Here is a 62,125-nt window from a genome sequence, read left to right on the forward strand (position 1 = left end):
GGAATACAAGTGGTAGGTAGAGTTAATTACAAAGAAAGTGGAGAAAAGACAGGAGACAGGTCTTCAGAAACAGGATGGGTAGAAGTAGAGAAATTTACAATGACATCCTCTGAAATGAAATGTAAATTGTTTTGTAGTCAAGGTCCCAAAGGGTCTCGTTTTAGAAATGGAGAAGGTTTCCGGCCTTTCTTCTTGTCCCATTTTAGTATAATTCCTTAGTTCTGCTTGCCTGATTTAAGAAACTGAGGGCTTCAAAACAACCAACCAACCTCTCCCCCTCCCTCAATTGCAAACGATTCCCACACCTAACTTTTATGACTTAAAGGGAGTATCTTGCAATAGTCATTAATAATGCTGGCCCAGAGAAAATTCTCCCTTATTTCTCATCCGAATCATAAAACCACTTTATGCAGTATTCATTGTATCATGGCTTCATACTAGCTAACATGGTTTTACTTCCTCTGTACAGAGCTAAAGTGAGATGAGGAAAATGTCTCTACCTTGTGAAGGGGTCTTAGGATCCCAGTGATGGGGTTTCAGCTGAGCAGGCTATTCTAGGCTTAAAAGCAGGCCCAGAATTCCAGGCTCTCGAATTTAAGGGCACTCGGGATTCTAGTAGTTGCCCAGAGGGATCTAGACTCAACTAGATCTTGATGAGTCTTTTCTTAGTCCCTCAAAAATGTGATGAATATCCTAGAACTTGGCTGACTCTATAAAGACATCTGGCTTACAGCCAGAGTGTTTTCCAGGTAGCTTCCTACCTGCAGATACATCCAAAAATCCAAATCAAAGACTCTGTGTACCCCAGGTCCCTCAAAGCCCTGGGAAATGAGACCAGAAAGAACCACAGGCTGTGGTATTGGTTACAGAAAATGAAGGCGTCCAAGTTATCAAAAGCAGGTAACAAAATAACATCAAGCAAGTATGCTCCAAAGACTTGAATGCAGAATTAGAGAGTATACGAGAAGTTTTAATCCACATAGTTCTCAAGGTGAAATCTAGCCTCAGGGCTGATAATAAATCAGGGTGTGAGTCACCCCTCTTCAGTAGGGATGACGAGAGACCCAGACCCTGGCACTAGAGACTCAAGGGCTACCCACACCCACATTCTTTTTCATGCCTCACCTGTCCCAGGTATGCACTAAAAATAACTGCAGAAACTTGAACTCTGGGAAATCACACTGAACAGTCTCACCTAGAAGAAAGAGTTGATTTGTGCCCAGTGGAAGAGAGATGGGGAAAAATGGGCTCATGTAGAGACTGTGTAATCTCTAGTTGCTGGGCCCTGATGTCTTCATATTCTTGAAGTTTTTATCTGTTTGTAGTCCACCCAATACCTTCCAAAACTATAATTCTTCATTAACCTGTGGATGCCATCTAGGGACTGGAAGAAACTGGAGGGATGCGGAACACAGCGAAGTGTGGGGAAAGTGTTAAGAGACTTGCTCACGCTGTAGCTCTGTGACCTCGTGAGAGTTACTGAACCTCGATTTCTCTCACTTGTTAATACGGAAATAAGAGCATCTCGCCAATCTGCTTCAGAGTCTTGAAGCTGGTTTTATTGATTTTTAAATTCTGTTCCCTCCCTCTCTCCCTTCCAGTGTCTGCTCTGTCCCAGCCACTGTGCCAGGTACCAGGAAGACCACACTGAAGAGAAAGGTCAGACGCTGTCTTGGATGAACTCAGTCTTAGCCTGGTATTGTGGTCGTGCTTGCCCAGGGAGCAGGGCCTCTTCGTGGGTGTGACTCTAACATCCTGCAGGGCCCAGCACACAGTGAAGGTTCAATATCTGTCCTTTTCTGCAACTGTGTATTGGCATCTTCACACGTGTCTTTAGTTCCCTTCAATCCTGAAAGGTGGATGTTACTGTTCCCATTATAAGCTAAGGAGCCGGACTATCCAGTCTGCTTCTTACCAGCTGTGAGACCTTGGGCAAAGTAGTCAACCTTTTCTTGTTTCAATCTCCTTATCTGAAGAAACACAGATAGTAATAAACCTACCTTGTGAGGTTTAAATGAACTGTACTGCGGCTGTCCTCATGATCAATAAGTGTTAGCCATTGTGATTGTCATTATTATTACTATTATTACAGATGAAGAGTGGCTAAGTAGCTCGCCCATACAGCTTGTCATACAGCGTGTAATGGACCAAATTTGATTTCAAGCCTCTACTCTTTATGCTAAATACACTATGTGTGTGGTAAGTGTGTGCGTATAATTTCATATTATTCATTCAGCAAGTGCTTATTGCATGAAGACTGAGCCATCATTTGTAATTTCTTCCTTTGGAAAAATGTATTCCACATAACAAACAAGTATGACACAAATGAGCTTTCGGACTCCAGCCTATTCAATATTTGCAGATTGGAACGGCCAGGTGGGAGAATATGACATTTTCATTTCCACCAGTAGATGGCAGAAGGGAGAAAAGATACCCCTAAATGGGAGGAGTTTTCACAGTGGCTGATTAAAAGAGCTCTTTGTCTAATGTTTGGCCCACAGTGACTAAGGGCCCGGGGGTCAGGGTGGGTATGAGAACTACCTTCAGGTATTTGAAGGTGTCAGCCTTCAAGAAGGTCTACTAGGTCGACCCAGCAGATGGGGACTGGGGATAGAAGTAAACTGAGGCTCAGATGTAGTGAGAAGAAGAAGTTGCATTCCACTATTATCTCTTCCTCACATTCCCAGCCTGCATTCCCTACTGTTCAGCCTGTAAGCAGCTTTGTTCTTTTGAAAAGTCTGCCCTTCCCTCCTGGGATTTTAAGTCCCTTGTCCTCCGTTTATGCCCCCTCCAGCTCCCACCCCAGTCTGTAACCTCAGAGTACTGTTATTCTCCCCCAACATCACTGCCTACTCCCACTACATGTTCGTGTTTCTGAGTGTAAATTTGCCGAGCCATGAACCCCCCTTCTGTTGTACCTTCTCTTTTACTGCACATCCATCTAGTAAGCTTTGTCCATAGCCCTCACTCCTCTGTCAGATAAGCCTGGTGCCGGTGAACTGGAGAGCCACTTGTTCCTTCATTCTGTCCTAAAGACATATCTTTCAGCTCCAAGTGATGGGCCATTGTCCCTCTGGTTCCAGAAGAGTGGTAGCAGCCTTCAGGTGTGGTGGTCAGAAATAACGGAGCTAACTCCACCGTCACTGATTTCTGTGCTGGCTCGCTCTTCACACATTCCTTTTGGGGGAGGAGTCCACTGGTGACTCCTGCCCAATACCTGACCTCTTAGAAACTCTCCAACCCGAGCTGTTCTATCCTGTGCCGACTTCAAACCAACATCCTTATTGTGTTTTCTGGGTCGGTCAAAACAGCAGGGACCAGGAGAAGGCTTCTTATCTGACATATTTCCACTTGTATATTTGTAATGGATTGTTTGCTGCTCTTTACATAAGGATGTGGAGAGCCTGCTGTGTGCTAGGCATTTGCTAGGTGCTTGGCATATACTGTTCCATTCACTGGAGATAATGAGTCATTTCTTGAGGAAACAGAAAAGCTTGTTTGTGATATTTTAAAATCACAACCTGGTCACTCCTTATTCTTTGTCTTCCGTGATTTCTTAAATTCATCCAAAGCTGTTCAGGAAATTAGCATGGTGAGCTGATGCTGACAAAATGAAGTAGAGATTTGATCGCATCAGAGATAATCTGTGACTTCTCTGTCCATTTCGTTGATCTGGGTAGAATCCAAAGGCCTGAGGGTGAGGGGGGAGTGGAAGAGATGCCTCTCTTCACCATGGTTTTATATTTTCACCAAGTCTCTATAAAATGAGTAAATTTGATGTTTGGACTCTGTCATAATATTCATGTGAAACCTCACCCCAAACCAGAATTTCAGGGTTGAGAGGACCTTGGTGGTCAACCAGATCGTTCATTTTTCCTTTGAGGATACTTAAAGGCAGTATGTGTATCTTTGTAAGTTTGTATATGTTTTACAATGTGTAAGTTTGTGTTTGTTTTCTAACATGCTCACAAGGTTATAACAATTTAAAGGGAGGCACTATTCTTCAAAAAAGTTCTACTCACTGCTGAGGTCCTGGGTTTGACCCACCGTTTCGGGAACTAAGATCCCACCAGCCGTGCAGCACAGCCAAAAAAAAAGCTCTGATGGAATTTTGTTCATAATACCTGCCTAAAGGGAAAAAACGCTTGCTTTTCACGGTAATAGCTTAAGACTGAAGTCTCCTTTTTGAGAAACGTGGTGGAAGATGTTGAGGCACAAATACGTGTTTTAGATGGCCCTGGTTAGCCTAATTTTCCTAACGAACGCCAGTGTTGTCCCCAGCCAGGTTCCAGGTGCTATCTTGGGAGGAGTACGGGTAAGTCATATTTCATAGCTCACCTCTTTAACATCTTTGCCCAGGTGAACTCCAGTTGATGTGATCACCAAGAGCGGCCTGGAAGGAGGCCAAAAGCCCCAAAAGGACAAGGTTCAGGCCAGCAGTTTACGTGGGAAGGAGAGAAGAGCCACCTCTGGGCTGATCACCTGGGTAGGGTGTGGGGAGGGAGAGGAAAGAAGGAGTGAGTGTATCTCCTGAGATTGACAGCCTGACGTAGGCTGCGGAGTTTATGGTACTGGCAGGAGTACCGTCATTTCCTGCCTCTTCTCCTCCACTCTGCAGACTCCCTGAGTCACTCACTGGTCAGTGGCCCGTGGCCAGGGCTCGTTTCTTTTTCCTCTGACCTCGAGGAGCAGTGGCCACAGTGGGGCACAGACATCCAGGGGAGTGCATGACAGTTTATCGGAGTATGAGAAGAAGACACTAGAATTTTTACTTATATTTAACTCATCCTTTTTGAATTTCTATTCTTGTATATTTTTTATAATGCACATAAAATATTATTTTAATGACAACATATACAAGTATGGAAGTATCTTAAAAATGTTAAATAGGGGTGCACTATTGGGAAAGTTGGAGACTAAAGCCCTAGGAAATTATTCTGACAACAGTCCTTTAGAAGAATTACGTTTCATTCTGAAATTAATTTTCAAACAAAACTCTGATATATCCTTACAGTTAAAAAAATTGTTTTTTAAAGAGCAGTTTTAGGTTCACAGCAAAATTGAGAGGAAGGTACGGAGATTTCCCATATACCCTGCTGTCTCCATGCTTGTATAGCTTCCCCCATTATCAACATCCCCTACCAGAGTGGTACATTTAACCACAGTACAGTTAACAATCACTGAACCCACATTGACCCATCATAATCACCTGAAGTCCATAATTTACCTTAGGGTTCACTCTCGGTGTTGTACCTTCTATGGGTTTGGACAAATGTATAATGATGTGTATCTACCATTGTAGTATCATAGAGTATTTTCACTGCCCTGTAAATCCTCTGTGCTCCACCTGTTTGTCCCTCCCTGTGCCCTGAAACCCTGGCAACCACTGATATTTTTACGGTCTCCATAGTTTTGCCTTTTCCAGGATGTCACATCGTTGGAATCATACAGTATATATATATAGCCTTTCCGGTTAGCTTCCATCGCATTATAGCTCATTTCTTTTAAGCGCTGAATAATATTCCATTTCCTGGATGTATCATAGTTTATCCGTTCACCTACTGAAGGACATCTTGGTTGCTTTCAAGTTTTGGCAATTATGAATAAAGTTGCTATAAACATTCCTGTGCAGGTTTTTCCTCCCCCTCCTTCTCTTTTAATGTGGTAAAATACACATAACATAAAATTTACCATCTTAACCATTTTAAAGTATACAGTTCAGTGGTATTAAATACATTCACATTGTTGTGCAGCCACTACCGCCATCCATCCCCATGGCTCTTTTCATCTTGCAGAATTGAAACTCTACCCATTAAACAATAACCCCCCTTTCTCCCCTCCCCTCAACTCCTGGCAACCACCATTATACTATCCATCCTTATGATTTTGACTAAGTACCTCATGTAAGTAGAATCATACCGTGTTTGTCTTTTTGTGACTGGTTTATTTCACTCAGCATAATATGCTCAAGGTTCATCCATGTTATAGCATATTGCAGAATTGCCTTCCTTTAAAGAAGGCAATAAAGAGTTGTATGTATAGACCACTTGTATGTATAGCCACATTTTGCTTATGCATTCGTCTGTTAAGTGTGCACTTGGATTGCTTTCATGTTTTAGCTATTGTGAATAAGGCTGCTATGAATGTGGGTGTACAAATATCTCTTTGAGACCCTGCTTGCAATTCTTTTGGGTATATATACCCAGAAGGGAAATTGTTGGGTCATAGGTAATTCTATTTTTAATTTTTTGAGGAAGCACCAAACTATTTTCCGCAGAAGCTGTACCATTTTACATTTCCACAAACAGTGCACAAGGGTTCCAATTTCTACATCCTCACCAAAAGCTGTTTTTTTCTGCTTTTTGTTTGTTTCTTGTTAGCTGCCATCCTAATTTGTGTGAGGTGGAATCTCATTGTAGTTTTGATTTGAATTTCCCTAGGTGATGTTGAATATCTTTTCATGTGCTTACTGGCCATTTGTATATCTTCTTTGGAGAAAAGTATTCAAGTCCTTTGCTCAGTTTTGAATCAGCTGCAAACAGAGATAATGTATTCCTTTCCAATTTGGGTGTCTTTTACTTCTTTTTTCTTGCCTAATTGTTCAGGCTAGCACTTCTAGTACTATGTTAAATAGACAGGGTGAAAGCAGACATCTTTACCTTGTTCCCAGTCTTAGAGGAAAAGCTTTCAGTCTTTTATCATTGCATATGAGGTTTGCTATGGCTTTTTAATATATGGCTTTTATTATGTTGAAGTAGTTTCCTCTACTCCTAGTTTGCTGAATGTTTTTATCATGAAAGGGTATCAGATTCTTTTTCTGCATTAATTATATGATCACGTGTCTTTTCCCCTTCGTTCTGTTGATGTCACGCATTATATCCATCAATTTTCCAACGTTGTACCATTCCTGCATTCCAGGAGTAAATCCCAGTTGCTCACTTGTAATCCTTTTAATATGCTGCTGAATTCTGTTTCCTACTATTTTGTTGAGGATTTTTGCATAAATGTTCATGGGGAATATTGTTTTGTGGTTTTCTTGTAGTGTTTTTGTCTGGCTTTGGTATCAGGGTAATCCAGGCCTCAGATAATCACTTAGAAAGTATTCCTTCCTGGGAATTCCCTGGCAGTCCAGTGGTTAGGACTTGGCGCTTTCACTGCTGTGGCCCGGGTTCAATACCTGGTTGGGGAACTAAGATCCCGCAAGCTGCACAGCATGACAAAAAAAAAAAAAGTATTCCTTCCTTTTCAGTTTTTTGAAAAAGTTTGAGAAGGATTGGTATCAGTTCTTTAAAGAGGTTTAAAGTCATTTAAAGAATATTTGGTAGAATTCATAAGTGAAACCATCAGGTCCAGGGCTTTTCTTTTTTGAGAGATTTTTATTACTGGTTTACTTTCCTTGCTAGTTATAGATCTGTTTAGATTTTCTATTTCTTCATGATTTAGTCTTCGTAAGGTCTTGTGTTTCTAGGAATTTGTCCATTTCATTGAGGTTATCCAATTTGTTGACATACAGTTGTTCATAGTACCTCTTACAACCCTTCTTATCTCTGAAGAATCAGGAGTAATGTTTCCACTTTCATTTCTTCTTATTTTTAATTTTTGGCTGCATTGGGTGTTCATTGCTGCATGCAGGCTTTCTCTAGTTGCAGTAAGCAGGGGCTACTCTTTGTCACTGTGTGTGGGCTTCTCATTGCTGTGACTTCTCTTGTTGCAGAGCACAGGCTCTAGGTGCACGGGCTTCAGTAGTGGCAGCACACAGGCTCAGTAGTTGCAGCATGAAGGCCCTAGAGCTTGTGGGCTTCAGTAGTTGTGGTGTGTAGGCTCAGAAATTGTGGCTCATGGGCTCTAGAGCACAGGCTCAGTAGTTGTGGTGCAACGGCTTAGTTGCTCCACAGCATGTGGGATCTTCCCGGACCAGGGATCGAACTTGTGTCCCCTGCATTGGCAGGCAGATTCTTAACCACTGTGCCATCAGGGAAGTCCCTCTACTTTCATTTCTGATTTTAGTAATTTGAGCCTTCTTTTTTCTTAGTCCATCTAGCTAAAAGTTTGTCCATTTTGTTGATCTTTTTAAAGCAACAATTTTTGGTTTCATTGATTTTTTCTATTGTTTTCTATTCTATATTTGCTTCTCTCTGCTCTAATCTTTATTATTTCCTTCCTCCTGCTAGCTTTGAGTTTAGTTTCTTCTTTTTCTAGTTTCTTAAGTTGTAAAATTAGGTTGTTGATTTGAGGTCTTTGTTGGTTTTATTTTTCCTTTCTTTATCACTTTTCTTTTAATCTACCTGTGTCTTTATATTTAAAGTGGATTTCTTGTAGACAACATATTACTAGGTCTTGTTTTTTGGTCCACTCTGGCATTCTCTGTCTTTTAATTGGTATGTTTAGACCATTCACATTTAAAGTGATTATTAATATAGCTAGATGAACATTTACCATGTGTAACTATTTTCTTATCATTGCACTTGTTTTTTGATCCTATTTTTATCTTCCTCTTTCCTTCCTTTTTGTTTTTGTTTTTTGATGTGTTTATAGCTGTACAGTTTCCCCATAGCACCACTTTTGCCACATTCCATAAGTTTTGGTAAGTTGTATTTTCATTTTCACTACCCTCTAAGTATTTTCTACTTTTCCTTGTGACTTCTTCCTTGATCCATTGGTTGTTTAAAAATGTGTTGTTTAGTTTCTCCACAATTTTGTCAATTTCCAGCTTTCCTTTTGTTATTGATTTGTAACTTCATCTGGTTATGGTCAGAGATCATACTTTGTATGATATCTGTTTTTAAAAGTCTACTGAGACTTAATTTGTGGACTATCCTGGACAATGTCCCACATGCACTTGAGAAGAATGTGTATGTTGCTGTTGTTGGGTAGGGTGTTCTGTGTTTGTCTGCTAGAGCTAGTTGGGTTATTTTGTTGTTTAGTCCTCTATTTCCTTACTTCTGTCTCATTGTTCTATCCATTATTGTGAGTGGGGTATTGAAGTCTCCAACTATTATTGTAGAAGTTTTTCTCCCTTCAATTCTGCCAGTTTTTGCTTCATATATTTTGATGGTCTATCATTAGGTACGTGAATGTTTATCGTTTTTACATCATCTTGCTGTATTAAACATTTTATAATATATAATGCTTTTCTTTGTCTCTTGTAAACTATTTGATTTAAAGTTGGAACTTCCCAGGTGATCCAGTGGGTAAGACTCCACACTCCCAATGCAGTGGGCCTGGGTTCAATCCCTGGTCGGGGAACCAGATCCCACATGCATGCTGCAACTAAAAGTTCACATGGGGCTTCCCTGGTGGCACAGTGGTTGAGAGTCCGCCTGCCAATGCGGGGGGTGTGGGTTCATGCGCCAGTCTGGGAGGATCCCACGTGCCGTGGAGCGGCTGGGCCCGTGAGCCATGGCTGCTGAGGCTGTGCGTCCGGAGCCTGTGCTCCACAACGGGAGAGGCCACAACAGTGAGAGGCCCGCGTAACGCAAAAAAAAAAAAAAAAAAAAAAAAGTTCACATGTCACAACTAAGAAGCCCACATGCCACAATTAAAAGTCCACATGCTGTAACTAAAGATCCCACATGCCACAACTAAGACCCGGTTCAGCCTAAATAAATAAATAAAGTCTGTTTTGTCTGATATTAGTATAGCATCTCTGCTCTCTTTTGGTTACTATTTTCATGGAATATCTTTTCCATCCTTTTACTTTCGATCTGTTTGTGTCTCTGGAGCTGAAGTGTGTCTCTTGTAGACAGTATATGATTGGATCATGTGTTTTTATCCATTCTGCCAATCTCTGTCATGTGATTGGAGGGTTTAACTCATTTACATTTAAAGTAATTACTGATAAGGAGGGACTTCTGTCATTTTGCTGTTTGTTTTCTATATGCCTTATGGCTTTTTTTGGTCCCTCATTTCTGCATTGCTGTCTTCTTTTGTGTTTAGTTGATTTTTTGTAATGAAGTGTTTACCTTTCCTTTTTCATTTCCTTTTAGCTGGTGTCTTTGTGGTTACCATGAGGATTACATTTAAAATCCTAAAGTTATAACACTCTAATTTGAATTTTTGCCAGCTTAATTTCAATAACATACAAAAACTCTGCTTCTTTACAGTTCTGTCCCCAGTCATTTCTGCTGTTGATGCCACAAAACTGGACTTTTATACATTGTGTGCCCCAAAACATGAGCTAATAATTCTTTTAAATGCATTTGTTTCTTAAGTTATGTAGAAAGCAAGATTTGGAGTTGCAAACCAAAGTTATAGTAATAATAGCTTTTACACAAATAATTTTTTTCCTTTAAATGTATTAGTCTCTTAAATCATGTAGAAAACAAAAAGTACAGTTACAAAACATTGTTATAATAATACTAGCTTTTATAATTGCCCATGTATTTACCTTTATTGAGGTCCTTATTTCTTCATATGGCTTCTAGCTACTATCTAGTGTCCTTTCATTTCACCTTGCAGGAATCTGTTGAGCATTTCTTGCAGGGCAGGTCTAGTGGCCACAATGTCCCTTAGCTTTTGTTTATCTGGGAATGTCTTAATTTATCCCTCACTTTTGAAGGACAGTTGCCACTTAGGATTCATAGTTGACAGGTTTTCTGTTGTTGTCATTTTAGCATTTTGAGTATATCTATCAGCCCACTGGCTTCTGGCCTCCAAGTTTCTGATGAGAACTATGCTGATAATCTTATTTTATTGAGGATCAGTAATATTAATACTCTTATTGTATGTGATGATTCACTTCTCTCGCTGCTTTCAATATTCTCTCTTTGTCTATGCCTTTTGAAAGTTTGGTTATAATGTGTCTCAGTGAGGATCTCTTTGAGTTTATCTTACTTGGAGTTCATTAAGCTTCTTAGATGTTTATACTCATGTCTTTCATCAAATTTGGGAAGTTTTTCAGCTGTTATTTCTTCAACTATTCTCTCTGCCCTCTTTTCTCTCTCTTCTCCTTCTGGGACTCTTCCTATGTGTATGCAGGTCTTCTTGATGGTATCTCACAGGTCCCTTAGGCTCTGTTTACTTTTCATCGATCTTTTTTCTTTCTTTTCCTCAGATTTGGTAATTTCCATTGTCCTTTCTTCAAATTCACTAACTCTTTCTTCTGCCTGCTCAAATCTGCCTTTGAATTCCTCTAGTGAATTTTTTCATTTCAGTTATTGAACTTTTCAGTTCTAGAATTTGTTTTTGGTTTCTTTTTAGGTTTTCTCTCTTTATTAATATTTTCCCCAAATTAATGTCAGACACCAAACCATAGATGCAAGGAGTTCAGAAAACACCAAGCAGATAAATGCCAAAAATCACACACCTAGGCGTATCATATTCAAATTACAGGAGTTCAAAGATAAAGAAAAAATCCTGAAAGAAGCTAGAGGAAAAAAATACCTCACCTATAGAAGAACAAAGATAAGAATTTCATCCAGCTTTTCTTCAGAAACCATACAAGCAAGAAGAAAGTGGAGAGAAATATTTAAAGCATTAAGAGAAAAAAAATCCCACCAACCTAGAATTCTGTACCCTATGAGATTATCCTTCAAAAATGAAGGAGAAACAAAGACTTTCTCAGACAACGTGGAGGAAATTTGTTGCCAGTAGATCTGGGGTTGCTGAGGAAGGGAAAATCATCATATATGCCCCTAAGTAACTTGAGTTTTGAACAATGTGAATACGTATCAAAAACAAATAAAAATAAGTAACATGTAAATATAACTTATTGAATGAATATCCTCAATTAGCTAGGCACTGTGGAGTTCATGAACAGTTAATCCCAGTGCCTACACTTAAGGGGATTATAACCTAGTGGGAGTGAAAAGATAAGTATGCAAATTACTATAATGTAATTGATGCAGTGATAATTGCTATATCAAAGGGAGATGAAAAACTATAGAAGCAAATGTCTCACAAATGGTTTATTGTTAGTTATATGACCCATTTCCTAATGGTTTGGGACATTTAACTTTTGTTGATTAGCAGATTCAGGATCCTAGGCTGAGCTTGGCTCTGCTCCAGACACCCCTTCCCTTCCCATACACGTACCATCCTACCTCACCCTTACCCTTTCTGGTCTGGTAATTTGGGCAACCATCACCATAATTCAGTTTTAGAACACTTATAACCCCCGAAGTTTTCCTAATGCTCATTTGTTTTCTGTTCCTACTGTTTTGCCGTTCCTTGTATATTCTTTTCAAGAGGAAAAAATCATGAATTTGTACTGTTATTTTCAACTCAGGTTGCCCTGTAGGCAGCATCTTCTTTTGCCACACCTTGTGAATCAGAGACAGGTTTGGTTGGTGTTGAACCTAAACCTAGGATTGCCGCCATGTTATATGGTGCATGACTCTCCCACTTTCCTTTGGAAGAGCTACCTAAGTGGGTGATAAAAATACTCATTCATCTCTGCTTTCAGCTCTCTGTCAATGCAACTTGGAGTGGCTTGGCTCATTTTCCCCTTCATCACCTGATTTTGGAAAAATAACATGAGGATCTCTTCTGCAAGTTAGAAGCCAAAATAGGGTTTCTCTGGTGGCACAGTGGTTAAGAATCCACCTGCCAATGCAGGGAACACACGTTCGAGCCCTGGTCCAGGAAGATCCCACATGCCGCGGAGCAACTAAGCCATTGCACCACAACTACTGAGCCTGTGCTCTAGAGCCCACAAGCCACAACTTCTGAGCCTACACACCACAACTACTGAAGCCCACAAGCTCCAGGGCCTGCGTGCTGCAACTACTGAGCCTGTGTGCTGCAACTACTGAAGCCTGCGCACCTAGAGCCCGTGCTCCGCAACAAGAGAAGCCACTGCAATGAGAAGCCCATGCACCACAATGAAGACTAGCCCCCGCTCGCCACAACTAGAGAAAGCCCGCGTGCAGCAATGAAGACCAAATCCAGCCAAAAATAAATAAATAAACTTTTAAAAATAAATAATTAATTTTTAAAAAAGCCAAAATAAATGCAGTGATGCCACATAAGGTTTTCTAATTTAACTTTTATCAGATGCCAAAATGCACAAAGTACTGTACAAAGCACAGCATTAAACCAAGTTACTAGCTACAGGGGCTGCAGTGGGATTACAGAGGCCAGGAAAACTCAGGAAAATGTATGGCACAGAAGCGTGTCTGACCTTATCCCAACGGTTGAGAGGTAAATGTGGAGAACAGCTACAGCTCACTTCTACGCTGTTGAAGTGTGGATTTCCGATGAGAGTCCCTTCTTTTCACCTCTTGCTTTTCAAATTAGGAAACGGCAAATGGAGAATTCAGGTGATTTGCCTTAAACCTCTAACTAGGTGGAGCAGAACACAACCAGGATTGACCTGGGCAGCACCCTGCTGCCTGCGGTGCAAGCCCGATGCAGCAGAGACTGTGAAGGAATAGGGAAGGCAAAGGGAGTCCTGCAGAGACCCAAGGTGGTGGCAGAAACCTCGAGTCCTCTATACTTCCGTGACATGGCTGTGCTACGTGTGGGCTGTAACACACCGGGTGTTTAAGCTCTCTGCACTGCTGTACCTTCCTTCTTGTATAATGGGGGTAGCAGTAATGATACCACCCTCGCAGGGTTATTGTGAGGATTAAAAGAATTAATTCATGTACTAATAGTAGACACTCAGTAAATATTAATGATGATGGTAATCATGATGATGATGATGATTTCTGTTTCTGGGTCCTGAGCAGTTTCTAAGTGCACCCTGGCATGTGCACTTTGGACCACTCAACTCTGAAGATCAATGCTCATAATCAGAACCAAATTCCCTTCTCCGACCTCTTTTCACCTGCCCACATCATTCTTCCACTTTCCTATGCTGCCTCCGTCATTCAAAATAAATGGGAGTGGCTATTCGGGGTCTTTTGTGTTTCCATACAAATTGTGAAATTTTTTGTTCTAGTTCTGTGAAAAATGGCATTGGTAGTTTGATAGGGATTGCATTGAATCTGTAGCTGGCTTTGGGTAGTAGAGTCATCTTCACAATGTTGATTCTTCCAAACCAAGAACATTGCAGTGAGGTGGATGGACCTGGAGACTGTCATACAGAGTGAAGTAAGCAGAAAGAGAAAAGCAAATACCGTATGCTAACACATATATATGGAATCTAAACAAAACCAAAAATGGTTCTGAAGAACCTAGGGGCAGGACAGGAATAAAGACGCAAACATAGAGAATGGACTTGAGGACACGGGGAGGGGGAAGGGTAAGCTGGGACGATGTGAGAGAGTAGCATTGACATATACACACTACCAAAATGTCAAATAGCTAGTGGGAAGCAGCTGCATAGCTCAGGGAGATCAGATCAGCTTGGTGCTTTGTGACCGCCTAGAGGGGTGGGATAGCGAGGGTGGGAGGGAGGGAGACGCAAGAGGGAAGAGATATGGGGATAAATGTATATGTATAGCTGATTCACTTTATTATACAGCAGAAACTAACACACCATTGTAAAGCAATTATACTCCAATTAAGATGTTAAAAAAAATTTAAAAATAAGTAAATGGGAGTAGATGCAAATCAAACTCTGAAAAACTAATCAATCAACAAATATTTAGGTCAGCAGCATGTCAGATGATGAGAGAGCTAATAGTTTTTACCTCTAAGGAGCTTTCAGTCTTAAATTGTATACTTAAAATTAAGTATGCAATTAAAGGATGATTCAAGAAAATTCAAATGGAGTGCTGGTTATATGGCATATAATTAAAGAATGGATCAATAAATAATATAATGCTTACAATGTAATAGTAAAATAACAACAGCTAATATTTCTGAGCCCATGCTATTATCAGATGCTTTTCTAAGTGCTTTAATCTAATTTACACAACAATTCTCAAAGGTAGCTACTATCAGTATCTTTCTTTTCGGAAGAGGAAGTTAAAGCTCAAACAAATAACTTGCTCAAGGTTGCACAGGGAAGGGGGCACAAAAACAACACAGAGTAGATGAGTCCAGAGGAGGCAGACAATGTCAGCCCAAGTAGAGGTTTGTCACTAATTCTGGTTTTTTCCCAGAGTTCTTTGCTAGGTGAAGCAATACTTGTCAACCCTCAAAAAGACAAACCAACAACTAACCCACCCACCCATCTACCCTTCATTGTCTTTCCATTGCTCTTTGGAGAAAGAATAAATACAAAGCCACTTAGCATGGCCTACGAGGCTCTACATGGCCCCACTGACCTCTCCAGCAACTCTTTCACTTGTCCTTCCTCCCCAAGGGCCTTGTTTCAGTCCCAAAGCTCTTGCCTGCCACAGGGCCTTTGCACATGCTGTTTTCTCTACCTGCTCTCCTCTTCTGCTCTCTTCACCTATGCAACTTCTACTCATCCTTCAGATCCCAGCTCAGTCATACCCTTCCTCAGGAAAGTCTTGCTTGACAACACTGACTAGGTTAAATCCTCCTAGTATCATCTCTTGGTAACTTGGTAACTAACACTCGTCATGTATTATATTTGCCTCGTTATTTGAGTGGTATCTATTTCTCTCACTACTTTATAAGCACAATGAGAGGTAAGACTGAATATGTTTTTACCCATCATTGTACTTTCAGCACCAGGTAACATGCCTAGCACATAATGGGCACTCAATGAATATTTGTGGAATGAGTTGAAGGATAAGTTAAGGAAGACTCCACATTGCAGCTAGAACATGGAGGGGCCTAATGATAGAAAAGAGTTGCAGAGGTGAGAGGAAGCATTCAAGGCAGAGGACAAGTAGCTCCCAAGAATACATACAGTGAGAAAACTCTGTGTCAAAATATAGCTAATATTTACTGAGTGATTATTGTATGCCAAATCTTTTGCATGTATTATCTAATCAAATCCCTTTTTTGATAATCCTTGTGACAGAGACAGCTAATTGTACTCCAATATTTGTTCCATCCATTCTTTCTTGGTAGTAAATCCTATAATTTTTAACTGCACAAATAAAAACTACGTTTCCTTTTTTTTTTTTTTGGCCACGCCATGTGGCATGCGGGATCTTAGTTCCCCGACCAGGAATCGAACCCGGGCCCTTGGCAGTAAGAGCCCTGAGTCCTAACCGCTGGTCTGCCAGGGAATTCCCTAAAGTACCCTTTAGAGTGCTCTTTACATCTTATAGTTACACTCCTATCTTAGCCTCATAATTCTTTGTTTTGTTTTGTTTTGTTTTGTTGCGGTACGCGGGCCTCTTACTGTTGTGTCCTCTCCCGTTGCGGAGCGCAGGCTCCGGACGCGCAGGCTCAGCGGCCATGGCTCACGGGCCCAGCTGCCCCGCGGCACGTGGGATCTTCCCGGACTGGGGCACGAACCCGTGTCCCCTGCATCGGCAGGCGGACTCTCAACCACTGCATCACCAGGGAAGCCCAGCCTCATAATTCTTTATGTTAAACTTTCCCTGTTAAATTACTGTGTAGTTTTTGCCTCCTGGTTGGACCCAGACTGATATAGGTACATCCCCTCTTTGACCGGAAGCTAAAATGCAGAGCCTTCTGTTTTACTAAAGAGGTTCTTTGTCTCCTGATAACTTGTTTGATCTCCCAGACTGGGATTCCTTTCATCCATGAATTGCAATTTTCAGTTATGATTCTGAGGGTATCTACGTGCCTGGCCCTCATTCTGCTCCAGTTATCGGACAGTTGTCTCAGCTAGATTGCCTTCACCAACTTATCTTACCTTTCAAAGGTTATTTACATATTTATGTAATGATTTGAAGATAAACTCTCTGTGGCAGTGAAAGTGCTCTCTAGCTAGTTAAGTCAAGCCACACTTTTCCTTTCTGAAAAAGGTCATCCCTGGGGACTTCCCTGGCGGTCCAGTGGTTGACTCTGCGCTTCCAATGTAGGGGTTGAGGGTTTGATCCCTGGTTGGGGAACTAAGATCCCACATGCCATGTGGCACAGCCAAAAAAAATAGATGAAAAACGTCATCCCTGAATCCATGGTACAAGTAATATAAAGCAAGGTGTTGAATGCTGGAGAGCGGTTTCAATCAGAAGCAGCTATATAACCTATATCATAGGGTGGTTATGAGAAGTAGGTGAGATATGCTAGGTAAAATTCTCAGCCTAGATCTTGCACTTCATATTGTGAGTTCTCCTTCTCCTTTGTTCATTCATTCACTCATTCATTCATTCAACTTACCCTTAGTAAGCAGCTACCACGTACCAGATGCCGTTATCAGCATGGAGAAACGAGGATGAACAAGATTCAGTTCTCTCCCTGAAACAGTGACCAGTCCAGTCTCCCGTTTAATATGCACCAAAGTCTAAGGAATAAGCCCCCTCTTCATGCTCTTCCCAAAGATATGGGTTTTCCAGTAAATGGAATAGAATGAATGATTTAGTCATAAAATGTACAGCCTGGAGATGAGGTCATATGTCTAGAGGGAATTTTCCGCTGTGTTAGTTTGATGTGAACTTTGACAAGCCCGGATTATTGTATTATATTATATTATATATAAAATATATATATATTATATTATTGATTATTATATTCTTTTTCTGTAATTAACTTTAACTATATTTAATCACATGTGATATATATGTAATATAGTCACTCCAAAAGCAAGTACAGGGCCAGGATTCAAAGACCTCCTTTTGACTCAAAAGCCCATCCTTTTATCACCCACACCATTCTGCTTTCTTTTGTTGGTTTTCAGCTTGGTGGCGCTAAGGACTGGACAGTCATCCCCTTGCTCTTACCCGCCACTCAAACTCATCACACTGTTTTGTACTTGCATCTTGTACTTGCCTGTTTGCTTGATTTTGCCGTTAGACTTAGACTTCCTTGAGGGTAGACACAATCTACTGTTCACCACTGTATCCCCATCATTCTGGTTATCTATTGCTGCTTAACAAAACCACCCCAAAGATGAGTGGCTTAAAGTAACAAGTCACAGTTCAGTGGGTTGACTGGACTTGCTATGTGGCTCCCTCTTGGGGTCTTTTATACAGTTGTAGTCAGTGGGTGGCTGAGGATGGTGTCATCTGAAGGCTCAACCAAGCTGGATGTCCAAGACACTTGCTCTATAACCCACCTGGTGCATGGCCTTGGATGGCTGGAACAGCTGAGAATTGGCTGGGTGTCTCTCTATCTCCATGTGGCTACCTTGGCTTCCCCACAGCATGAGGTACTTCTTACATAGTGTCTGATTTATCTCACAGTGAGTGATCCAGAAGATTTTGGTGGAAGCTGCCAGGCTCCTTACGACCTAGGCCCAGAAGTTAGCATCACGTCTACCATATTCTGTTGTGAGTCACAGGGCCCGCTGAGATTAAATATGTGAGAGAACTACATCAGTGTCAGGAGACATCATTCGTGGGGGGCCATCTTTGGGGAGAGGGCAGTCTGGGGAGGGAAAGCTCAGAGGAGGAGATACATACATGGGGAATCTCAGACGAAGGGTAGGAGTTAGCCAAGTGGTGAAAGGCTGGGGAAGAGAAAGGGTAGGAAGAGAAGTCTTCCAGGTGAAAGGGACCCCGTGTACAACGACTTGGAGATAAGAAGAGGGGACGAGGGGACGGTAAGTACGGTGCACTCACGTTCTACCACTTACTTGCCGGGTGACTTTGGATAATTATTTAACCTTTCTGCATCCCGGTTTCCTCGTCTGTGAAATGGAGATGGATCACAGCATTATCCAGGAGTGTTATAAAGATTAAGTTAGTTCATGCACAAAGAGTTGTTTAGAACAATATCTGGTACATAGAAAACACTCAATACATTGGTTATTGTTAGTACCATACAGGGGAACGTGGGAGGTGAAACACGGTTGGAACATAGGACTCCAAAAGGGGAAGGGGGAGATAGGAGTCTGGAATGATAAGCAGAGGCCGGAGCACGGCTTTGTAAGTTGTGCAGAGGTGTGTGAATTTTATCCAAGAGTAAATGAAGAGATTTTAAGGAGGGGGGACTTGATGAGATTTGGGATTTAGGGAGATCTCTATCCTAAAGATCTCCAGAGTGGGAAAGACTAGGGGGAGGAGAAAAACTAGAGACAGAGATCAGTAGGAAGCTGTGTGGTCCAGGAGAGGGACAAAGTGGCCTGGCCTAAGGTGATGATTACAGGGCTGGAGAGAGGTGGCCCTGCTAAAGGTCACAGTGCTGGTTAGTGACACAGCAGGAACTGGAGCTGCTGACTAATTACACAGGAATTTCCTACCAGGAAATTAACATTTTTCCCTTGTTTATTTAGGCACCAGTTTAATGTGTATAATTTGATGAGACAGATAAGTAGCTACAAGTAAATGGGAAGAGATGGTTTAGCTGGGAGGTACGGGTCCCATTTCCATTGTTTACGCCTGCAATTGCTAATAATAAGTAGCTTGCTGCAGGTGCCACTGCCCTGAAGGGAGACTGAGCAAGGTGAGTGAATCTCTTTGAAGGAGAAGCTTTTTCCCAGCTGTATTGGAAGGGTCACACCCCATCTTTCATACCTGCCTCACCTGTTCTCCTTTGGGTCAGACTGGCAGTGTTTATTTGCTTTTTCTGGTTTATTTGGTGTGTAAAACACTAGGAAGTTCTGATTGGCTACTCTGCCGGGGTATCCTTGGCCTTTCAAGCTGTGATTCTCAAATATTCTTTGTAGACACACGTTGGTTGTGGAGCCCACAGTTCTTAGAAGGTCTGAGAACAGCTGGGAACAGGGGACCCCAGTGGCAGCAAAGGGGACCTTGGGCAAAGAATGAGCCTCATGGTGTCTCATCCACTGAACTAGGGGACCCTGAAGGTCTAAGATTATGTTTTAAATAACTTCTGACAGGGACTTCCCTGGCGGTCCAGTGGTTAAGACTCCAGGCTTCCACTGCAGGGGGGCACGTGTTCAATCTCTGGCTGGGAAACTAAGATCCCGCGTGCTGCGCGGTGCGGCTAAATAATAAACTAAAATGGCTAGGTGTCTATTTAAAAAATAAATAAATAAAATAAGTAACTAGCCCCTGACAGGAGCCACAAGAACACCCCATGCTCGCTCCTGATTCCACATGGGGCCTACACATCCTTCAAGGCACAGCTCAGGTCCCACGTCTGTGGGAACCTCTCTTCGCTCTCTTAGCCCCTGTGGGTCACTGCCCCACACCTGTGTCCCGCCCCCAACATTTAAAGAACCCCAGAGGAAGTGTAGGCGCCATATAACTCCGCCCTTACTCACATGCTGTGTATGTTCTTCCTCCAACAGGACGCTACTCCGAGCATCTCCCAGCTTTACTGGAAGCCCTCTGAGGGTTGATGGTTTTCCCTCCATTGTGGCCACAACACGTCTCAGAGTTTTCAGGCAGCCTCTGTTGAGGGACAGATCTAGAAGTTTGGAGGATGTGTTAGCTCTAACTTACAGATTGGGAAGCTGAGGAGGAACGGGTTCAGTCACCTGCCCAAGCTTGTGAAGGCTGGCCTTTGTTCAGGAGGCAAGTGGGAACAGTTAACAGTTCCCTTACATTGGTTTTCAATCTTTCCGACAACCCCAAGAGGTAGGTCCTAGTAGCCACGTTTTACCGCTGAGGAAACAGAAACGCACAGGTGTTCAAAAAGGCCCACCGCACTCGTGTGCCGAACACACCCAGAACTAAAACCCAGCTGGTCTGGCTCCCAGCTGCTTCCTGTGTCATCACTTCCTGCCTCGTAGCACCTGTGTACCTACCTGTCCCCTCTACAGGTGAGACTATGACCTTTTCTGAGGGCAGGGCCTATGCTTTTGTTTTCATTTAAATCTCGGTGACCCCAGGGCCTAGCACAGATCGTGAGACCTAGTAAGAGATTGTTCAGTAAATGCTGAGCAACGGCCTATGCGGAAGCTTACTCTGTCCGGCCCTTTCAGGGTAGGACCTCACGGGAGCCGCTACTCCCCTCCAGGTGGCGCCGTCAGAAACCTCTTCCTTCCTGGTTTCCTCTGAAGGCCCCATGGCAGGAGGCTGGGACTGAGGTGCACAGGAAGCTCCCTTGGGGACAGCAGGAGCCTTCAGACCTGCTGGGCTGGGCCTCCCTTCCGGGATTAGGGGTCTAGTTTCAATCCACAGAAATGCTTGGAGAGAGTGACCACTCACCTCAACGGTGGGGCTGAAAAGCCCTGTCTCTGGTCAGGGCGACTTGGGGTGGGTCCTGCTTCTCCTCCTGGCCGGGTTTGTGGTCACTGAACCTTAGGAAGCCTCCATTTTGTCCCTGTAAAGTGGGGAGACACGTAACGCCTGCCTCCTGGGGTCGTGGTGAGGATTAAATGAGAAAACGTGTGCGTGGGCTTCCTCCCGGCATGCGGTGGACGGCAGCCACGGTTGTGGGCTGTTTAAAGGCCTGAGACAGGAACGTGAATGAGGACTAGTAACAACGTTGGTGGACTTCCCCGGTGGCCTCGTGGTTAGGATTCAGAGCTCTCACTGCCATGGCCCGGGTTCAATCCCTGGTCAGGGAAGATCCTGCAAGCTGTGTGGAGTGACAAAAAAAAATTAAATTAATATCAAATAAAAAAATAAAACAAAGGAACTCAGAAAGCTGAAAGAAAAAAGGTGAATTAAAATATACAGGGTAAACAAAAAGAAAAGTTTAAAAAGACAAAACAACATGGGTCCCTGGGATACTTTGCCCATCACTTTTTTTTTTTTTTTTTGGCTGCACGGCACAGCTGGTGGGATATTAGTTCCCCCACCGGGGATTGAACCTGCGCCCTCAGCAGTGAAAGTGCGGAGCCCTAACCACTGGACCGTCAGGGAAGCCCCTGCCCATGACTCTCCACAGACGGTGTCTCAGTCCCCTGTGTTCCCTCTCAGAGGGCCTCCCCAGGAAACACCGTCAACAGCGGGAATGTATTTTCCAGGCCTTTCCGTCTTCCCTCTTCAGCTCCTTGGTACAGCTACCTGAGGGCAGGATCCCTAAGGAAGTGCTCTCAGGGGGGATGGGGGACAGCGCACGGGGCAAAGGAAGGCTCCAGGCAAGGTGGGGCCCTGCCAGTCTGCCTGGGAGTGAGGGGTGAGGAGACTGGACCGACCCGGACTTTCAAACTCCTGTTCCAGCAGACAGCCGGGCCTGGGTTCAGGGCCATGGAGAGGAGGCATCAGAGCCCAGATTCTGCTGCCTCTTCACAGGCGCAGGAAGAGTGGGCTCCAAAGGCGGATGATATCTAGCAACTATGAGGAGAGGAGAGGACTTCCCTGGCGGTCCAGTGGTTAAGACTCTGGCCTTCCAGTGCAGGGGGCATGGGTTCCATCCCAGGTTGGGGAACTAAGATTCCACGTTGCCATGCCGTGAGGCCAAAAAAAATTTTTTTTAATTTAAAAAAAAGGAGAGGAGAATTGAATTATAATTTACACACAAGGTATGAAAAATAATCATCTAATGACCAGATTAATATACTGATGTTTCATCAGACGCAGAGAACGGACTTGGGGACACAGAGGGGGAAGGGGAAGCTGGGACGAAGTGAGAGAGCAGCATTGGCATGTATACACAGCTAAATGTAAATGGATGGCTAGTGGGAAGCAGCAGCATAGCACAGAGAGATCAGCTCGATGCTTTGTGATGACATAGGGGGGTGGGATAGGGAGGGTGGGAGGGAGGCTCAAGAGGGAGGAGATATGGGGACATATGGACACATATAGCTGATTCACTTTGTTGTAGAGCAGAAGCTAACACAGCATTGTAAAGTAATTATACTCCAATAAAGACATAAAAAAATAAAAAATTTAAAAATGAAAAAAAATACTAGTGTTTCATGGCACCTTGGCATTTCAAAGTAAGACTCTTGAGAACAAACGTATGGACACTAGGGGGGGAAAGCAGTGGGGGGATGGGGGTGGTGGGGTGATGAATTGGGCGATTGTATAAAAAATAAGTAAAATAAAATTCAAAAACCCAAAAAATCGAAGTAAGACTCTTACTAATGGTCACGGTCCACCTTTAGGCAGATGACAAGGTTCTTTCTGGCAGGAGATTTGGGGGGTAGATGGGCCTTCCTGACACAGTTTATGTCAAAGTCTGGCTTTCACTTAGCCAGAAATGGGAGTAGGCTTGAATTGGACTTATAAAGCGCCTGGGCTCACCAACCCCTGCTGTAAAGTGTCTGCCACCCCAGCCTAGATGTTTGCAATGCAAATAGTTTTGCTCACTCCATGGGGAAAGGGGAAAGGGGGAGAGGCCGTGGGTGCTTTGACTGTGTGTTGCTGCCGTTGCAGAGTTGAAGGCTGTATGGTTAGTGCATAGCGTGCATGGGTGTTGGATCAGTGTGTGTCGGGTCAGTGCTTTGCAGGAATGAGGTGGCCCCCTGGAGGGGCAGCAGGCACTGTGTCTTTTTTATTAGTCTGGTCTTCACTTATTCGTCAGCTCATAAGTCACTTTTCCTGTGAAACCTTTCCTCTTTCTTTATCCTTCCAGGAGAAATTGCTCTCTTTCTTTCGAATTTCCAATTATTTACTTCTTTGCGTTTAACTCACTGTCTTGTAATCAAGTGCTTAGATGTCTGTCTCTCATTAGACTGTGAGAGCCTTAAGTATGGAACCTACTTTACTTCTGTCCTTAACTCCAGAGCCTGGTTCCAGGTAGGACGATAAGTGTTGATTATTTAATGAATGAATGAATGAACCGGTTGGCTAAGCAGTGTGTCTGTTGACTTAAATTACAATATAAATATGTACACGGGTGTCTGTGTGTGTGTTTGTGTGCATGAACTTAAAAAATTGCTTTTCTCGATGACTCCCTTCACTCAGGGCAAATCTAGCCAAGAAAACACACTAAACAGTAGATTTATAAGGAGTAATAGCACCAAATGGATGAGGTGAAAGAAGAGATTGGTCAGTTCATGGGCCTTTCCGACTCAGCCAAGTGTCTTATTTTGTTTGAGTCCAGATTGATGCTCCGTGGGCAGAGGAGAGAGTGCAAGTGAGGAGAGGGTCCTTCTGTTCCCGAAGGTCACAGCATGCCTCCATGACAGTTGGTAACAGAGAGGGGGGACTTCATTTTTCTATGTGTTTACGTATTAGTTCTGCTTCCACGTTCATTCTTTTTACAAAGTATCTTAACACCTGGGGGCTTATAACTGAAATCTGTAAAGCAGTCATTCTGAACCACAAGTGACTTGAAGGTCCTTGAAAATCTCAGAAAGATATGAAACTTCTTCCTTGAGAGGTGTAAAGAGACAGTCATGAACTTTCTGTAGTTTCAAGAGTTTGGCAAGGGGGCACAGTGGTTAAGAGTCTGCCTGCCAACGCAGGGGACATAGGTTCGATCCCTAGTCTGGGAAGATTCCACATGCCATGGAGCAACGAAGCCTGTGTGCCACAACTACTGAGCCTGTGCTCTAGAGTCCTCGAGCCACAACGACTGAAGCCCGCGCGCCTGGAGCCCATGTTCTGCAACAAGAGAAGCCACTGCCATGAGAAGCCCGCACACAGCAACGAAGAGGAGCCCCCGCTCGCTCGTTGCAACTAGAGAAAGCCTGAGGCAGCAATGAAGACCCCACGCAGCCAAAAATAAAATTAAGTAAAAGAAAAAGAGTTCAGCAGCCTCCTTTGTGTTACCAGAGTAATATAATGCCCTCACACCGCAGGTGCTTAGTAAGTACCATTGTGTTGAATCTACTGAGTAATGATACACGCCAAGGGAACAGCCTTGCAAAAGAGGCTACAAGTGACTGAGCACCTGGTAACACGATTCAAGCTCTTAAAGGAAGGTACCTCCTATCAAACTAAATCAAACCATGCACCGCCTTCCTTAACTGTAAATACTTTTGTATTTACAGCAGACAGACAGCTTTGGTGGAAGTTCTGTTTTTCCTAGAGTGTCCCAGGGTTAACCCATTAAACCTTATCTGTCCTATATTCCTTGTCCTAAACGTGTTTATCAGCTTCTTCCTGGGAGGGGGAAAGGATTGAGATAATGGATGTAAAGGATTGAGATAACGCGGTGTCTGGCATGAGAAGGTTCCCAACAGATGTAAGCTGAAAACCGAAAACAAAACAGAAGAGCAGATTAGACGGGGCAGGTGCTCTGACACACGGAAGAGCTATGGGGAGGGATGTGGAATCAGTGGGGGGTAGGGGGGCGGGGACAGGAGACCCAGGACAGGGAGCCTCCCCTTCCTAGCTTGTTTGGGAAGCCCTGAAGATTCCAGGTGAGCTGCAACCAGGAAATGAGGTAAAGTCCCTGACTAATGCCCAGGGATGTATCTCAGAATGTGTAGAAATACAGCAGCAGCACCAAATCCGAGTCACGGAAAACAAGTGGTGAATGGAGGTGTTTGCTCAGAGATGTCAGCCTGGCCCCAGCGAAGTCAGTTTGTCAGCTCTTTTCACTTGGGAAAGAGATACGAAGGGAGGAGCCGCAGTTCCTGCCAAACCTAAACCGTGGAAAAGCAGGCTGTTGAAGGCCGCAGGGCAACACCAGCTGCAAATGAGCTCAGAAGGGCGAGACCAGCAGGGAGACCGCCAGAGCTCCAGGGAAAACACAGCAGAGACACAGCCCTGAGGTCCCTGCAGAGTCAGCCGCAGGGGGACCAGGAGGCCAAGGGCAGAGGGAGGCCCCAAAGACGGCCTGACTCTGGAGTGAGGAGGGCCCAGCTGCGTGGACGTGGCATCACATTCTGAAGGTTGATCCATGCGCAGGTCGCTTGCCTCTCTGAGCCTCGATTTCCTCATCTGTAAATTGAGGATGATAACACCCACCTTGGAGAGTTTCTGGAAAGATGGAACATGAGACAGAAAACACAAGTGCTGCGGCAACTGAAAATTCTGGATAGCAGGTGTCCTGATCATGAAAAAGAAAGTAAACTGGTTGTCTGAGTCTGCTCGGGCGGCCTTAACAAAATACCATGCCCAGGGAGACTTAAACAACAGAGATTTATTTTCTCATTCTTCTGGAGGCTGCAAGTCCAAGATCAAGGTGCCGGCAAGGTCATTTCATCCCGAGGCTGCTTCTCTTGGCCCGCAGGTGACTACCATCTCGTTGTGTGCTCACATGTTTTTCTTTGCTCGCACCGTGTGGCATGTGGGATCTTAGTATCTTAGTTCCCTGACCAGGGATGGAACCCCGCATGCCCCCTGTAGTGGAAGTGCGGAGTCCTAGCCCCTGGACCGCCAGGGAAGTTCCTCTGGTGTCTCTTTTTATAAGGGCGCTATTCCCACCATGAAGGCCCCACTCTCATGACCCTAACCCTAATTACTCCTCAAAGGCTCCACATCCAAATACCATCACTGAGTGTTAGGGCTTCAACATAGGGATCTGGGTGGGACACAAACATCAAGTCCATTACACTGGTTAAAAAGAAACCATTCCGGGCTTCCCGGGTGGCGCAGTGGTTGAGAGTCCACCTGCCAATGCAGGGAACACGGGTTCGTGCCCCGGTCCGGGAGAATCCTACATGCCACCGAGCGGCTGGGCCCGTGAGCCATGGCCGCTGGGCCTGCGCGTCCAGAGCCTGTGCTCCGCAATGGGAGAGGCCACAACAGTGAGAGGTCCGCGTACCGCAAAAAAAAAAAAAAAGAAAAAAAAGAAACCATTCCTTCTTATGGATATTCTGTGATGTTATTTATATTCCGTGATGTTATGTATTTTAGTGACAAGATCCTGGGTAGTCTTGTTGGTATGTCACTACCGTACTCTTTTTGTTTTTTAATTTTTGGCTGTGCTGCTCGGCATGCCCGGGATCTTAGTTCCCTGACCAGGAATCGACCCCGTGCCACCTGCAGTGGAAGCATGGAATCTTAATCTTAGTTCCCGGACCAGGGATCGAACCCGCGCCCTAGGCAGTGAAAGCACGAAGTCCCAACCACTGGACCACCAGGGAATTCCCTGTGGCACTTTCTCAAGGAAAATGCACACGTATTTCTGACAGTGGAGAGGGGTTCTCAACTTGAAATCCACCTTTGGATCCCTGGTGTGTGTCTGTGTGTCTATGGTCCGTGGACCATGAACCCCTGCACTACTGAAAATAGGAAATGTTGGTGGTCCTTGAGAATATCAAGGAATTTCTTCCATTTTTTTGGTGGATGGGAGTAAAAATGCAAGATTTAAAAAAATGCAAGATGCAAAAGGGTTTGCTATGTAAGTTTATCCTTAAATAAGTCATGAGAGGGGAATTAGGGTGATACAACCGCTGGACGCCTGGAACAGGGGTCTGGTGACCTAGGTTCTAGTTCTGACTCCCCAGTTCACTAGATTTGGGACTTAAGATATGTCTCTCATTCTCTGAACTTCAGTCCTATTATTGGTCAAGCTTATTCCCACCTAGAGCTGCTAATTACTGATGCTATATCATGGGCCAGACACATTATGCTAGTGTTCCCCTCATCCCCAAATATTATTAACTAACAGTTCAACATTGCAAAGCCTGCGTATATATATGTATATCACATACACACAGTATGGTTATTATTCTGTTGGAGGAGAGCCAAATTTCTTTACAATGGGAAAATAATATTTCCTTAGGTCTCAATTCAGAAGTTCTTTCTCAAGGGATCCAAGACAAGCCTTGGTTCTGGGAAACTAAGTAGTCATACCCAGAAATGCCTTTACCAAGTTGAAGGCAGCTTGGTCTTCTCCCACTTTCCGTTAAAATCGTCTTCTTTCCTCAATACTCACCTTTGTAGTTACCTATTTACACGGTTCCCTCCCAGGGTCACACCCATCATTTTCTTGAAGAGACGTTTCAAGCAGTCATGGTTTGGCACAGCGCCAGAGAAATAAGGAAGTGACTGGCACGTAGGTGGCAGGCCCAACAGCACCCTTGGTTTGCTCTGCACCTGCCGTGGGCCAGGGTGGTTTAGAGGTGCCACGGCAGTGTGTCTCTGCTGGTGGGGGCCCCGGGGTGTTGCCCAAGTGCCAGCCCAGAATCTTTCCACAGGAGTTTCACTCCGGTTTGGGTTTGTGTTGTCCTGGGAATTAGCCATTGCCTATCTCTGGGATGAGGTCAGAACCAGACGGGGATGTGGCCTGGGGGCTGGAAAGCAGACTGGGGACCCCTCTCATTCCAGCCCCGTGGGACATTAGCCCTTTGGGCCATATTCCTTGCAGTCCCCCTCCAACACACTGAATACACTTAGCAACCAAAGGACAGGCAACACAAGGTGATAATCTGCTAATTTTCCAACCCATAAGGACATTTTGATGTAGAGGTGATTTATTGATCTGGGTGAAGCCCTCTTACTCATTGATTCCATTTCATCTGAAACACTATACATACCTGGCACATAGTAGGTGTTTTGTACAAGTTTATACAGAGGATACCTGGATAGTTCTGCTTAGTCCTTTTGCACTGAAAAAAGAGCTGGCACAAAATAGGCCTTTGATCAATAGCTGGTTCTTATCTCTTTCTCCCCTCAGGTACTTCATTCTTCTCCTGATAACTCAGGAAATCATGATGGAGGCTGCAGTAAAGAACATATGTATATTTAAAAACTTCAGGCCGGTCTGTATTGGAAAGCCAAATATTTCCTCTGCACTCAAGGGAGAATTAACTTCATTTACTGACCTTCTTATCTTGCTAGGGATATTTTTCCCGTGTTCCATTGTCTCGTCAAGTAAATTTTGGACAAGTCACCTTTCTTCTATGGGTCTTAGCCAAGCCTTTAGGGACAAAGGTAAATCTGGGCATTTGGGGAGTTAGTTTATTTGAAAACAGTTTTAGAAGTGAAGGCCTTCTGTGTCTGTCCAGGTAGAAACTCTGGAGTGCCTCAATCGATGTCAGTAGAAATGATTTCATTCTTCTCATCTTATTTAATTTGCTGGGAGATTAATGTTATGGATTGAAGGCAGAGGAAGAAATTTGTGGTTCCATGAGGATCTAAATGAATCAACACTGTGAACAACTGTGAAAAAAAACCCTAAGACGGTAAACATTTGGAAGATGGTACCAAAGAGGATAAAAACAAGATGGGAAAAGTTATCATTTATGCTCCTCTGATATTTTCCCCCTTTGGCTAAATGATGAATGACTTATTCTAAACCACTCTAGGGACTGACAAAGTTTATGTTAATTTCTAAATCTTGGGACTTCCCTCGTGGTCCAGTGGGTAAAACTCCACGCTCCCAATGCAGGGAGCCCAGGTTTGATCCCTGGTTGGGGAACTAGATCCTACATGCCACAACCTAAGAGTTCGCATACCTCAGCTAAGAAGTCCGCATGCCACAACTACAGATCCCCCACCTCAATACATAAGGCAAATGCTAACAGCCATAAAAGGGGAAATTGACAGTAACACAATAATAGTAGGGGACTTTAACACGCCACTTTCACCCATGGACAGATCATCCAAATTGGAAGTAAATAAAACAAAACACAAGCTTTAAATGACACACTAAACAAGATGGACTTAATTGACATTTATAGGACATTCCATCGAAAAACAACAGAATACACTTTCTTCTCAAGTGCTCAGGAACATTCACCAGGATAGACCATATCTGGGTCACAAATCAAGCCTTGGTAAATGTAAGAAAATTGAAATCGCAACAAGTATCTTTTCTGACCACAACGCTATGAGACTAGATATCAATTACAGGAAAAAAACTGTAAAAAATACAAACACATGGAGGCTAAACAATACGCTACTAAAAAACCAAGAGATCACTGAAGAAATCAAAGAGGAAATCAAAAAATACCTAGAAACAAATGACAATGAAAACATGACGACCCAAAACCTATGGGATGCAGCAAAAGCAGTTCTAAGAGGGAAGTTTATAGCAATACAATCTCACCTCAAGAAATAAAAAAAACTCAAATAAACAACCTAACCTTACACCTAAAGCAATTAGAGAAAGAAGAACAAGAAAAACTCCAAAGTTAGCAGAAGGAAAGAAATCATAAAGATCAGATCAGAAATAAATGAAGGAAACAATACCAAAGATCAATAAAACTAAAAGCTGGTTCTTTGAGAAGATAAACAAAACTGATAAACCATTAGCCAGACTCATCAAGAAAAAAAGGAAGAAGATTCAAATCAACAGAATTAGAAGTGAAAAAGGAGAACAACTGACACTGCAGAAATACCAAGGACTATGAGAGATAACTACAAGCAACTCTATGCCAATAAAATGGACAACCTCAAAGAAATGGACGAATTCTTAGAAAAGCACCACCTTCCAAACTGAACCAGGAAGAAATAGAAAATATAAACAGACCAATCATAACCACTGAAATTGAGACTGTGATTAAAAATCTTCCAACAAACAAAAGCCCAGGACCAGAGGGCTTCACAGGCAAATTCTATCAAACATTTAGATAGCTAACACCTATCCTTCTCAAACTCTTCCAAAATATAGCAGAGGGAGGAACACTCCCAAACTCATTCTAAGAGGCCACCATCACCCTGATACCACAACCAGAAAAAGATGTCACAAAAAAAGAAAACAGCAGGCCAATATCACTGATGAACATAGATGCAAAAATCGTCAACAAAATACTAGCAAACAGAATCCAAGGATCATACACTATGATCAAGTGGGGTTTAACCCAGGAATGCAAGGATTCTTCAATAAACACAAATCAATCAATGTGATACACCATATTAACAAATTGAAGGAGAAAAACCATACGGTCATCTCAATAGATGCAGAAAAAGCTTTTGACAAAATTCAACATTCATTTATGATAAAAACCCTCCAGAAAGTAGGTGTAGAGGGAACTTACCTCAACATAATAAAGGCCATATATGACAAACCCACAGCCAACATCATTCTCAATGGTGAAAAACTGAAACAATTTCCTCTAAGATCAGGAATAAGACAAGGTTGTCCACTCTCACCACTATTATTCAACATAGTTTTGGAAGTTTTAGCCACAGCAATTAGAGAAGATAAAGAAATAAAAGGAATCCAAATTGGAAGAGAAAAGTAAAGCTGTCACTGTTTGCAGATGACATGATACTATACATAGAGAATCCTAAAGATGTTACCAGAAAACTACAGAGATAATCAATGAATTTGGTAGAGTAGCAGGATACAAAATTAATGCACAGAAATCTCTTGCTTTCCTATACACTAATGATGAAAAATGTGAAAGAGAAATTAAGGAAACACTCCCATTCACCACTGCAACAAAAGGAATAAAATACCTAGGAATAAACTTACCTAAGGAGACAAAAGACCTGTATGCAGAAAACCATAAGACACTGATGAAAGAAATTAAAGATGATTTAACAAACAGATGGAGAGATATACTATATTCTTGGACTGGAAGAATCAACCTTGTGAAAATGACTATACTACCCAAAGCAATCTATAAATTCAATGCAATCCCTATCAAAACTACTAATGGCATTTTTCACAGAACTGGAATAAAAAAGTTCACAATTTGTATGGAAACACAAAAGACCCCAAAGCAATCTTGAGAAAGAAAAATGGAGTTGGAGGAATCAGGCTCCTGGACTTCAGACTATACTACAAAGGTACAGTAATCAAGACAGTATGGTACTGGCACAAAACGAGAAATATAGATCAATGGAACAGGATAGAAAGCCCAGAGATAAACCCACACACATATGGTCACCTTATCTCTGATAAAGGAGGCCAGAATATAATGCAGAAATGACAGCCTCTTCAATAAGTGGTGCTGGGAAAACTGGACAGCTACATGTAAAAGAATGAAATTAGAACACTTCCTAACACCATACACAAAGATAAGCTCAAAATGGATTAAAAACCTAAATGTAAGTCCAGACACTATCAAACCCTTAGAGGAAAACATAGGCAGAACACTCTATGACAAAAATCACAGCAAGATCCTTTTTGCTCCACCTCCTAGAGAAATGGAAATAAAAACAAAAATAAACAAATGGGACCTAATGAAACTTCAAAACTTTTGCACAGCAAAGGAAACCATAAACAAGATGAAAAGACACTCTTCAGAATGGGAGAAAATATCTGCAAATGAAGCAACTGACAACGGATTAATCTCCAAAATACACAAGCAGCTCCTGCAGCTCAATATCAAAAAAAAAAACAAACAACCCAATCCAAAAATGGGCAGAAGACCTAAATAGACATTTCTCCAAGGAAGATATACAGATTGCCAACAAACACATGAAAGGATGCTTAACATCACTAATCATTAGAGAAATGCAAATCAAAACTACAATGAGGTATCACCTCACACCTGTCAGAATGACCATCCATCAAAAACTCTACAAACAATAAGTGCTGGAGAGGGTGTGGAGAAACGGGAACCTTCTTGCACTGTTGGTGGGAATGTAAATAGATACACCCACTATGGAGAACAGTACGGAGGTTCTTTAAATAACTAAAAATAGAACTACCACATGACCCAGCAATCCCACTACTGGGCATATACCCTGGGAAAACCATAACTCAAGAAGAGTCTGACTTCCCTGGTGGCACAGTGGTTGAGGGTCCGCCTGCCGTTGCAGGGGACATGGGTTCATGCCCCGGTCCGGGAAGATCCCACATGCTGTGGAGCGGCTAGGCCCGTGAGCCATGGCTGCTGGGCCTGTGCGTCCGGAGCCTTTGCTCCGCAACGGGAGAGGCCGCAACAGTGAGAGGCCCGCGTACCACAAAAAAAAAAAAAAAAAAAAAGAGTCATGTACCACAGTGTTCATTACAGCTCTATTTACAATAGCCAGGACATGGAAGCAACCTAAGTGTCCATTGACAGATGAATAGCTAAAGAAGATGTGGCATGTATATACGATGGAATATTACTCAGCCATAAAAAGAAACAAAATTGAGTTTTTTGTAGTGAGGTGGCTGGACATAGACTCTGTCATAGAGAGTGAAATAAGTCAGAAAGAGAAAAACAAATACTGTATGCTAACACATATATATGGAATCTAAAAAAAAAAAAGTGGTTCTGATGAACCTAGGGGCAGGACAGGAATAAAGACGCAGATGTAGAGAATGGACTTGCGGACACAGGGAGGGGGAAGGGTAAGCTGGGATGAAGTGAGAGAGTGGCATGGACATATATACACTACCAAATGTAAAATAGATAGCTAGTGGGAAACAGCTGCATAGCACAGGGAGATCAGCTCGTTGCTTTGCGACCACCTAGAGGGATGGGATAAGGAGGGTGGGAGGGAGACGCAAGAGGGAGGGGATATGGGGATATACGTATGCATATAGCTGATTCACTTTGTTTTACAGCAGAAACGAACACAACACTGTAAAGCAATTACACTCCAATAAAGATGTTAAAAGAAATAGAAGAGAAATAAGGAAAAAACCCCACAAAACATTCGGTTGTCTGCATTGTTCCATTTCTTATTTTGAAAAGATGGTCCTTTAAAGAAGAATTTAGTAATAAGCGTCCTAGTTGTTTCTTGATAACACATAGAACAAAAGGAATTTCTTTTCAATTATATCCAAAGCCTCAAACCTTGGAATCATTCTTTTTTTTTTTTTGCGATACGCGGGCCCCTCACTGCGGTGGCCTCTCCGGCCGCGCAGCACAGACTCCAGACGCGCAGGCTCAGCGGCCATGGCTCACGGGCCCAGCCGCTTCGCGGCATGTGGGATCTTCCCGGACTGGGGCACGAACCCGCGTCCCCCGCAGCGGCAGGCGGACTCTCAACCACTGCGCCACCAGGGAAGCCCTGGAATCATTCTTGATTCCTTTTCGTTCTTTCACATCCCACATTCAATTCACTAGCAAGTCCTGTTGGCTTTATCCTCAGAATGTATCCAGGATCTGGCCACTTCTTACTACTCCCACTGCTACGCCTGCTCCAAGCAGCCTCCTTGCCTAGCAGTGGCCTCGCACTGTCCAGCCCTGCCCCCAGCACCCCGCCCCCCATGCACATGCTCAGCACAGAGAGGGTGACCCTCGTAAAATGTCCCTCCTCACTGCCACCAGCTTCCCGTCTCATTCAGAGTGAAAGCCAGAGACCTCACAGTGATTCCGAGGCTGGACTTGATCTGCACCTTCTTCCTGCCCCACTCTCTCCCTTGCACCTTTCTCAGCCTCCTTACTGTTCCATGAACGTGCCAAGCTCAGGGCCCTGCCCAGCTCTTCCCTCTGCCTGGGATGCTTTCCCAGAGATCCGCAAGGCTCACTCCCTGACTGCATTCAGGTCTCTGCCTAAATGTTGCCTTCTCCCAGAGGGCTGTCCTGGCCCCCTGTGTATAACAGCATCTACTCCCTCCAACCCTACCTCCCAACTCTGCTGAACATAACATATTCACTTGATTATTGTTTTCTTCCCTCTGCTAAAATGTCAGCTCCATGAGCACAGAGATTTTGTCTTGTTCAGGATGGAATCCCCACCTTCTGGAACGGTTCCTGGCACGTAGAGATATTCAATACGTATTTTTTGAATGATTCAATATCCTAGCCTCAAGCCAGGGTGTGAAGAACGAACAGGTAGGAGTCTGGGTGATCATTGCATCCTAAATATTCAGTGTCTTAACCACATTCCCAAAATAGCTTCTTTTGCCTGGAAGGGACACCAGATAATTTTGTCTCACCAAAACGTTCTCCTGAAATGCCCTCTTCGGCCTGGCTCTGTCATCCTTCACTTTCCGTAAAATTCTATTCTGAGGGATTCATTCTTTTTAGCGTTAAGATCAACCTCTCAACTAAGGAGCCCGCCTGCTGCAGCTAAGACCTGGTACAACCAAATAAATAAAGAAAGAAATATTTAAAAAAAAAAAAAAAATCAACCTCTTTAACAGACTCCTTTTTTTCTTTTAAAATCATTTTCATAGCTGTATAATTTACATATATGCATCCATGTTTAAGGTATGGTTTGTTGAGTTTTGACAAATGCATACTGCTGTGTAACAACCATTACAATGAAGATCTAGAACATTCCCATCACCCCAAAAAAGTGGGCAGGAAATCCTCAGCCCTCACCCCTGGCCCTGGACAGTCAGTGATCTGCTTTTTGTCATCACAGATAAATTCTGCCTGCTCTAGAATTCCATAGAACTGGAAGCATAGAGTCTGTACTCTTTCCTCCTCTTCCTTGGTATGTTTTTCTTGAGATTCATCCGTGTTGTGGTATGTACCAGTGGTTCGTTTCTCTTTACTGCTGAATGGAATTGGTAAGCCTTTCTTTTAATAGAAAATACTCCCAGGAGGGGCAAAAGGCAATCCTTTCAGTCCTTGGATACTGTGGTTCGAATGAGTTTTTTTGATTGAGCAGCCGATGGAAAATATAAGGGCGTTCGGGTAACTGGACATGAGGGAGAGGACTGACAAGGGCAAGATACTGAAGGACAATTTTGCCAGCTTCACCGTTTTACTTGTCTTTCATGTACAGACTCAGGAAGCTACCTTTCTGCCTTCAGTGCCGGAAATCCATGAGTGAGTGGATGCATATTACTGAACGTCTCCTACGCGCCTTGCATAACTCTAAATGATGCTTGTGAACGCTGTGAATTCAATGTAATGAACTTCCTTCTTTTGGATGAGGAAATAGACCTTGGAGCTGTTTGTAGGATTCAGAACAGATCTTCCTGACCCAAAGGGTCGCCATTCAAATTCATTGCAATGTGAACCCCCCTGGACACTGCCTCCCTGCCCTGGACTGAGTACAACCAGAGAGAGCGCGAGCGCGAGCGCGGGAGAGTGAGAGAGAGAGAAAGGGAGGGAGGGAGGGGGAGAGAGAGAGAGAGAGGAGAGGTCAGGGCAGATCCACTGGGCAGGTGCGAGGGAGCTGAAAGAGGAGACTGCCAGCTGCATTGGGTTTCTCAGTCACCGAGCCCGTCTGGGCACTGAATGGGATTCTCTGCTCCAGCCTTGGGGTCACTGGTAGCACCTCTCTGGTGCGCATGGCAGCTTCAGCTCATAACTCTCCTTGGAATCAAGACCCTGAGTATGAGTACAGTCTTAAAGCCAGTCCCAGAACAGGTGGGCAAGTGTGAGCTGTAACCCCAGCATTTTTAATGGCCCGACCACACGAGGCAGAGGACAGGCAGGGACAGGCAGGGCTGGTGTTCGGCCAGCGTGCTGACTGCAAGCTCAGGTTCCCCACAGGCTGCACGCCAGGGCCTCAAGTGTCGTGTCTCCCGTGCTACACGTGTTTACCCTCCGTGTGTTCCACTTCTTTGCTTCCACCTCCTGGAGGCGGGAGGATGGAACCAAGGCCACGTCAAGATGAAGGCCTGGGACTCCTGCTGCGCTAGGCGGGCTCTTCTCAGCAGCTCCCAGGACCTGCTGGCTGATGCAAAATCATCTCCACTTCAGAGTGTTTTACTTTCCCAGGGCTGTGCGATGAAGTACGTCAGACCAGAACAACAGAGGTTTGCTCTCTCAGGGTTCTGGAAGCTGGAACTCTGGAGCCCAGATGTGGGCAGGGCTGGTTCCTTCTGGAGCTCTGAGGGAGAAGATTCTGGTGGCTGTCGTCCATCCTTGGTGCTCCTTGGCTGGTGGCAGCACAACTCCAATCTCAGCCTCTGCCTTCCCGTGGCCTCCTCCTCTGTGTCTCTGCCTCATCTGTGCCTGTGCATCTCTCCGTGTCCTCTTTTTATAAGGACACCGGTTGCTGGGACTTCCCTGGCGGTCCGTTGGATAAGAATCCATGCATCCATTGCAGAGGGTGCAGGTTCGATCCCTGGTCGGGGAACTAAGCTCCCACATGCCGCATGCCAGGCAGAGCGGCCAAGAAATAAAAAAAGACACCGGTCGCCGGAGGGGCTGCCCGTCTCACACATTCTCAAAGGGCAGGTGGGCCACCTGCTTCCTGCTGCAGTGCCCTTCTGCTTCCGGGATGAGTCTGGGACTCCACTCTCCAGCTGGCCACTGTCTACTTGTCTGGTTTCATCTCCCGCTGTCCACGCTCGGTGTCCACGCTGTACTGATGGGCAGGGCTATCACAACCTCTGTGCCTTTGCAAAGTCTGTCCTCTCAGCCTGGAAGGCCCTCCAGGCTGTCACTCGCCCTCCTGCTGTTCCAGCTGAAAAACTTACTCTTCCTGGAAGCCTCACCCCCCGGGGGAGGGCTACCCTGAATGATGCGGCCTTTCATGCCCAGCTGTGGCCCCGTGTGTTCCTTCCTTCAGCATAACATGTAACACAATGCATACATTTGTTTCGTTACATCCATCTCTCCTCCAGACTGAGCTCCTTCAAGGCGGTTTTCTTATGAGTCCCTAGCATGTTATATAGAAGTTCATCCACAGCTGCTAAATGGCTGTAAAAGACATTGAGATTCCTTTCAGGCGTAGAGACAGAGTAGCATCTTTCTCATACATGTGTTACATTCCCTGCAATGCTTGGTGTGTAGTTGGCGCTCAGCTGCTTCCGGTTCAGTTTAGTAATTGGGTGGAGAAGCCACGATTAGCAGGAAGCTGGCCGGAGCTGAGGTTCTGTGATCCCCTCCATTCCGTGAGTGTAATGACCTGAGGACATAAAATTACCCTGTGTTTTTCTCCTCCAACTCAGATGCTTCTTTTTTTTTGGCTGTGCCTCGCGGCATGGCATGTGGGATTCCCTGACCAGGGATCCGCCCATGCCCTCTGCAGTGGAAAATCGGAGTCCTAGCTGCTGGACCGCCAGGGAATTCTTCCTCAGATGCTTCCTTTTTTGTTTGTTTTAAAAGGCCACTTCAACCTCACCTGGCGTTTCCACAAGGGTCCACTTGCTTACAGGTTTCCCAAGGGAGCAGGCTTATTTATTTTTTTAAAAATATTTATTTATTTATTTGGTTGCACTGGGTCTTAGTTGTGGCTTGCCGGCTCCTTAGTTGTAGCACATGAGCTCCTTAGTTGTGGCATGAGAACTCTCAGTTGTGGCATGCATGTGGGATCTAGTTCCCTGACCAGGGATCGAACCTGGGCCCCCTGCATTGGGAGCTCAGTCTTATCCACTGCACCACCAGGGAAGTCCACTGCGCTTCTTAAATGGGATTTCATGGAGGGCGGGGGGCGGGGTGCGGGCAGGTGGCACCTTCCATCTTGCTGGTGAGGAAGTGTGGGGAGAGAAAGGGGCAGCCCCTGCCCTGAGGTTCTACAGACCCAGATGCTGAGGTGGCCTTGGTGAAGGGGTCAGAGCACCAGCGCACTGGGAGAGCCACTGCATTCCCGGTTCAGTCCTGCAATCAACGATGGGGTCCTGGCGGCGACGGTTGGGCGGGAGAGGGACGCGTCAGGGAGGACTGGTTCTGGGGCTCCCAGAGGGAGGCAGACCCAGGCCCCTCCTCATGGAAAGTGACCTCTGCCGGCCTTGCAGCTGAATGAAGGTGCTCTCCAGCCTCTGGAACAAGCGCCCTTATTGTGAGCCTCTCTCTTCTCATTTCCAGTCACTTGAGCTTCCCTTCTGTGTCCCTCAACAATGCCACCTGTCACTCGAAGCCAGGTAACACTCAGAGGAGGAGAACTTGAGTTGGATCGTACCTGGGTCTCCAGACTCCCCTTATGGTCTTTCTCTCACTGATTTCCAAGGGCCTCAACCTTGTTCTCTGGACCATCAGCAAATGAATTATTTCAGCTACTGGGTCCCTCCCTGTCTTCCTTGGGGGCGTCTCACAATTACTCAGCTACCCCGCCCTCCTCAGTCTACCTCCCAGCCCTACCCCACCTCTCAGACAGCTGGACCCGCAAGGATTCTGGGGCAGCGCAAGACACCCAGGGATCAGATTTTAAGAGGGCGCCCACTCTCAGGGCTGTGTTAGTGTCACCTTAAATGTTGTGCCCTGAGTGCCTCACCCCAGTCCTGGCTTGGCGCTGGGCTGGCTACTGATAAAGGGATGGCAGGAGGAAAGGAGGTTAAAAGGAGGGTAGAAGGGAGAGTGCTAAGAGGACAAGGTGGGAAATCTGAAGTCAACAGAAGGGCGGACACTCATGGGCACAGGCGACCAAGGGCCGGGCTTCAAAACGCAACCCCATAAAGCTGTCCTGCACGCAGCCCTGGACCCACCAGCCCGCCCGCCAGCTGGCACTAGGGAAGGGGCAGCAACAGGAGAAACAAAACACATGCACCCCTTTCTCACTAGGTTTCCCCGAGTTTCTTGTAGACGTCGGAGGTAGGGGGATGTGGGGCAGATCCCCACAGTGATGAGCCCTCTGCTTTCACTACCTCCTCCAATTTGACATCTTTTTTTTTTTCTTTTTTTTTTTTTTGCTACGCGGGCCTCTCACCACTGTGGCCTCTCCCGTTGCGGAGCACAGGCTCCGGACGCGCAGGCTCAGCGGCCATGGCTCACGGGCCCAGCTGCTCCGCGGCATGTGGGATCTTCCTGGACCGGGGCATGAACCCGCGTCCCCTGCATCGTCAGGCGGACTCTCAACCACTGCGCCACCAGGGAAGCCCTGATATTTTTTTCTTGATGTCATGAACCTCACCCTAGCCTTGGTGATCCAGACCCCTAAAATGCCAGTGCCCGAAGAGCCCTTAGAAACGGCTGGTCCAGGGCTTCTGAGCACTTGAACTGTGGCTGGTCCAATCTGGTCAGGGCTGGAAGCATAAAACACATACTGGGCATTTGAGGATGTAGTTTGAAAAAAAAAAGAATGTAAAGTAGCTCATTAATAGTTTTAAAAATATTGATTACATGTTGAAATGATAATGTCTGGGGTCTCTTGGGTTATGTAAAATACATCATGAAAATTAATTCCTCCTGTTTCTTTTTATTTCTTTTAATGTGGCTGCTAGAAAGCTTAAATTACACATGTGGCTGACCTTCGTGGCTTGAATGACATATCTATGGGACAAGGCTGAATTAGTTCAACTTCCTCATTCAACAGATGAGAAAACTGGTCAAGAGAGGAGACCTGATTTAGCAGATGACACACACTAAAAAGCACCATCATTTCCAGTCCCTGACAATCACACACACACATACACGCACACGCACACGCACATGCACGCCTAGGAGCCTGGGAGAGGAGCCTGTGGACTTGAGCTGCAGGCCTCAAGGGAAGTAAGTGTTCCAGGACTCAAGACATTGGCTGTGGTTTCTTGAGAGAGAGAAATAAAAACCTAACAAAGGTGGAGGCACTGTCTCCAAAAAGTCACCTTTAAAAAGACTGGAAACTTGGGGTGTGAGGAGACGTGAGGAGAAAGCCGGGGAACCCTAGGCCCCCCCGTTCATTATATGCATAGTATCCCAGGTAGCTGACCAGTGTGCTAACTAAACAGCACCTTAAAAGCACACAGCGCCCTCCTGCCAGGCAGTGGGGTAGGGCCTTGCCTGAGGCCAGCACCCGGGAGGCAGCCACTCAGGGACTGTCTGACAAGTCAATAAAGACAGGTTTCAGTGGCACTGGCTTGATCATGGCCAAGGAGTGGGCAGCGGAGGGAGAGGGAACCAGACACCAAAGGCAAATTCCTTTATTTCATAATTTTATCTGGCATCCACATTCTCCCCCACCTGCATCATCAAGGCTTTAAGAGAGGTAGGAAAGTAGACAGGGAAACATCTCCCCGTCTCTCCGCACTGGGGCAGCCTTCACGGTGCCCGTCTGGGGACAGCTCCGACGGCGGAACTGCAGAGCTGACTCTGGGCCCAGGAAGGAGGCTTTCCTTGGCTTCACCTGCCTTGGCTGGGGAGATCCGAGAGGGTGGCCAGCTCCTCCTGTCCCGGGCCTAGCTTCCCAGGGGCCCCAGGCACTGCAAGCTGTCTAGCCCTTGCCCTGGGCGCACAGGAGTGCCCGGAGCAAGGGCAGGTGTGGCTCCCTCCTGGAGGTGACAGCAGGCAGGACGGATACTGAGCGGTCCCCTCTGACTCCTTTCTTTACCCCCCCGCACCCCCCACCCGCCGCCCTGGGACGTCCTGAGCTGCTGATGCGCCAGGTGGGGCGGGTTGGGTGCCTTGGGTGGCCCCTCCCATCACCACCACCACCTATTTCAAGGGTGGCTGTGCTGCTGACGTCAGGCGGCTTTTGGCTCATTCCCTGGCACGGGGACTTTATTTTCATAACAGCAAGCGGTGCAGTGGAACTGGAATAGGCGTGTCCTCTACCCCACCCCACCCTGACCCTCCCCCGCCCCTTGTGCCTCTGCTCACCCCTTCTCTCCCTCCTCCCGCCGGCGACAGCCGCCTTTATAACTGCTCCGCGCCGGGAGGGCGGGATTGCTGCCCGCGGGCTCCGCTAGCACCGAGGGGCTCCTGTGCAGCCTCTGCGCGCGGGAAGCAGCGCCAAGTTCACTCGCCAAAGCCAAGGTACCAGGGTAAGTGAGGCGCACTGAGCACAGAACGCGCCCAGCCTCGGGACTGAAATCCTCCGGGGCGGGGGGGACGCGCGGTGGGGGTGGGAGAGCGGCGCTGGGAGGGGGGATACAAGAGGAAAGAAACCCTGATAATGGACTGCAGCTGGCTCGGAGCAAAAAACAATCCCAGGAAAGGAATTCCTGTAGTTTAATTCAATTCAGATCCCACACCCCCATCCCATTCCCAGGCTAAGAGGCAGAGAGCAAAAAGATCATCAGGATAAATAGTTTCTGCTCAGACACACTGAACAAACTGAGTAGGTGGAATCCTGGCCCGGCAGGTGAGCAGTTCTGGGGTCAGTCTAGGGGAAGAGAGAAGTAGGAGGAAGATCTTAGAGGAATGGCAGGGAATTGCGTGGGTGGGCAGGAAGCAGGAGATGGTGGCCCCTGCTGCTTTCCCCAGGTACTGTAAAGTGTCCATTTATTCTGTCCTTCCACGACAAGTGTGCCCTTCTGAATTTGGGGAACTAGATTCTAGAAGCCGTCCCTTCTCTTGATGTGAGTGTGGCCCTCAGCTCTGCAGCATTCCCTCCTCTGCTGTCCCTTGAGTTGCTCTGGATCCCCTGGGTTGAATGTCCAGTAATAGCCCACTTTCAGGCACCAACCAGATGGGACTCGGGAATGGGCCCAAACTGTCCAAGATGGTCCCTTAAACATCAATGGGGGAAGGAAGGGGAAGCAGCTCCGGTTCAAGGAATTTGAAGGACTTTCCATTCCTGACTTCTTTCCAGACTGAGTCTTGCCTCTGAGGGTTTTGTAAACGCCACACCTGTTGAAGGGTTTGGTTGAATCAGCCAGGCCTGTGGGCTCATTCCTGAAGGGGAATACTTGAGCCACTTCAGATAGGAGGGGCCTGGGGAGGGGTGAGGATAGGGGGGTCAGAACTCCGCCCTCCAGTCTGTGTGCTGGCTTCTCCTAGGAGAGGGAAGAAATGGGGGGGGGCGGGGAAGGAGGGCCAGCAGAGGTGTCACCCAGGAAAGAGGCTGCTCTGGGGTGTGGAGAGGTAGGTGGGTGCTCCAAGGACAGATGGGAATGAGCGGAACTCAGAACGAGCTAACATTCCAGGGAAGCGCTCTGAGCCTTGAGTCAGGAAGCCTGATTTCTCATCCCAGCTCTGCAGGCCATGTAGCTGTGAGGAGGCCTGGGCTGGGCTTGAGTTCCTCCTAAGGGTCTTGGAAAGGCCCCCAGCTCCTTCCCGGGGCTGAGATTCTAGCCCTTCTCTATCTGTGTGTGTCTCTTTGGGCCTCCTCATTGGAGTCTGCTTCTTTGTATTCCACTCCTTGGTGGGAATTGAAGGTAAGAGGGCGTGAAGAAGAGTTTTGACTGTGATTTTATTCTCATTCTGGGGGTTTGTCTTCAGGTCCACTGCTATTTAAAACTCCACAGACTGAGCTGAGGAAATGGGTAGGAAATGATGTGTTGGTATCATAGGTCCTTTAAAAACAATGAATCGAATAATAATTTTCCTTGAGGAGTCTCAAATTTTCTGAGTAGTTTGGTGTTTTTGCTTCTACTTATATTCCTATTTTTATTGCCTGTGGTCAGATTATATACATTTCTGTGCATTATTCCTGTACATTTCTTATTTCAGGCTTTTTTTTTTTTGGTGTGGTCTAGAATATGCTGTTTTTATAAACATGCCATGACCACTTCTATAAAAGAAATCATATAGAGAGGGCTGGTAAACTACATTCCTGGCTAAACACTTCCCACAGTCTGTTTTTGTAAATAAAGTTTTATTGGAACTCAGTTATGCTCATTGTCTGTGTATCATCTATGACTGCTCTCAGCTGCAAACAAATGGCCTGCAAAGCCATTTTCTAAGTTCCTTATTATCTGGTCCTTTGCTGATCACAGATATAGAGGATCTGAATTACATGATTAATAGTAGAGATCTAATAAAATATGAAGATAGGACATATTAAAGGATCCATAGAACATTTATAAAAATTTACCATATTACTATTTGCTTTTTCTATTTCATCTGCTGAAGACTGATAAAGAAGTATTAAAGTTTCTGTAACTATAGTATTTCTTTTGATTTTTCCTTGTATTTCTGGTAGCTTTTGTTTTAGGTATTTTGGTGCTGTATTATTCAGTGCATAAAAGTTTATGATGGTTGTATCTTCAATGTGGAGTATTCTTAATTACTATTAAAAAAGCTTTTAGGTCAATATAATAGCTTTTTGTCTTGACTAAACTTTGTGTGATATTAATAACTCAACTCTTACTTAATTTTCTTACCTTGAGCAAGCTATTATTTAACTTTGTACCTGATACATGATACTTGCTAAATAAACATATCTGTTATTGTTGCTTTTTTTTGCACTTATTTTCATTTTTTCCTTTCTTTTGCTTTCAACTTTTCTGACTCTTGTTGTTTTAGGTGAGGTTCTTATAGGTATAATATGGTTTAATTTAGTCTTTTCAAAATAAAAAATTACCATTTACATTTATTGTAATAAGAGTTGCTTGCTATTGTCATCTAATTTTTGGCCATGTGGTCTGCTCTCTCTATCTTCCCCCACATTAGATAGTCTATATTGTATTTTTAGATACACTGAGTGTATGGTAGTACCATTCTCAGGGTTTAGAAACAAAGGCTTGTAAGGAGAGGTAAGTTTAGCTTGGGAACATAAATATGTTACCTTTATATGCTGAAATAAAATACTTGAAAGAAGGTGTCTTTGAGGGCTTTGAGGTGGTATACCAGTAGAGGCCTTCACTTTATCCACCTATTTCCTGGAAATTTCATATCTTAAAATTCTGGGCCTAAGAGATTTAGTAGTTTCACTCAAAATCTTAAGTTAAAAAAGGGGATTTCAAGTATGTTATTTTATATTTCAGTAATTTATCTAAAGTTCACATGCATCGTTTAGAACAGAGGAAGATGGTAATACCTCCAAAAGTGAAGAAATTGGGATGAACACTGTTGTTATACTTGTTTATATCTGCCTGTGGTGGAATGATGATTTATTTTCTCCCAGTTACTACATAGAAATTCAACTCAGTGATGTTATTCAGATGTTATTCATAAGCTGTTGCCATGATGCATCACTTTTATGTCATCAGAATACGGATGGCTCACCCAGAAGAGGGGATCCTGGACATTTCCCTGTAGACAACTTTCCATTTACAGCTAATCCTTCACCTAGGGCAGAGAAATTTCTGTGGGACTCCAGCCTCATCTTAGAGCTCAGCCTAGATAAAAATATAAGGGTTAGCATCAGCACATTTTCAGCTCCCCAAATTCTTCCTCCCCATTACTCATACTTGCTCATGAATAACTTGCTTTGAGTTATATTCACGCTCAGTTTTAGTCCAGAACGTTTGCTCAACAACCACTGTGCAGAGCACATAGGGAGATACCAACACATAGAAGACTTGCTCTATTTCCTTAAGAAGCTTGTTATCTGATAGGCGAGTTAGCACTGATATTAATGTATAATATATGACATATATATGGAAAAACTTGAGCACCGAGAAATACTTAATTGTAAAAACTATGAAGAGATCTACAAATTTAGAATGAGATGGGACTAATAATTAAAAAACCCTCACGGTAGAGGTAAGTTTGGGGTCAAGTTTCTACGAAACATGGTACATGAATTGTGACTAGGAGAAGGGTCTTTCTGGCAAGGAGAATAATGCATGATGAGGCAAAGAGCGACTTTGTAAGAGAGGGTCTTGGATGAGCCCCAGTTCCCTTCCAGATAGAAAATACTCTTGGAAGTTTTGCTTACCTTGCACAGATGTGGGGAGGGGAGTTAGGAAACCAGGAAAAAGTGGATGGGAGGACCAGTTGGAGAAAAGCCTTGAAGCTCACATTGAGGCTGAATCTGTTATAACAGACAAAAAGGCGCTGAGATGCTTTTAATTAATATGCTTTTAATTATGCATTTAATTAATATGCTTTTAATGATTTATTTATTTTTCTTTTGCTATGCTTTTAAATTGCTAAACCCAAAGATTCCTTCCCACGCCTTCTCTTCTTTGCTGCCCTTGTAGCATTTAACCCCATCGACCACTCTTTGGGAAACTGCTCCTGGACTTCTAGGAAACCAGCCAGGCTTGTTTCTTATACTAACCCTGGCAATTTCCTTTGAACAATCTTTGCTGACTCCTGCTTCCATGAGACGGTGTCCCGGGGTTCTGTCTTTGGCTCTCTTGCTGCCGTGCAGGCTGCCTGTGTGATCTGGTCTCCTCCAAAGCCTTCCGATACCTGCTATGAGCCCGTGACCCCCCATCTGTGCTCATAGCCCAAACCTCTCCTGAGCTGCAGACTCACACGTTCAAGCACGCAGGCTCAGCACAATCTGGTGTCGTGGAGCCTGGCTTTTACTTAAAATTTTGTTTGGCCGTGCCACTCGGCTTGTGGGATCTCAGTTCCCTGACCAGGGATTGAACCCGGGCTGTGGCGGTGAAAGTGCTGAGTCCTAACCACTGAGTCACCAGGGAACTCCCAGGAGCCTGGCTTCTAAGAGCCAGGTGATCTTGGGCAAGTTATTTAATGTCTCTGTTCCTCTGTTTCCTCCACTGTAAAAAGAGGGCATAATCTGGCATGAACACACACACCCCCCTCACTATATATGAGATAGAAAACCAACAAGGACCTACTGTATAGCACAGGGAATTCTACTCAACACTCTGTGATAACCTATATGAGAAAAGAATCTAAAAAAGAATGAATATATTTATAACTGAATCACCTAGCTGTACACATGAAACTAACCCAACATTGTAAATCAACTATACTTCAATTAAAAAAAAGATCTTAGTTCCCCGACCAGGGATCGAACCTGTGCCCCCTGTGGTGGAAGCGTGGAGTCTTAACCACTGAACTGCCAGGGAAGTCCCCCCAATTCATCTTAGATTTAACAAAGTTAAACTGGATATCTCTCCTCACGAGCCTGTATTTCTAAGCTCCATTTGGTTCTCCCTTCTTAAAATCTCCCACCATTCCCTGCCCATCTTTCAGGCCTCATCTCCCCCTGGTCTCCTCTCTAAAGTCTTTTTTTTTTTTAACACTTTAGGTAGAGCGGGTCACTGTTTTCCGTGTGCCCTCAGCATTCCTGCACACTCTGCAAGCCTTATTTGTATGTCAGTGTGACTCTGTTGGTGCTCCTAGGGGCAGCGGCCACACCTTCCGTCTGCGGGTCTGCATGATTTGTATACTTACCACAGCAAATGCAGGGAGATTGACCAAATGCAGGATTGCTTATTTTGGAGACTTCTTGGATGTGGTTTAAATAGAGAGAGGCTTGAACAGACTTGTGGTTGCCAAGGGGAGGGGTGTAAGGGAGGGATGGATTGGGAGTTTGGGGTTAGCAGATGCAAACTATTATACAGAGAATGGATAAACAACAGGGTCCTATTGTATAGCACAGGGAACTATATTCAGTATCCTGTAATAAACCATAATGGAAAAGAATACGAAAAAGAATATATACATATGTATAACTGAATCACTTTGCTGTACACCAGGACCTAACACAGCATTGTAAATCAACTATACTTCAATTTCAAAAAAAAAAAAAAAACAGAGTGAAGCTGGAGTCAGGGAGAAAAGCTTCAGAGAGCATACTAGTGATTTAGAGATGAAACAAAAGATTAAATTCTAATTAAGACTACTCATAAAGGGATATTCTTCCTAACTAATTCACACTGGATGTGTAACTTCATCTCTCCAAGAGTCAGTCTTATCACCTGTAAAATGGGTTGTAGGAATATTAACTAAGAAAATAGATGTAAAAGCATGTAAATGAGTGAACACACGTAGAAAAACATATAAACACTCAGCATCGAGCCTGGCTCATAAGAGGACTCAGTATGTGACAGTAGTTGTCATTAGTTTTAATCATACTTGTATTGTGACTATTGTTATTACTACTGATTGAATGTGGCAATTCCAAGAATAGAGAGAAAATTAAAATGCTAGAAAATTGCCAATTTGCCTGGCTTGGGATGGTGTGAAGGCCCAGCTTTAACAAACACTTGAGTTATTTGGTATCATTCCCCAGGCAGTTGTCCTAAGAGGTCAGTATCGTCCTCTTCTTTATTTCTTTTTATTAAAAATATTTTTTTATTGGATATAGTTGATTTACAGTGTTGTGTTAGTTTCAGGTGTGCAGCAAAGTGAATCAGTTATACATGTATTGTCTTCTTCTTTTTAGATGACAGAAGGAGACAGATCTCATAAGGAGGAACATAAGATCAGCTCTGGGCAAGATTCAGGGTCGCAGGTAATTCCTGCTCAGATAATCTGGGGTGGGCCGCATACAGTCAGTTCGAAAACCTACTAGGTCTGGACGTAAGTAACTCCAGACACCTCCCCACCTCTCTGGGGAAAGAGGAGTCTCAGAGGTTGCAAAGGAGAAGCTGAGAGACACTTCACATGCTGGAATTTGTCCCTGCATCCCAGTCAATGCTGTGTGTCAAGGCCAGTCTAGGGCCAGTCCTGCTCTAGCACCCCTGTGGCTCTGTCTGGCAGGTGAGCGTTCACCTTGCGTCTTGAGCCCAGCCCCTACTCAGACCCTTCAACCTCACCTCCAGCCCTGGTCTGGGGTTTGGTTAGGAGTTTGCAGCACATATTCTTTTAATGACAGGAAATGGGGCAGGAAGGAGGATGAGGGGGAGGGAGAAAGTGATTTGGAAATTGTCTACAAGGAGTTCCCCGGAGGGATGAACAGAGGAACTGGACATGGGCTCAGACCCCCTCGTTGAGCACCCAGCCCTGCTTTGGAGAGGATGGAGGTTCCAGGAGACGGTGTCCGCACACAGAGGCCGCTGAAACCCCTCTCTCCTAAAGGGGCGGAGTCACAGGGCTGGGAATTGAGCGCAGCGACTCCCTCCTTCCCTGTCCTCCCCTCCCCCTCAGCCCCGGTTTCTGGTTCTTCTTTCTCCTTTCCCTCTCCCTTTCCTCCCTCCTTCGTTTTTGTTTTTTTAACCTTTCTGTCATGCCTGGGCTCACCTGAAAAGGGCTTAAGGCAGTGATGAGGGATGTCAGGGTCTTGGTTGTGGGTGTTGGTGGGTTATTGGACCGCGGTAGTTGGCTCAGCTGCTGTAATAAGTGAAGAGGGTCTCACCCTCATGACTCAAAGTCCTTTCTCGTGTCTCAGGCCAGAGGCTGCACACGTTGAAACCTCACCATCTCCCTCCAGAGTGCAGGGTTTAGTCAATCAGGGAAGTGAGTGGGAGTGAATGACTGGATTCCAGTAAATCCCTCTGCTTACTGTCTCTGCTTGCTCAGAATCCACGCTAGAGAAGACACCTGGGGTCACTTAGACAGGAGCCCAGCCGCGGCCAGGGCTGCCCCCCGTTTGGTCTTTGTAGGAGCAAGTCCTTTCTTGGTTGGACCCTAGGTCTCTCTGCCCTTTTTTGTCTTTGCTGTGCCTCGCAACTCGTGGGATCTTAGTTCCTCGACCAGGGATTGAACCCGGGCCACGGCAGTGAGGGCGCAGAGTCCTAAGCATTGGACCACCAGGGAATTCCCATAGGTCTGTCTGCCCTTGACTCTGGTTATGAGCAGACATAACCAGACCAGAATCTGGTTATGACTCTGGTCATACGATGTCCATATGACCACCAGTTCCATTTCATTTTCTCCTTCTGCTCCAGCCCTTAGGTTCTTCTCTGAGGCTGTTGCTTTAGCTCCTGGCGGTTTCTAATCCTAAATGCTGATGCTTCCCTTTTCTTCCTCAAACCCTGCTTGCTAGAAGACCTCAGCTTCTCAGAACCCTGTCCTTCGTCCCCAGCCACCTTCCTGGTGGCTCATCTGGGCCATTCCCTATGTGACCCAGCGCCTCCTTAGTGCAGACCTGCTTGTGAGTGCGTTTGGTGAGTTTGATTTCTCTCTGACAAAATTCAAAGTGCTTAGGACACTTCAGACCCGTTGCGAAATCGCTGTCATGCTGGGGAAGGGGTGGAGGAGGGTGAATTAGGTGGAAGAGGGTGGAGGAGAGGTGAAGTAGGAAGGATAATTCCAAAAAAATTAGTCACTCAGATAAAAAATTACTTTCTCAGAAGTTTTAAAAAAACCGTTTGAGAGAACTGAGAACTATGACCCCTAACTGGATATTTGATATTAAAGGGTCATCGTTAATTTTTTATTTATTTATTTTTTTATTTTGCGGTACACGGGCCCCTCACTGTTGTGGCCTCTCCCGTTGCGGAGCACAGGCTCCGGACGCGCAGGCTCAGCGGCCATGGCTCACGGGCCCAGCCGCTCCGCGGCATGTGGGATCCTCCCGGACCAGGGCACGAACCCGTGTCCCCTGCATCGGCAGGCGGACTCTCAACCACTGCGCCACCAGGGAAGCCCCATCGTTAATTTTTAAAGTGGGGTTAAGTTTAAAAGGGTTTTATCTTTTAGAGATACATACTGAAGCGTATATGAATACAATGATGTCTGGGATTTCTCACTAGATTAAGAATGATCTAGTGAGTGGGATGAGGACGTAGATGAAGGAAAACTGGCCAAATAGTGGTAAGTTTTGAAACCAAATGATGGGCCTTCATTATACTATTCTCTTTGTTTTTGAGTATGCTTGAAATTTTGTATAATAAAAACAAACATTAAAAAAAGTGTTTTTTTAAACATCTTTTTTTTCATGTTTTATTTTTTTATCTTTATCTTGGTAAAATTTATTCTTTTTTTTAACATCTTTATTGGAGTATAATTGCTTTACAATGGTGTGTTAGTTTCTGCTTTATAACAAAGTGAGTCAGCTATACATATACATATATCCCCATATCCCTCCCTCTTGCGTCTCTCTCCCTCCCACCCTCCCTATCCCACCCCTCTAGGTGGTCACAAAGCACCGAGCTGATCTCCCCGTGCTATGCGGCTGCTTCCCACTAGCTATCTATTTTACATTTGGTACTGTATATATGTCCATGCCACTCTCTCACTTCGTCCCAGCTTACCCTTCCCCCTCCCCGTGTCCTCAAGTCCATTCTCTACGTCTGCGTCTTTATTCCTGTCCTGCCCCTAGGTTCTTCATAACCATTTTTTTCTTTTTTTTTAGATTCCATAGATATGTGTTAGCATACGGTATTTGTTTTTCTCTTTCTGACTTACTTCACTCTCTATGACAGACTCTAATCCATCCACCTCACTACAAATAACTCAATTTCGTTTCTTCTTATGACTGAGTAATATTCCATTGTATACATGTGCCGCATCTTCTTTACCCGTTCATCTGCTGATGGACACTTAGGTTGTTTACATCTCCGGGCTATTGTAAATAGTGCTGCAATGAACATAGTGGTACATGACTCTTTCTGAATTATGGTTTTCTCAGGGTATATGCCCAGTATCGGGATTGCTGGGTCATATGGTATTTCTATTTTGAGTTTAAAAAAAGCATTTTAAAGGTAATTCAGGGACTGTTTCTCCATCTCCCTTGAACGATTGGGGGTGGGAGGTGGAGGTGAAATTGGGGGAAGTGGGGTTCTTCTCTACATACCCACTGTCAGTTGCTCGTGGTGTTACTTGGAAAACTGGATTCACTTCTTAGTGAGTGTTGAACCAAAAGACACAACCAAGCCAAAGATCTGGAGAAGGAAGGATTTATTATTACTTGTAGCAGGTAAGGAGAGCACCGGCGATCTTGCCCAAAGCAGTGTCTCCCCAAATGGCAAAATTGGAGAAGTTTCAAGCTAAGGCCCCATGCTATTCATGAAGGGGCTCAGGCATCCACAGAGTCCAAGCTTTTGTTGACTGAAGTCATGAGGGTCAGGAAAGGTCAACACCATCACCCCTTAGACTCCAGTTGATCTGGGGTTGAGCACTTCAGGCTAATCTTTGAGCAGAGCTGGGAGTCTTTACAACTGATCTATTATCTTTGCCGTTGGTACTTCTCTTGCCTGATCACGGTTGCTTATTTCTGCGTTCTTTTGTTCCCTTAAGATCATTAATTGCTGGGACTTCCCTGGTGGTCCAGCGGTTAAGACTTCATCTTCCAATGCAGTGGGTGCGGGTTTGATCCCTGGTCGGGGTGCTAAGATCCCACGTGCCTCCTGGCCAGAAAACCAAAACATAAAACAGAAGCAATATGGTAACAAATTCAATAAAGACTTTAAAAAAATGGTCCACATCCAAAAGAAAAAATCTTAAAAAAAAAAAAAAGATCATTAATTTCTGAAACCTGTTCATGGGCAAGCACTGTGACCAGGCTTAGATCACAAAACAACTTAGGCCAAAAATGGCTTCTCTTACGTCAAGAAAGCCATGCCTGGTTCTCTTTCTCCAGGGACCCCTTACCTTATGTGCTTACAGTGTCGGACCCTGGTCTGTGGGCACCAGGAGGCCCCAAGACACAAACCCTTCCTGCACAGCTGCACAGATGGGAAGGGCCTAGAGGTCCAAGTTGGGAGCAGGAAGTCTCTGCCCTACCATCCCTCTGTGCAGCACCAGGACCTTCCTTTAGGTGAAAACCTCATCAGTCTCTCAAGACTGACAGTCATCAAGTTCAGATTCCTTTATAATTATCAGGTAATTATGATAACAACTACCTGTCAACAAACAGCACTGCCCTGAGGGGTGGGGAAGGAGCAGTTTCTGGGGAAGGTCAGGGAGGTGAGAGAAATACCTTTCCAGCTGGACACTGCCCTTATGATTAATCTGAGAGGGAGTGAGGTGGGGAGGTGGTGAGTGAAGAGAATGCTGGATCCTGGTCCCTTCCCCTGTGATGCTGCCCTTGAATTAGACCCAGCTCTTCCTCTTCTGCATCCTCAGCATAGACAAGGGGGCGTGTCCCCTCTCCCTGTCCGGTTCCACCCAGGGCCAAGTGTATCAGACTTTGGGGGGCCTTGTATTTCAGGGGTTGCCTGTATCTGAAGTGCATTTGCCTTTCTTTTTCCTCCTGTGTCTCATTCTGCACTGCCCTGGGGAGGTGGAACGTAACCCACTCTTTGCTCTGTGCTCTGCATGCAGTCGGGATGACCAGGGTGTCATTTTCCTGGAGTGGACTGCAGGTGACAGACCCCTGGCCAGGGGAGGCCACAGGAAGGTCGTGGCAGTGGTGGCAGATAACGTCCATCTGTCCATTTCTTCTACTACAGCAAGGATCATGTCTGATGTCTGTTTTCCCCTTTACCATTGAGCATCTAGAAGAGTGATTGACATGATTGACCCATAGTGGTGCTGGTTGAATGAATGGCTATATTGCAAAGTGAAACTTGCAGGGACTTCCCTGTAGGTCCAGTGGTTAAGACTTCACGCTTCCCCTCCAGGGTACACGAGTTCGATCCCTGGTCGGGGAACTAAGATCCTGCATGCCACCCAGCGTGGCCAAAAAAAAAAAAAAAGTTAAGCTTGGAGAGGCAAATTTCATTACAAAGTACGGAAGATGGATTTAAGCCATCAATTATTTAAGTTATTTATTTTATTCGAACACACCACACATATAAAATTCTTGCATCTACATAATAGTCATTCATATATGTCTGTACGTGTTACGTGGCATATACATATACATCATTTTTTCCTAATGGCTATGGGAATAAAAAAATGCTGGGACACAACTATCTCATTGAACTGAAGAGACAATTTTGCATCTTTATTTATTATTATTATTTTAGAATTTATTTATTTATGTTGGCTGAGCCGGGTCTTAGTTGCAGCACGTGGGATCTTCGTTGGTGGCATGGGAACTCTTAGTTGCTGCATGTGGGCTCTTAGTTGTGGCATGTAGGATCCAGTTCCTCGACCAGGGATTGAACCCTGGAGCCCTGCATTGGGAGAGTGGAGTCTTACCCACTGGACCACCAGGGAAGTCCATATTTTGCATCTTTAGGGGAAGCAGGTGTTTGAACTCTGTCTACGTGGAGGAGGATGCTTGTTTGCTCTGCAGAGCCAGCCAGCAATTGCTCATTATGTGTCCCACCTCGCTGTGCTCCGTCTTGTGATTTGATCATTTTTTTAAAAAAATAAATTTATTTATTTATTTTTAACCGCGTTGGGTCTTCGTTGCAGTGCACGGGCTTCTCTTGTTGCGGACCACGGGCTCTAGGCGCATGGGTTTCAGTAGCTGTGGCTTCTGGGCTCTAGAACGCAGGCTCAGTAGTTGTGGCGCATGGGATTAGTTGCTCCGCGGCATGTGGGATCTTCCTGGACCAGGAATCGAACCTGTGTCCCCTGCATTGGCAGGCAGATTCTTAACCACTGTGCCAACAGGGAAATCCTTGATCTTTTTAAAGAGAATTCTTTTCCATTGTGATTTATTACAGGATATTGAATATAGTTCCCTGTGTTATGCAGTAGGACCTTGTTTATCCATTTTACATATAATAGTTTACATCAGCTAACCCAAACTCCCAATCCATCCCTCCCCCACCCCCTCCCTCTTGGCAACCACAAGTCTGTTCTTTACGTCTGTGAGTCTGTTTCTGTCTCATGGATAAGTTCATTTGTGTCATATTTTGTGATTTGGTTTTGAAGAGACAGGATGGAAGGGGAGGGGAGGGCGTTCTTTTTCGTCTTGGGTTGATCACAGCACCCCTACAGTGCTGTGAAGGGCCCGAGAAATCTTGTTTATAAGCATTTATGGGTATGTGGTGCAGAAATTCTGAGCTGTTTTTTCTGCTATAAGGAAAGAGGCAGAACTCTGGGTATTTTTTGCTTTTTCCTGCTTCTCAATCCTAGCTGTCTTCTTCTTGCTGATTTCTTTACGCACATTTTCTCCCAATTTGGCACTAGGAGAGGCCAAGAGCTCTCACGTGTGCTTTTCTATGGAGGGGGTCTCAATGAGCCTTCCCTTCTTCTAACTCTGCCCCCGCTCCCCATCCCCCCAATATTTGTCTTCTAGTCAATTCAAAAGATTTCTCTGTTGAGTGAGCTATCCTATCAGAAAAAGAAACACTAGAAAACAAAAAAGATTACATGCATAAATAGTATACAACAAATCAAAAAGAATCGTGCCATAGAAACTTATAAACAGTAATATAATTCAGAAAAAAATTATAGTTTTGTTGAGAAGCTGTTAAAGCCACAGCGGTCCTGAATTTCAACATCTTATCTGACACTGGCTTTGGAATTTGAGAATCATCCATTTTGAGGAAATATACAAACTCCTTTCCCTTCCCATTTCCCAACTCATCTTCCGACGTGTGCCCTGAATCCCTAGGAATTTGATTTCATGGGGTTTGGGAAATCAGCTGGGTCTAAAATTGACATGGAGCTTGTGGAAGGAAAAAAGGCAGCAGATCTGGGAGATTAAGGACAGATGTATAGGAAGTAAACTGCTCTACCTCAAGTCGATTTCTCATTATCCCTGAGTGGGTGAGTAGATTACCTGCTTTGTGGGTCATCTATCACCTGGAAGCGCCTATCCTTCATGGGGCTGAACTAAGAGAGTAGAATTAGGACCACAAATAGCTGGTTTATGGGGCATCTGATGAGGGAAGGAAGGGGGAGGGAATATCTCAGATTGCATTCTAAGGCCAGTTAGAACTCCCTGGAGAGGTAGCACCTATAGTAGTTAAGACCAGGGATCCTCACCTAGAGCCAGGTAACCTGGATTCAAATCCTGCGTCTGCCATTTCCTGGCTGTGTGATGTTGGGCAAGTAACTTGATCTCTCCCTGCCTCAGTTTCCTCATCTGTCAAATAGGGATAATCATTTTTACCTTATAGGATTGCTATCAAATTAATCTAATAAATATATATATGAGAACTGATTAGAAGGGTTTCTGATTCATAGTAAAAATGAGCATTAGCTATTGGTAATATTTTTTGTTAGGTCACCCACTGTTTTTGTGTCATCCAGGCCATCCCTCCTTACAGGTAGCTAATTAAGAGCTCACTCTGGGGAATTCCCTGGCGGTCCAGTGGTTAGGACTCCACACTTTCATTGCCGAGGGCATGGGTTCGATCCCTAGCTGGGGAATTAAGATCCAATAAGCCGCAACGCGTGGCCAGCCCTATGACAGGGAAGACCCCTTCCATTGCTTTTCTGGATTAGCAGAGCCATCCTTACAAACCTTAATTAAGAAGGGAAAATGATATGTGACAGCAGAGCTGAAGAAGAGGACCCAGTGGCCGAGAGGGGAAGGCTGGCCTTCCGCAGAGAAATCTACGGTCCGGATAACTCCTCTTGCCCGTGAGAGAATGGAATGCTTGCAAATAATATCTGAGGCTGGGCCCAAGGTGGCAAAAAACTGGAGACTGACAAATTATGTTTAAAGTGTTTACTTTTAAAATTTTTTGGCCACACTGCCCTGCTTGTGGGATCTTAGCTGCCTGACCAGGGATCTAACCCAGACCCCACCAGTGAGAGCACTGAGTGCTAACCACTGGACCGCCAGGGAATTCCCAAAGTGTTAACTTGACGGTTACATATTTCCACGTTCACCAATTCCTAAGGAAACACTAGCCAAACATATCAGGAACCCTGGCAAGTTATTTGTGACGTATTTTTTGAGATGTGACTTTGAAACACCTCATCGGAGCCCTGGGCCCTCTGGCTTCAGGGTAAATGTTAATATAGTTAAATTGCGGGGAGGAAGGTATGAGATTGTTTCTTCCCTTCATCAGCCTTTAGAGTTTGCCATGAGAGGTGGAGAACAGCTAGTAGCTTGATCTAACGTTGTAAGTTCAGGGGCAAAACCCTGGCTAAATATACAAGATAGTTTCTGAATCGTTTCTGGTCCTCTGTGCCTGAGTTGGTGGGGAGATTCACCCCCACCTGCAACTTTGCTTTCTTGCAGGACGATGGTTGCCCCCGATGGTTGCCGCTCGAGCCTGGACCCCAGGTACTACAGGCTCTGCGATAAGAAGGCAGCCTGGGGTATCGTCTTAGAGGCCTTGGCGTCGGTGGGCGTCGTGACCTCGGTGGCCTTCATGATCGCCCTCCTGGTTTTCATCTGCAAGGCCCAGGACTCCAACAGGCGTAAAGTGCTCCCCACCCAGTTCCTCTTCCTCCTGGGTGTGCTGGGGGTCTTTGGCCTCCCCTTCGCCTTCATCATCCACCTGGATGGCAGCACGGGGCCCACACGCTTCTTCCTCTTCGGCATCCTCTTTGCCCTCTGCTTCTCTTGCCTCCTGGTTCACGCCTTCAACCTGACGAAGCTGGTCCAAGGGAGGCAGCCCCTCTCCATGCTGGCGATGCTGGGCCTGGCCCTGGGCTTCAGTCTGGTGCAGGATGTCATCGCCATCGAGTACGTGGTCCTCACCATGAACAGGACCAACGTCGACATCTTCTCCGAGCTTTCTCCTCCTCGGCGCAACGAGGACTTTGTCATGCTGCTCATCTACGTCTTCTTCCTGATGACGCTGACCTTCGTCACGGCCTCTTTCACCTTTCGGGGATCCTTCACTGGCTGGAAGAGACACGGGACCCACATCTACCTCACTATGCTCCTCTCCATCGCCATCTGGGTGACGTGGGTCACCCTGCTCTTTGTTCCTACCCCCGGCCCCCAGTGGGATGACACCATCCTCAGTTCAGCCTTGGTGGCCAACGGCTGGGTTTTCCTGTTGGCTTATATTGCGCCCGAGCTGCAGCTGCTCACAAAGCAACGGAACCCCATGGATTACCCTGTGGAGGACGCTTTCTGTAAACCTCAGCTCATGAAACAGAACTATGGTGTGGAGAACATAGCTTATTCTCAAGAGGGAATCACTCAAGGTACGGAGCCGGACTGGGTAGAGAATCCCTTGTGGGAAAACGGGGGAGAATCATAAGATATTATTACTGTAAGGAACATGCAAGATTATCAGGTCATACTCCCGATAGAACAGATAAGGTCCCCAAGGCTCAGATCTTACTTAAAATCATCCAGCTAGAGGGACCTCCCTGGTGGCGCAGTGGTTAAGAATCCACCTGCCCATGCAGGGGACAGGGGTTCGAGTCCTGGTCTGGGAAGATCCCACATGCCACGGAGCAACTAAGCCCGTGTGTCACAACTACTGAACCTGCGCTCTAGAGCCCGTGAGCCACAACTACAGAAGCCCATGCACCTAGAGCCCGTGCTCCGCAACAAGAGAAGCCACCACAATAAGTCCGCACACCACAACGAAGCGTAGCCCCTGCTCGCTGCAACTAGAGAAAGCCTGCGCGCAGCAGCAAAGACCCAATGCAGCCAAAAAATAAACAAATAAAAATTTAAAAAAGAAAACATCATCCAGCTCGTTAGAGACAAGTAGAACTAGAAGCTGGCCTTGGTGGTCTTTATCTAGTATGTTCTACCATGTAGATTTCTCTGAATCAAAACAAGATGGAGCAAAGGAATGGAAAAAGATTGATTAGATAAATTCCCAGAGACAAGTGGGTGAGATGCTGTTCTTTACACATGTCAACTAGGCAATCCTTCCAGAAATGTGGAGTGACCACAGAGCACAGAGTGGGGAGAAAGCTCTTTTATCATAAACCAGTGGGAATCTCCATAAATTTACTGAGGATTTCGATGTAGCCTGAAGAGATACATTTTGTCGCCCATCCATGGCCCACAGGAGGGAGTTTTGCTCTCGTCTGGAGTCCTAAGCAGCCAGCCTGCACTGATAGCCAGAAACTATAGATCTCTTGGGTTTACATCAGCCTCTGGGTCTAATCGGGGGAGGGGAGTGGGTGTGGGACAGGAGTGAGGGACCTCCAAGGCCAGGTTCGTAGCTCCAGCTAGTAAATTTCTTTGCTCTTGAAGCCTTCAGTGCAAAGCTTGCCGGTGTTTCTCTCTGCAGCCCTGGCCCCTCTCCTGCGCAGTGGAAAGAGTGAAGGGAGGGGGAGGGCCGGAGGGGAGATTGTACCACCCACCCCCTCCTGTGAATTCCCAATGGACACTCTCACTCTGTCACCTCATGCTTGGACTCTGTGTTATGGGTCCCTAACTAGTCTTCCTTCCCTTATTATTAATTCATTAATTTATTTAGGCTGTGCAGGGTCTTAGTTGCGGCACGTGGGATCTTTAGTTGCGGCATGCGGGATCTAGTTCCCCAACCAGGGATGGAACCTGGGCCCCCTGCATTGCGAGCTTGGGGTCTTACCCACTGGACCACCAGGGAAGTCCCTAGTCTTCCTTCCTTTAATCCTTCTTTCCCTTCATTCCATTGGCCATCGCCAGCCTCCCCTCCCTAAAATACTTCTCTGGCCACTGCCCCTTCCTGCCCACACGCCTCACTGGCGCCCCCACACCCACTGCATTTCCTGAATCCTTGATGAGGCTTTTCACAGCCTGAACCCACCACCCCTGAAGCTGTGGTCTCAGTTCAAACAAACCAAGTCCCTGCAATTTCCTGCCTGCGTGTCTGGGCTCAAAGAGCGTCTGTCCTCCGCCTGATGCGTCCCTCCTTATTCTTGCCCTTTTGCAGAGTCCCTATTCCCCAGTCTCCCTCAGTCTTTGCTCCGCCCGCCTAACTCTAGACCTTTGAGATGACCTTAGCAGAGTCTGTCTCATCGCGTAGTTATTTGTGTAGCTGTCATATATTCCGGACACTCCAGCGGCACCCTCAGGGCAGGAATCATTCTGATTAATGCTTCTATTCCTCACAATATCTTACAGACAGAGGGTGTTTAGGTATTTATTGAGTAAACTGAACAGGTAAATTTGGTGGGAAATAAACGGATTGCTTTACGTTGTATTTATTTATTTATTTAGCCGTGCCCTGCGGCATGTGGGATCTTAGCTCCCCAACCAGGGATCGAACCCAGGCCATGACAGTGAAAGCGCCGAGTCCTAGCCACTGGACCTCCAGGGAATTCCCTAAATCGTATTCATGATGAGCGTATGTGTTTAGTTCCTGAGTTTAAATCCCTCTGATTTTGGACTTCCCTGGTGGTCCAGTGGTTAGGACTCGGTACTTCCACTGCAAGGGGCATGGCTTCCATCGCTGGTCGGGGAACTAACATCCCGCATGCTGTGTGGTGCGGCGAAAAAAAAAATCCCTCTGATTTCCCCTAAATACATAGAAAACAATTACTCACAGGTTCTATCCCTTCACAAAGAAAATCGTGACTTTTTCCCCCCCTGTGTGGGCAGGTAAGGAAGTGGGTAACTCTCCAGTGAGATTCTCTCTAGGTACACCTCCAGCCAGATCTGTGTCTGAAAAGACTGGTGTCAGATGTGCTTTTGGAGTGGTCCTAGGATGAGGAGGGCTCTGGAGAGGTTTTGGAAAGCATTTCCGTAGTGATTATACGCGGCTAGTTATTCATTTGTTCAACCAGTTTGGGGCTGCCTGTGCCTGGGCTTGAGGACGCAGTCTCCTCCACATGAAGCTGACCGTCTCCCAGGGAGACAGAAAATGAAAGGGATAAAGCATCATGCTTTATAAATAACTCAACGGGGGCGAGCACAGGTGGGGGCTGTCAAGGAGGGAACCCTGACATTTACCTAATCTGCATTGTCTGTTTCAGGTACTGAAGAGACAGATGACACGTTCTATGCCCCGTACTCCACCCATTTCCAGCTGCAGGTGAATGAGCTCTTTCTCTTTTTCTCATCAGCAGTGTTAGCACCCCAGGAGTATTTGTCCTTTGGGAATAGATGATGTTGCCACTCTGATGGCCCCTAGATGCCGCCTAGAAAGGATCGCGGGTCTACTTTCCTGTAATCTGCCTCGTGGGATTAGGACAGGAGACTGGAGTGCAGGGCAGGGGAGGGCTTAGAGGAAGGGAAGGAAAGTTAGACTCCTGCCCAGGTTGGAGTGCAGAGTGCCGTGGAAATGGCCGGGAAGTGGAGTGGGTTGAACAATATGAGTGTTTTCTTTTCAGAATCGGAGCTCCCCAAAGGACTTCTCCATTCCGCGGGCCCAGTCCCGGGTTAGCCCTTACAGTGACTATGAAGGAAGGAAAGATGTCAGTTAACACGTCCCGAAGGGTGGGATGAACACAGCGAGTCAACAGAGCCAGCGGGGAGTTCATGGGATGCGGGCTGAGTCCTGAGTCTTCCCAGGAAGCTGTACAGAACATCACAGGAAGACCTCGCCTCCCTGCAGCCTTCAGCCATGATTCTTCTGTTCTGGGGTTAATGAGGGCCGACGGGACCGCAGATCTCAGCAGCACTGTAGTTGTTTCCTTTGTCCCATAGTTAGGCTCCTTCTCTCGAGTGGGAGTCTTGGGCAACTCAGGGTGGCCCTTAACCGTCCCTGCCATCTTACACATGACTCAGGCTCCGGTCATCTGACCACACACTGGCTCATTCAGCCTCAGAAGCCAACTTTTCCAACTGCGGGCTGATTCTGTGAGAATCGCTTGGCTCAGAGCAGAGCTCATATCTGAGCAGACCAGCAAAGGCCCGTCTCTCACATCACCCCGCCCACATCTACACTGGAAGCCAACTTACCCATACCTCCCTTCACGCCCGGATGGCAGGCGCTAAAAGTCACCCGAAATTTGCTAACCTCTGTGATGCTGCCTAACCAGGGTCCCCAGCGCCAATTCACTCCCAGACTCACCGTTGGTCCCCAGACTCACCTCCCTGCCCCCTGTGCTTCACCGGGAGATCTCCCTCCAGCCCTCACCAGCATGGACAAGCCCAGTTTCTCTCTGCCAGGAGAATGTGGGCACTGGGTTGCTCTAAGTTCTGCTCAGTGCTCTAAGCACTGATTCTTCTCCCATCCCCTCGCTCCTCAGACCGTGTTCACCCCCCGCGTTCTGGAAGTGGGTATTGTCCACTCACGGGGGAGCGTGCCTTGTAAAATAAGTTACTCACTGTTCTTCACTGGAGATGCAATAAAGGTGTGGTGGCAGCTCTTGGACTGTTGCTGTGGCAGTGTGAGCGGTGGACACCGGACACGGGAGAGTCGCAGGCTCGCTCTCGTCTTCACGTGGGAGCTGAAGTTCAAGGTTCAGTCCCACTGGGTGTGGACTTGACCTTTCTTTCCTCCTCCTTACGTCTACGACAAGTGTGTGTTCCCCAGTTTTGGGGGTGAGCGGCAAAGGTGAGGGGGAAGCTGGGAAGGGTCATGGACCTGAGGTTTTGCTCCAGGAGACAGAGGAGTGGCAACTTCAGAATGGGGTTTGGCAGCCCGGGTCAGACAGGGAGGAGACCTCAGAGGCAGTTTCTCCTTTCATCTGAAGTTTAATTGTAGGAGGGGATAAATCCAGATCCCTAATTTGACAGAACTGGTTCATAATATCTCTCGGAAAAGACAAGGGTACCTAACAATGATCATTTGCTTAATCCCAGAAACGGCTTTGTGGGGCGGGGCAATTGAAACTCGCTTTTGGGTGAAGAAGAAAAAAAGAAATCCCCATGCACAGAAACTGAATGACCTTTACGAGATTATAGCTGGGTTAGGGAGTTACCACCTAAGAGCCTGACGCTTGGCTTCTCATCACAAAGAAAACCCAGTTTCCTGGGGAGAGGTTGGAGAGGAATTAATGGCTTGCCGAATTAGGGATATTGACATTCCACGGATATTTAGTTGACTGTTTCCCATATGATTTCGCACTCACATTAGCCCAGCTTTGTATTGAAAAGGGGAATTACAAATGGTGATGTGGATCCTTCTGGACCATTCAAGGCTTCCCAAAGAGGCCATAACCCAGTGAGGTTTGTTGTGAAGAGAAAACAATATCGTTTCGTGGATATTATCTATCGCAGTGTGGATACTCAAGAAACATGTATTTCCTTCCCTCCTTTCTCTCCTTCTCTGTCTCTGGCCTGTCAACCAGGCAAAGGGGGCTGAGGGAGAGGTAAAGCCACAAAGTACTCTGAATTTGCTTTCTTATTAAGGAAAGAACGTTCCAGGCCTTTGTAGCCCATGATGGCCATCCTCAAGCCTCTTCAAAAACAGGAGAGGGGGGCTTCCCTGGTGGCGCAGTGGTTAAGAATCTGCCCGCCAATGCAAGGGACAGGGGTTCAAGCCCTGGCCCGGGAAGATCCCACATGCCGCGGAGCAACTAAGCCCATGCGCCACAACTACTGAGCCTGCGCTCAAGAGCCCGCGAGCCACAACTACTGAGCCCACGTGTCACAACTACTGAAGCCCGTGCGCCTAGAGCCCGTGTTCCACAACAAGAGAATCCACTGCAATGAGAAACCTGTGCACCACAACGAAAAGTAGCCCCTGCTCGCCGCAGCTAGAGAAAGCCTGCCCACATCAGCAATGACCCAACACAGCCATAAATTAATTAATTAATTAATTAAAAACAAACAAACAA

The 62,125-nt window shown here is 45.5% G+C and overlaps 1 protein-coding gene across 1 annotated transcript; it reads left to right on the plus strand.

Annotated features, from left to right (window-relative positions):
* Window positions 1-40,854: 40,854 nt before the first annotated feature.
* On the plus strand, window positions 40,855-60,708 carry GPRC5A (G protein-coupled receptor class C group 5 member A). Its single transcript, XM_067695739.1, has 4 exons — window positions 40,855-40,989; window positions 55,737-56,656; window positions 59,375-59,433; window positions 59,732-60,708. Exons 2-4 carry the CDS (start codon window positions 55,741-55,743, stop codon window positions 59,822-59,824), a joined length of 1,068 nt encoding a protein of 355 aa, XP_067551840.1. The 5' UTR covers window positions 40,855-40,989; window positions 55,737-55,740; the 3' UTR covers window positions 59,825-60,708.
* Window positions 60,709-62,125: the final 1,417 nt, after the last annotated feature.

Source organism: Pseudorca crassidens, chromosome 11 (assembly GCF_039906515.1).
Source record: "Pseudorca crassidens isolate mPseCra1 chromosome 11, mPseCra1.hap1, whole genome shotgun sequence".
Classification (NCBI taxonomy): domain Eukaryota; kingdom Metazoa; phylum Chordata; class Mammalia; order Artiodactyla; family Delphinidae; genus Pseudorca; species Pseudorca crassidens.

Excerpts from the sequence above, each read along its gene's own strand:
- GPRC5A (XM_067695739.1), top strand. The coding sequence starts at position 55,741 with ATGGTTGCCCCCGATGGTTGCCGCTCGAGCCTGGACCCCAGGTACTAC. Across the intron at positions 56,657-59,374 it reads TCAAGAGGGAATCACTCAAG|GTACTGAAGAGACAGATGAC; the intron begins GTACGGAGCCGG and ends TGTCTGTTTCAG. Across the intron at positions 59,434-59,731 it reads CCACCCATTTCCAGCTGCAG|AATCGGAGCTCCCCAAAGGA; the intron begins GTGAATGAGCTC and ends TTTTCTTTTCAG.